Genomic DNA, 72,089 nt, shown 5'->3' on the forward strand with positions numbered 1-72,089 from the left:
AACGTCTTTCAAACATTCTGTCAGGTTTTTAGGATTCTGCACTTGTTCAGGGGTGAAGTCTAAACCATTGCAGGAGACAGTGACCGGTACCTCCCACTCATCTTGCTACCCACCACCACGCTGCCTTGGGGCCCATTCCTGGGTGGTATCTGTGGTGGTTTTACTCAGGTGGGCAGCTGAGCTCCACCACAACCGCTCTCACTTCCCTCCTCAAAGGTAAAGGGGGAGAAAACACGATCAAAAGGGTTGAAAGGTTGAGATAAGGGCAAGGAGATCGCTCATCAATTATCGTGACGGGCAAAACAGACTCAGACTAAGGAGATCAGTAAAAGTTTTTGCCTATTACTAACAAACTAGAGAAGTAAGAAACAAGGAAAAAAACCAAGAACATCTTCTCCCTATCCACCCTATCCCATCTCCTCCCCTTATTGGTGCAGGTGAAGCAGATCTTTCCCCCCTTTCTTAAATATGTTCTCCCAGAGAGCATTGCTTATTGGCTTGACTCTGGCCAGCAGCAGGTCCCTTTGGAGCTGGTTGAAAGTGGACCTTGTCTAACATGGGGCAGCCTCTGGATTCTTCTTATGGAGGCCACAACCGCAGCCCCCAATACCAAAACCTTGCCACGTAAATCCACTGCCCTTAGGAAAACCAAGAAACCCCTTCTGGAGACTATCAATAGGAGTATGTTGGTTATACAAGGACATTCAAAATACTCAGAAGCTATTGTAATCAGTCCTTAGTGGAAGGAGGAAGAGGTACCATTCCTGATACCCTCCACCAATTGACTTCCAGAGGAGAAAAAGAGGGAACGTAGTTGTTAATATTCTTCATGAGGTGGTTCCCGAAGTTCGGAGATGGTAGCAGTGCAGGGCCCAAATATCAGATTAGGCTAAAGGCCAGTGCTTTACAGCACAGCAATCTGGAAAAACAAACAAACAAACAAACAAAAATCCACAAACAAACAAAAAAACCTGCAGCCATTAACAAGCTCTCAGATGTGATATACAGCAAAAGAGAGAACATGGCATGGATCACATGTAACAGGATCACAAAGAACAATATTCAGAGCAAACCATTCAACATTGTGACCAGAAACTGTTAAATAAATATGATGATTGTAAGTTCCCTCTAAAGCACTCTGGTCTAATCTGTTGTTATCTCAACCCTTCAAGCCCCACATTGGGCACCAAAAAGGGCTGTGTTGGTTTCACCCTGATGGATGGCTGAACTACATCACAAACCACTCTCTCACTCCCTATCCTCAAAGGGAGAGAGGAAGAAGAACGTGTGGTGGGGAAGAAAAATGTTCATGAGTTAAGATAAAGATAATTAATTAAAGGGCAAAGAAAGAAGAAAAAACAAGCAAAGACCTCTCATAAGTAAATATAGAGAGGAAATAATTACTCACTTTTTCCCATCATCGAACAATGTTTGGCCACATCCTGGGAAGCAGGGCCTAAATATGCACAGCAGTTGTCTGAGAGGCCAGACGTCTTCATAATGAGAGTCTTCCTCTCTCCTTCTCCTTTCCCACATTTATTGTTGAGTGTAACACTGCAAGGTATGGAATATCCCTTTGGTCAGTTTAGATTAGCTGCCCTGGCAGTGTCCCCTCCCTGTCTTTTGCCTGTCCCCATCCTCCTGGTTTTGAGGAAATTTGAAGAGTCTTGGTGTTGGGCCAGCACTGCTTTGCAATAAACACTGGTGTGATATCAATGTTGTTCTAGCTATAACTGCAGAGCACAACATTATATGGCCTACAGAGGGGAAAGTTAACTCCATCCCAGCCAGACCCAGTAGACATAGTTGAAATCTTTTCCAGTGTCTTGGCCAGACTTACCATTTTTTATGACCATTTGAAGTGTTCATAAAAACTATTTGTATATTTAAAGTGATCTCCTTAAAGTATTTTTTCTTTTTTTTTTTTTTTTTTCCTAAAACTAAATCATAAAACAGCTCTTTAGAGTGTTGCTGCTACCAAGAGAGCTTTCAATGTTTTTTCAGTGTATGTGATATAGATAGGTCTATTCTAGTTGATTTCATTGGTAATTCTCATAATTAGAGTTAGAGCCTCATAACTCACTTGAGGCTTTGTTTTACACATGGTACAGTAACATATCTCAAAAATGGTGTGTCATATTTCCTGTGTGGTTTTTATTTTTTTCTCCATTGAGTGGTTGTTAGGGTCCTCCTGTGATAACAACTACATGATTTTGCCATTATTGAAACATGATTTGTGTTGCTTCTTTGGGTTTACAGCTTAATTGTACAATATTGTGGGACCCCTCCCATTAGTAAGTAATCTAGGCTTTCATTAGTTATTGCAAACAGCAGCTGTTTGTAACAGGAGAATAGGCTTTCACTAAGTGTGTTTAGATAAGCATTTAAAAATGAAGGCTCATAAATCTTTCCTTTAACTTTCTAAAGGGAGACTGTGCTGCATTATGAAAACGTCAACATCAAAAAGAAGGCAAGAAAAAAATATGACCTCCTCATCCCATGGTATCATGAAGTAATAGAATTACAGGAAGAAAAGAAGGTAATGCCACTTCAGCTTTTTCATACTACTTAAAGACTAATCTATATTGCATTTCAGGTGTAAAGATTTTCTGTGCAGGATGAAAAAACATTACATTTATATTGAAAATCAAACAAAACAAAACAAAACTAAAAACTCCAAACATTTAAGAATCAGAAATCATGTGGTTTTTTTTTTTTTTTTTTTTTTTTTTTTTTGCTACCATATTTCACTGTAAAACCCCTAAAAATGATCTCATAGCATAAGATTTTTATATTTTGTTTGTAAAGATTGTGAAGTGTATTTTCACACACTTGGAATCATATGTCAGAGTTAAAACTGAATGATTCATAGTCACAATTTTTCTCAGAATTCATCAATATCCAGTAAGTATACATAAAAATACACAGAATAATTTACCTGTGCTGGTCAGTTTTAAGATGTTTCAAACTGAATAACTGGAATATTTCAGATGTTTTATATTGCATGGCAGAATTTTGGAACCTTTAGGTATTCATGCAGAGAGAAAGCTTAAGCAATAAAATTTAAAGTAATTGCTTCTATACTTTTTCCTTAGTTAAATATATATATATATTTATTTTTGTTTGCTTATGTACTTATATTTTTAGAGATTGATATTAAAAGAAAAAAAATGCTTAATGAGATCCAGATGCACTTTTCTCTTTTGACTGACTTTTCCATGTCTCCTGCAAAATGTATTTGTGGGTAAAGACTGTGTATGAAGAAACACTCTTGTCATTTTGTGTTCTTATTTTTTCTACTTTATGTGAGTGTTTCTGTAAAGTATGGTAAGAAGGATAGATTGGTAAGTAAGAAGGATGGTAAAAGGGGATAGATACTAACAAGTTGAGATATGAATTAATATGAGAACATCAAGCATCATTTTGTCAAAGTTGTGAGTACTAGAGGTAACTTGCTGGAATTTTATTAAACAAGGAACAGCCATTACCAGGACAAAAGACATAAATGTCTAGAATCTTGAAAGAAAGAGGGAAATAAATCGTTTTGTCAAGGTAAAAAGCTTTATTAAAGTTCAAAGAACTCAAGCCTTATGTATAACTATTACGTATAGTGTATGATCATATGTGTGCCATGCTAAGGGGTCATAACGTAGGATTGGCTCTTTAATTCCTTTAGCCCTAATGAACTACTTCAGCCTTCCCTGGGTAGGTAAAGCTGCCTTTGACAGAAGACGAAGGCAGAAACAATGACGTAAAAGCATATGCAGGAGGGTGTAAAAAGAGTTAAGAGGACCTAGTAGTAAGCAATGAAGAAAACTAGATAGATTCAGGAAGGAGGGGAAAACTGGTCTTTTTAGGCAGGAAGGGAAGGGAAAGATAAGTTGGTTTCTGCATGTAGGTAGAGGCATATATATGTTTTTTTTTTTTTTTTTTTTTCTCCAAGCTGGTTTAATAAACATTTGAATGAATATTGCTTCGTATTTTCAAATAAAAGCTAAATGAGAATTAAAGCTGAGAATACATTCCAGTAATTTAAGTTGATGAACAACGTGTTGTAATTACTGTAAAAAAAATCTCAATATTTCCAAGTGTGAAAAGCACAACTGGCCAGGTAAAAACAAAACAAAACAAAACAAAACAAAACAAAAACATCTTCTGTCTATAGCTACAATACTACAGTTAAAGGGTGTAGGTGGGCAATAGTCATGTGAACAGTCAGCTGAACTCTGCTCTGAGCTTTGGGATTGAATGCAGTAACTGGAAACCTTACTCTTACAACCAGACTTAACCCTGAGCGTTGGGACTGGATTTGCAGCTGCCCAGGAAAGATTAGATGCTAATTTATGCTTTTTCTATCGCAAAGGCATTCATGACATTTTCCTGTGGATCCACAGGTTTCTGATAAGACTTAAGCTTACAGTGCATCCTATAAATCAGAAGAGAAAAAGATATTCAAAGTAATCTTTTTCACAAAGCTGGTAAGAATTTCGTATCTGCAAGCTCTCAGTCAAATTTGGTTACAATTGACTAATAGGTTCAAAATTATAGCAGTAGGATGAATTACGTGCCTACAAATGTTACCATGTCCATTCTTTGTTCTAAAGACTGGGCTGCAAATGGCATTGTTTTTAATCATCAGTTCATTCTAATTTAGGATCAAAAACATTAAAATGTTCATCTGTGACTGCATGTTTATCACAGGGGCTCTTTTGGGAGAGAGAAACATTTTCTAAATGACCTTACTGAGAGTTTTCATGTCTGAAGATATTTGGACTTCCTTAAAGTTGTAATTTAATCAGAATTTCCAGAGGTTAGGATGTTTATTTTGTTATAATGTCTGTATGATGTATTTTACTGGATTTTTTTTTTTTTTTATATTGTCATCTCTTTTAATTTTTTTTGTTAGCGTATATATATACTATATATATTTGTATAAATAGTTTCATGAATGAGAAACAAATGGAGTCAGTGAGGTTTGCAGGACTGGTCCCTGACTTTAGAGGGTGATTACTAACAACTGTAAGTTTATATGATAATCTTGTCTCATCATGAACTGTTCCTCTGCCCCAGCTTTTTAATGGGAAAAAAAAAAAAAAAGTTTTTTTAAGGAGCTAGGTCTTTTAGCCAAAGCAGATGCAAAGTCCTACTGAACTAATGGGGAGAAAAGAAGTTATCAAGAGGTAAAATCTTGCTGAAAGTGCAGCCAATATCTCTGAAAAAGTGGAGGGACTTATAAATTTAATTTTGTTTGTATTTAAAGTGAAACATTAATAAAAATAACCAACCAAAGAAAAACTATAGGAAACTTGACACAGTCATCTTTCCACTCACTTTATTGCTTTATTTTATCTCTCCCTGCTTGGAGTCGTGTCCTGGGAAAAACAAAAACAAAAAAAAAAAACAACTGTTTTTTTAATCATAGCATTATAAAGGTTGTTAAAAAACTTCCAAGATATCTGGTCCAACCATCACCCTACTACCAACGTCACCCACTAATCCATGTCCCTAAGCACCATGTTCAACCTTTCCTTAAACACCCGCAGGGACGGTGACTCTACCACCTCCCTGGACAACTGGTCCCAACGCCTGATTGCTCCTTCTGAGCAGAAATGTCTCCTCATTTCCAACCCAAACCTCCCCCGGCACAACTTGAGGCCATTTCCTTTAGTCCTATCACTGGTTACCTGTGAGAAGAGGCTGACCACCATGCCGTTTGGCTTCTCGTAATACCCAAAGATAGGTTTCATTGCAGTGTAATACAAAATCAAAATAAGTACTAATACATAAGTGGAGCATAAATAAAATTTCAGTAGATAACTAAGTTGGGCTTTATATGAGTTGTGATTGATTTCTTTGCATTACAAGAAAGTAATTTATATGCAATAAAGAAGATATGTACATTTTTATTGTAAAAATTTATTGTAGGAACTTAAATCAATATGTAAATAGTTTGCTGATCCTAATATATTTATAGTCATTTTTTTGTATTATTAAATATGTACTTAAAAATGAAGTACTATGACCTTATAATTCATAAATTAAGTAGTTCATAAATTCAAAAACATCTGTAGGCTGTTTTTAAACTGGGAATTAGGAAGGAAGCAACAGACTGATATCACATCAGAAAAGAGCAGTAGTTCATCTAAAAATGCAAAGCATTGATCTGGATACTTAAAATTTACTGCATTAGTATTTTGTGGTGAGAAGTCCATAAAACTATTTTTTTTCCAACTATAGTAGTATAACTAAGATACTTTATCCTAAGGAAGTTAAACTTTTAAAGATGCGTCTTATAATAACTGAGCAAGTGCAAAATGACATTTTCTTGAATCGTTTTGGAAAAATAACTAGAGACGCAAATTTCATGTGGTAGAACTGCTAGTAGAGAATCATAGAACAGAACCACACAATATCCTGGGTTGGAAAGGATGGAGTCCAACTCCTAGGTCTGCACAGGACCACCTAAAAATCAGACCACAAAAATGAACACAACTTGGATAAATGCTGTCAACTTTCTGTGCACTGATACACATGACATTTAGGTAGCTTTGGTCTGAATACCCAGAAGAATGCCAAAGAGCAACCATCTCTATACTGAATTTGTGTCAAGAATTTTGCAATGTTGTGAGAAAGATAAATGCCAGATGCTGTGTTAGTATGTGCACATAGAAGTATCACCTGGAAGGCACGTGAAACTCAAGGTATGTACTTACTGGCAGTGCTACACAAAGCAGGCTTCATCTGGAGTGCTGTGTCGCAGTTAGCGCATTTCAAGTCAAAAATGTGTAGAGAAATCAGAGATAGTTTAGAGGAAAATAACAAGACTAATGTGAGATTGTTTCTAGATGGAAGGAGTGATTGAGCTGTATCAGTTTAAGAACAAAGGGAGACTACTGTAATCGACTTCAACTATGTAAAAGGTTGCTGAAGAGAGACAAGAAATGTATCATTTCTAAATCCATTTATAATCAAGATGAGGAGAAAGAGAAAAGTTCTGGCCTAATGCAGATTTGTGTAAATGCGCTTCTTTATGGAGGGTTGTTATCAAAGGTTCGATTCCTTGAAATGGGAAGAAACTGCTGTTTTTTAAGATTTTTTATTTTATTTTTTTTCCTGACTCAGATTTCTGGAAGATGTCTGTAGAACAAATTTTATTTAGTTATTTTTAGAACAAAGCATTACACGTGAGGAGGGATATACTTTGCCAATAATGAAAATAAATGGAAATTCTGAGTGTATTTGTTAAGCTCCAATGCCTTACTAGGAAATGATTAAAAACGTGAAGTAGTCAGTTCAGTTCCCATTTCTTTATTGTGTTTAAGCATCTATATGTATTGAACTGGCAACATATACATAGTCCTATGAGTTTCAGGACATTGTGAAGTTAAAAAGACATTCACTTGCCATACTAAGTAAGACAATACTATTGTCCCTGTGTTAGGGATGCACCCTTTGCCAGTCTGGTAAACGACTGATTTGTTGTCTCAAAAAAAGATGGTCGAAAAACGTAGTACTACGTTACTATTTGTGCCCCAAGTGAGTAGTTTGATATATTCCTATGGCTCTGAAGAAGGACATCTCTGGGAAAAGAAATGTGCAACAACTTTTTCTACATGACTTGAGGGTAGCACATATTGGATGTTGTACATAGTACCTTTTAACCAGTCTTCCTCTTAAAAAAATATCTGCAACTTTTACCTCACATTTATGTTTAAATCAGTTTACAAGTTAATCCAAAGCTGTAAATACTACCAGCAAATTTTCTGAGGATGTCCTGACCTTAAGTGCTTGTTTAATGTCTATGCTATGCTATTTAAGCATGCAACTGCTTCTTCCTGCCTCCCCTCCCCTTTTCAGGAAGCTGTCTTATCTGTGAGCAGAATGAAGCATGAGCAAAGCATGCGTATATAGGGAAATGACAATTCTGCCCAAATGACATTTCTCTGCATGCACTCTAAGTTTTAAAGTTACACGATCCTTTCTTAGTTGTGATGACACCCCTGAAGGAAAGTTGGTATTATGGATAAAAATAGAATACACTGATAATCACGTTTTACTGGAATCGTAAGTATTTCTCATTAATAAATTACAACTCTTCAACAGGCAAGTGAGCTAACTGAAAAACAACGCAGTCCCTTTCAGAATGTTCTGTATATACACTATTACTGATGACATTAACACTTGAGTTTCTCTTTATAGGCTAGGAGGGTTTTTATATCCCGATAGCTTTTATTTGCTAGTGACATTGCGAATAATCCATGTATTATGGATTAATCTATGTATTAATTATGTAACCATGATGACAGAATTACTATTTTCTGCACTTCACTTATGTTTAGTACACATTGCACCCATTTTTTTTTAACCTTGCTGTTAGCTTGTTCTCACAGGATAAATCAGTGAAAGCCCTCTGTTATATATCAATAGACCATATATATTAACTTTCATCTTGGATGTAATGTTAATAGCTGCTGGCAAAAAGAATCATATAGATAGGAGTTACTGGATCTTGAAGAGAGAACTTCTGTTGCCTCAGGCAAAATACTGAAGCTTCTTAATCATTTCAATTCTGGGAACAATAGTAAATCACCTGTGAATTTAAATGTGTTTGAAAAGGTAGCTTACACTAGAGACTTTCTTGGCATACATTAGGCAAAGCTGCAGTTTTTACTCTCACCGAGTAGGCATAAATTTCCTTATATTTACAGGAAATCTCCAACTATACAAATGGAAAGTTTTTGAGTGCTGCTGACTCACTTGTTTTGTATGGATTTTTACAATATGAATGGAAAAAGTGGGCTTAATGCGTACACAAGATTAAAAGCAGCTATTATACTTTTGAACATTGTGTTCAAAAATAGTGTTACAACTGAAAACTTGAAAAGGCTGTTGTTTGTCTGATAATACTGAGAATTACAAGTAGTTCAGTGTTATCTTTTGCTTGTTGAGACTTTTTGCTATGTTGTGATTTGGATAAAAAACCTGACTTCTATCAAGACAAAAATCACCGTGTATTAACCTTAAAAAAAGGATGTAATAATACTGTTTACTTCTCAAATACATTTTGTCTTGAAATACACACCCCATGGTCCCCCACCTCCCTGTATGAATATTTTGAGGCTTGCAGACTGAATGTGCTGGGATCCTGGTGTTTGCTTTACAGTTAGGAATGTAGAGAATGAGATTATGGGGCTGAATCAGGGTTATTCAAGAGATGAACACGGCAAGGGATACAAATTTGTCTTCTAGTAAGGGTGTCTTCACACATTTTTATGAAACCTGATACTAAAGCAATGTGCTATTCACTACGCTATTACTACAGGATTGTTTTTTAATATACCATCACCTGGTATGGCTGGTAAAGAATAATTCCCTGTGGGTGATTTGTAGCACTTAGTATTTTGGGGTTGCTTATCTCTATCAGTAGTGTTATCAAAAATTAAATTGGTTGGTTCTCTTTGTCATATTCAGAAAATAAAAGTAAAAAAGTAAAAAAATCCACCTCTCAAAAGTCGTTACATAAAAAATACTTCTTTCTACTATTAACTTTATATTTTACTTTTTAACATACATGCATAGCGCTGTGAGTTTACATTATTTTAGCTGTTTATTAAAAAAATCCTGGTGAATCCTGGCAGCTGGTAACATTCTGTGCAAGTTTCACCTCACTGTAACTCAGTCATAACACTTTTCACTAGAGGGCATATATCTATATCTATATCTAATTCTTTTTGTCTAGGGAGACTTCCTTCTCTAGTGTTCACATTGCAATATCTCTTGACACTTGCTTACTATCTGAATTGATGAATGGTTGGATTTATGTCCATACTTTGTTCATAAATAGCTGTTTTTTTGTGGTGCCATTGCTTTCATATGGAATTGTCAGAAATAGTTGAATCCTCTCTAACTCCTGTGGTGATCATTATAACAAAAATCTATTACCCTGTATCCTTGTGTGAATGGAGTTCACTGCAAAAGTTCCTTCCTATGCTATCAGATGATACTTTTTATGAAATGTGATTACTTGTAGAGTTTTGCAACTGGTAATTATTTCCTTTAAGATTTTTAGTTTTCCTGTTAGTGTCAGAGGTTGTGTCTAAAAATCGCTGTGAATATTGGGTACTTCTATTTCTTTGGGCAATAAAGATAATAAATTTCTCACAAGGTCTTTTTTCATATTTTTCAGGCTGTTCAAAGGAAAAATAAGAAAAGCTTTTTTTTTTTTTTCTTTTTTTTTTTTTTTTCTTTTTCTTTTTTTAAATTGGGGAAGACAACATGACAACATTAAGGCATGTGTATGTGTGTGCGCATATATGTATGTATGTATTAGGCAGTGTGTGTGACGGAGATACACGAGTAAGACTAATGGTTACCTGAAATACTTGTCTTTGCTTTTGAAGCTTAACCCTTTTGCTCATCAATCAGTCAACAGTGGCAGGTAGTGACCATTAGGTGGATTCATTAACACCCTGCAGCCTTCTTGTACAGGGTGACCCACATCTGTCTTCATTAGAAGTTTGCTATTTGCCAGCAGTGAACAGATGGGTCATTATAGCCTACATTGCCCTCCGGGCGTACCTGGAGGACGGGCAAAGTCGTTGTTCTGTGCAGGACACGGATGCATAGTTCCTTCACAGAAATGGACCAAAATATTTATAGCAAGTCTAATAACATTAGGCTCTTTCCTTGGATTAGTTAATTTATACTTAGCAGTTATATTTTATTTATTCTGTCTGATACCAGCTTGGTTAAAACAGAGACTTGAATTATTTATGACCATTTCTTAAAAAATATCAAAGTATAACGTATTGCAGTGCTGAACTGTTAATCAGTGTTTGCATCCAAACTCTAGGTGCCCATCCTCATTTTTTTTTTTTTACTTAGAATTTTATGAAGTAAGGCTGAAGATAAAATGCATTCATAATTCTGTTGCCAGGAGAAGAATGTGAAAGATTTCTTCCCTTATTGCCATCAGCACTGCTATTTAAACAGGAGTCAAATCTTCTACCACCATGGTTGAAAACAGTTTTCGATATAACACCATGGATCAGGGATCACAACAGATTGCTTTCCTTCAAAACTTTGATATAGTTAAGCATGTATTTTCTGTGTTATTAGTGTTATAACTGATATTTCAATATTTCACTTCAGTTATTTTTATTTTTATTTTTTGGAAAAATTTCATTTAGTGACTGATTTCAATGTACAGCACACTTAAATGTGAAACAAACTAATTTCTGATAGAAAGCCTGATTCTAAAAGCACCCGCTTCTCCCCTGCCACATTCTCCAGAATGGAAGGACTACATTCACCAGTGAAGAAAGACTCCCCTTTCCACTTTAAGGTGTTGGTGATTTCCTTAAAAAACCCCAAGGCGTTATTCCCGCTTGCTTTTGCCATCCTTTTTTTTTTTTTTTTTTTTTTTTTTTTTTACTGACAGTGAGGGTCATATAAGTACCAGCTTTTATTATTTAAAGCAAAACTAAGAGACCAACATTTCCCATTGCCTGGATGTTATTCTCCCTGGCTTTTCTTGCTGCCTAAGTCTGTAATTCTCTTCATTATAAAGGTTTTTACATTTGTATATCTTTCTGAATATGAAATACAAATTATATTGTTGAATTTAAACACTCACACAAAAAGAGATATTTTTATAAGAAAAGCTTTCCAGTTGTGCTGGGCCATTTTAGAATGAGGGCTGAATAGTTTAGTTTAGCAGCACTGATGAGGATTTAACTCAGTGCCATGTAGAGCCTTGATTAGCTTACATCCTAGGCATGACTTTTCTTTTTAAAATTACACTCAAAATAATTTTGCAAACATTATTTTCAGAGGTGTTTGAAATATTCGTGGATAACATGGAATAGTAAAGCAATACCTTGGAAAAAAATACCAGTATAAATGGATTTTCACTTACAAGAAGTAATAATATTAATATCACAGAATCACAGAATTTTCTAGGTTGGAAGAGACCTCAAGGTCATCGAGTCCAACCTCCAACCTAACGCTAACAGCCCTCCACTAAACCATATCCCTAAGCTCTACATCTAAACGTCTTTTGAAGACTTCCAGGGATGGTGACTCCACCACTTCCCTGGGCAGCCTGTTCCAGTGCCTCACAACCCTTTCAGTGAAGAAGTTCTTCCTAACATCTAACCTAAAACTCCCCTGGCGCAACTTTAGCCCATTCCCCCTCGTCCTGTCACCAGGCACGTGGGAGAACAGGCCAACCCCCACCTCGCTACAGCCTCCCTTGAGGTACCTAAAAAGAGCGATAAGGTCGCCCCTGAGCCTCCTCTTCTCCAGGCTGAACAAGCCCAGCTCCCTCAGCCGCTCCTCGTAGGACTTGTTCTCCAGGCCCCTCACCAGCTTCGTCGCCCTTCTCTGCACCCGCTCAAGCACCTCCATGTCCTTCTTGTAGCGAGGGGCCCAAAACTGAACACAGTACTCGAGGTGCGGCCTCACCAGAGCTGAGTACAGGGGGACGATCACCTCCCTAGCCCTGCTGGTCACGCTGTTCCTAATACAAGCCAGGATCACAGATAATTAGGACAATCATTTCTGTAAACTTATTTTGTACCCCCAAAAGAGTTGACGGAAAACCAAAAAGTTCATTATGAATATCTTCTGATGAGATATTACTGTATCAATTTCAGGAACAGTATTTTTTTGGATGGAATTTGTATTACTGGAAAAAGCTTTATTTAAATGTAATTATTATATATATTTATATATATATATATTATATATATTTTTTTCTTTTCCTAATAAGTAAACTGTTATCCACTTAGTTCTTTGACAAATTTAAATCTTAAGTACATCATTTCTCTTTTCATAATCTGGAACAGATACTGATTTTTCAATTTTTTTTTTTTAATTATTTTTTTTTTAGTGCTGAGAGAATGTTTTACATTTTTCTGGATAAACTATTTCTTATACTAAACTTTTGTGAACGTTCATTTCTATAAGAGAATGTTCATTCCGTGTGATTGTGTAGATACACATTTTGTTTGATGTGGTGGGACATTTGAAGTAGAATGTAAAGGCAAATGTATTTTGGAGCTCAAAGTTCTGTAATATCACTGTTTGCTTGTGCCTGTTTCAGTAATGATCAGAAACCATTCTCACTAGGAAGGTGTGACCTTGTCTGCTGGAAAGGTTGTATTTCAAGTAAGAATAGTCTATTCGGTTTATATTAAAAATAGTGGCCATCTGCTTTGGTAACAGCTGGAACAATTTTGTTATCAGAAAAGTTCTTATGTATTTAGTGAAGAATGCTATTAGTGAAGTTGTCAGAAGTAATACACTCATGCGTGATAAAACTGTAACTTTTCAAGTTGCGTGTACAACAGATGAATTGGACAGCAAAAAAAATACATGCTTTGTACTTGCAGTAGAGATGATTTATGACAGCTAATTCTGCTTGGCACATGGAAGGGAGCATTAATAGTTTGTCTCCTGAAAAGTGCAGTATCTTGCTGCTGCTATGTTTTTTTCCTCTTGTTGTTGTTGTTGTTGATTGAGATATATTTTGCTGCTGTGCTTGAAAAAAAGGGGCTTGCTGCTGTGACTTAAGGAAAATACTAAAATTTACTCATCCTCTCTGTTTTTGAGAAATAGAATACTATGCTAACACATTTTATGTATTTATGATCTCAGATTATCCAGCACTAAAGATCATATTCAGCACCCATCCAGAATATGTGCATGCATTTATGCTGTTTACAGAAGCCATTAGAATAATCTGGGAAGCTTCAATTTAAGATTGCCCAGGTAACCTTAATATGGCCTTGTTGTATCTATGGTTTGTGACACAATCTTTAATTACATGATGACACTGTGTTTTCTTCAGGATCTTGCCTTAGGGTATACAGAATAGATGAGTAGACAACATTCACTCAGTGAAGAGTTTTTTCTTTTTCTTTTCTTTCTTTCTTTCTTTCTTTTTTTTTTTTAATGTTCTTCATCCTGTGTGAGCTCCATATTATCTCTTACACATCCTCTTTATGGTGTTCTGAAATGAAGGTGATTCAGTTCCTTTCTAGCATCATCCTGCTGCTTGTAGCTTTTTTTAACCTCTCCACAACATAAAACATACCACCTTTCTTTGAAATCTAGTCATGTTCATTCTCACTGCTACTGTTCTCTGTTCCACTGTTCTCTGTACTGTTCTCTGCCTTGCGCTTTTTTATTCTTGCACCCATCCTTTGTGCCTCTTTCAAACTTGGTTTCCTCATTAAAAAGAAATCTTTTTTTTTTTTTTTTTTTAACAATACCAGGCTTTCTTGATGTGTACCAAAATTACATGAATCACTTTCATGTAATCATTCTGCTGATAAACTATGAATATGTGAAAATGGATACATGCTTTTGAAATGTCTCTATTTAATTAAAACCACCAACTCTATGCTGTGATGTGTTAAGAGAAAGAATGGCAGTGTTTTGCTATTGTGTTGACAACGTGAGCGATTTTAAATTTAGCACCTGAAAATGGAGTATGATAATTCATACTTGAATAATAGAATAATTAATATTTTTAGGGGCATCATAATGGCATGTTCAAATACAGTTACCTTTCAGTGTTAAATAAAATGAAAAAAATCACATATTCTGTCACTTTATCTGTGTTTGGCAACTGCTAATGCAGACTCTTAAAAGACTGATACAGTTCTATTAATTGTTGTTTATATCTGTGAAACATTTCTGTGCACTGTAGAATTAGCAACAGGAGTCTTTATTTATTTTTTTTTTTTTTAAAGCTACATTTCACCTCTATATGCAGCGTTTATTTGAAAATTATATATGGGAATTTGAAAGCAAAATAAAGGTATTGACCCTTGAGAGGATCTGAAGCTCATTGGTTTCAATAGTAAAACTGTAATGAATATTATTACAAATTCCAAGAATAATATATTGATTAACTTCGTTTTGCCTCTCCAATTGTAGATACTGGTCATTTTCTGATGTGGTTGTTTGAAAGCAGGTTGTCCAATGAATTTTATTTACCTCATATACTTGTATTTGTCACCTTATGCAGGTATGTTCCTGAAAACTCCTGGAAAAGGTGTTGTTATATAGATACTGTTTGCTGCAGTTTAACCTGATGAAATGATGAAAGAAATTCAGAGATTTTCATAGGAGGACATAATGTGATAATGGCACTTACATGTTTAAATTAACTACTACTGTCATGTTTATAGGTTTGATTTGCTGTGTATCAGTATCTCCTATCTACAGACTACTTGTTTATACAGTTTTTTAATACTTTTTTTGTTGTGTTTGAAAAAGCTTTCTCCAGATGTTGGTATTTTTTCAAGTGTTTGTACCACTGATTTCAGCAGCATGCTGAAATTCAATCTTATTCAGACTTCCTTTTCTATAAATGAAGAAAAATGCTTTGTCAGCTTCTTGAAAATTTTCTTACATCTGCATAAAACTTTTTTTTCTGTTTAATTCCTTCTGACAGAACGTGACCTGAATCTGCACAATGACAATCTGTTTCAGTTTGCCTTCCTTATGCTTTAGGTTTGAGATACAGTATTCTGAAGATGTTTGGTAGACTGGATCATACCTCCAAACAGTGATTATACTGACTGGTCTTGTTTGGCCATCTCCTCCCACTGTCCAATCTCCTGTGCTCAAGGTTACCTATGGTTTGTACTGTCCTAATGAGATCATCATGTGGAATTCATGTTCTGGCTTATAATATTTTCTTGGTTCAAACTGTTTCTTCATTCAGTATGTTAGACTCAGAAAATCAAATTATTCTCAAGCAAGCTTCTAAATGATCTTCTGTGACTTGAATTTTCATAGATCTCCTTTTGGATTGAGAAACTCATGTGCTAAACTTTCAAGGGAAATTAACTTCATACGAGTATATTGAAGTTTGTTTTATTTTATATCTTTTTGAGCACAGAATTGGCCTGGCAGTTTATTAATTCTTTTCTCACCTCTTCATCAAACCCACTGTGTTGAAGTGCAACATTTTGACTGTAGGATCTTAAAGAAACGTATGTGCAGAATAAAGAAGCTTTGACATTTTTTGTGGAGCTCCTATGACATTATTTGTCTCTGCAGTGTATTCTGTCTGACAGCAAACACAGTGGCTAATCCATCCAGTTTGTGACCAAATTTTATCCAAACACAAATAACAAAGTGTTTTCTTCACAAGCATATTGTTGAATTTGGTTAGCTTTGTACCTTTAAAAAATGTGAAATTATAAAGTTTCAAGAATTATAATACATAATGTTGTGGGAAGCACTGTATAATATAACTTATGGAATGGCATAAAAATTACAGATTAATAAAAATATCTCTTAAAAGTGAGGAAGTATTCTTATGTTAACATAGTTTTAAAGCCATACTCTGTTATGTACCTGTATAGATCCTTGTGGACACTGTCTGATGAAATGTCTTCTCCCTCAAAACTCTTGAGGGAAGAAAAATGAGCAGTTCTGCTGAGAGTGATAGGAAGAGAGACAACGCTTCAATTTGCTATCAGTTGTTATAATCCTTTACTGGATGGTTTGATTAAACTTTAAACACTAAAAAAAAAAAAAAAAAAAAAAAAAAAAGGAGTCAAGGAAATAATTTTCTTAAGTAGGACCTTTCAAAATTAGTGTTATTTCATAAACCGATTCATTTTCATGCCTGATGTTTATAGCTTAAATGCAGATCGACAAATTTGACCCTTTTAGAAAGATTGCTATATTTAGTGTCATTAACTATTTTCAGCATGATATTAATTAGAATATGCAAGTTAGCTGAGCATTTTAGAGATTAAATTCATTTGATGGGGCTGTATTGATAACAAGTAATAGTGATGTAATACTTGTTTCTCAAGGAGAGCCTGTTTATTGTGTAAAGAAATCTAAACAGGAGTAGCTCTTGATACCTGCAGCTATGTCATAATTTGTATCAGAGCATTTAAAAAAATTGAGTATTGGAAGCCAAGAAAAATCTGTGAGAGCTAATGCTAATGTAGATTTTTTTTTGGTCACTTCCAAATCTTTACTCTCCCTTGGAAGGAAAATAGATTTTGACCAACATTGCTTTAAATTATGTGGGTTGGTACTAACCAGCTGCTAGAGTGACCCTCTGAGGATTATAGGCAGAACTTTTGTTTTTTCAGGACAGGTGACATAGGAAATGGGTATTTATCTGCTTTTGCCACTTTTCTGTTACACTAAGTGCAGCTTGCTTTCTTCCCGTCTAAGTAGAGCTAGCTAAATTATACCATCTAGTGATCAGAGGGTGCATTTAGCTGGACTGAAATTAGGTGTCTCCTACTGTGACTCTTCCTGCTCTAGAAGCCAAAAGTATTTTAATTTAGCACTGGCTGTACTTGCATTAATATGGAAGAAGCATGACAAATTCTTACTATCAAGAGAGTAAAGTTTGACATTTAAATTACACTTTTTAAGGTCCTGAAAAATTGTTAGATACGGTGGCTTAGTAATCACTGGAACTGGGGCTTCATGCAGGTGTCTGAATTCTTTATCAGATCTTTATTGAATCAGTAGGAAAAGTTCCATTACTTAATGTGTTGAAAGGTTGCTGAGAAGTGACTGTGTTTGAAGGTTTTTTGAACCTCTGCTCTTTTAGAGTACAAACCTCCATAGGTATGCTTGAGCATGTGGGGAAAAATGCTTACAGCTGTGCAGTTTAACTTAATCCTGTGAATAGTGAATCTTATTTTAGCCAGTACAAATAGATGCCGTGTATAAATAGTCATTCACAGGGTGTAAGTGGTTTTTGGGATCAGGATTTTACTTTAGTATATTTGTTAATACTTAAGGACAACCGATTTGATATTACTTTAGACCTTTAAAAATGCTTTTGTAATCAGCAAAGCTCCAACAGGATTTTTGAAGTAAGCTTAATGTAGTTTGTTTTGTCTTCATTTGCATTTATACACTTCTCAGCAACAGCTCAGCTGTGCCTGGCACTGACACTGTCTTGAGCTGATTTCCATTTCTTAGTATAGAAAATATTAAAGGTTTGACAGTATTGTAAATGTCATTAATACCACAACTAATATCTGTCAGTTCTTAGAGCAGAAACATGCATAATTTCAATTTCTAGTTCCGTCACTGTAATGCACTTTGTTGGAGAGAAAATGCTTTAAAGGGCAACAAAATGGTAGAGATGTACAAGCAAACAGAAGCAACACGGCTAAATGAATGTCATCATAGTGTAGACCATGATTTTCATTGTAGGCACTATTTACATATTAGGGAAAAGTAATTTTCACAAAGCACTGTGAAATTTATAATAATGTCCAGTATGTCTTCAGAGTTTTTTTTTTTTTTCAAAATGATGCATTTTGGGAAGTCTATACTGACAAATGCATTATTATCTTGAAAATTTTCAGTTGTCTGTCAGACCTCGAAACGATAAACTTCATTGTGTCAATTTCAATATATATAGATTTTTTTTACTTAGGTTTTTAAAACGTATATATTCTGAGTAAAAAACAAAATACAAAAACCAACAACTTGAAAATTGTATGAAGAGGAGAGTTTTATGTAATTCTTTTTTTTTTTTTTTTAAGACTTTTACAGTAACTTGTTGATTTGATGAAATTTTCCATTCTTAGTTTCTGCCCACAAATTAAATATTGTTTTTAAGAAATGACAAAAGACTATCACCTGGTTTTTAAGTTGTGTAAGAATGAGGTAAATAGGATTACCATTTTAAAAGAATGATTTTTTTGATCTTTTTTGGATAACTTCAGGAATAGATGAATGTTAGCTCTTCAAAGTGTTTCGGTTAGACAGACTTAACTCTACTAATTGCTTGATTAACTGTATTCTGGGATTCTAACTGTTGCTGTTTTTTAATCAATGGTTATCTAAAGGAAAATGAATGAGCAATTTGTGAGCATGGGTGATAATAAATCAGACGTAATCCTGTGTCTTAATTTTTCTTAGGGGAGCTCTCGAGGCTCTCCAGTTTGTTTGTAGGAGCACTGCATATTTAACTCCTATTCACTGGTAAATTTTCACATCTGAGGCATCTATAAGCATCCTTCTTGGTCCAAGGGCTGGCTTTTTAAGCACTGAAAAGTCCGAGACAGGCAGTCAGAAGTCAGTTCTTTGGTCAGCAAGTTTCTAAACTTTGGCAAATGTAGAAGGTTTAATTGAAGTAATTAGTTTCATTTAAAAAAAAAAAAATGTTATAAATGTTTGTAGGCTCCCAGATTATATCTCTGCTCTACTGAGTTGTGCATCACTGATGACAAGTGTAAGTTGTGTTCCCACAATCTGAAGATGAGGGAGGAGTGAGGGGAAGAGGCACAGGACATATTTTCACAAGGAATGGTTGTCTTGCAGAGGCTTGTGGACATAAAGCCTGCTGACAGCTCTGGCTGGGTAAATTTGGAGTGTTTCTTGAATATCAGGTACTCCATCAAAATGGAGTACAAATTAGTAACACATATGGGAAAACCTCTTTCTTTTTCATTAATGTTACCTGGCCAATTTTTTTATTCTCATGTGGAGTATTCAGCAATGTATATTTAACAATTAAAAAATTTACCAGTTTAGGAGATCCTAAAGCAAAAGCACAATGACTAAACAAGGCAGGATGCATCTAATGTAATTAACATACTTCAAAGTAAGATGACTTTTTACTTTTCTGATTGTAAATCTTTCAAGGTAACATTAATGAAGCCATGCTGTAACTGTGATGTACATTTTTTTTTTTTCTTACAAAATAGGTGAATTGCCAGGAGCAGGTAGAGTTAATGAGACATGGAGTTTCAAATATTACAATACAGTGGCAACAGACAGACAACTTCCGGGGTCCCACAGTGGGATTTAAACATGCTTTTAGTCAAGCAAATGCTTGTGTTGTCAATGACAAGAGTATTTTCAGGATATGACTTTTTGACTTTTTTTTTTTTTTTTTTTTTTCTAATTGGCAATAAATTAATTTTTCCCCATATTGAGTCTGTTTTGCCCATTATAGTAATTGATTAGTGATCACACTGTCTTTATCTTGTGCCATCCTAATTTCTCCCTGTTGTCCCACTCAAGGGTGGGGAAAATGAGTGAGCGGGTGGGTAGGAGTTTGGCTATTAGCAAAATTTAATGTACAACATTCATGTAGAAAACAAGATTTGAATCAATAACGTTACCACTTTGTTACAGGCATGAAAGCGCGGGTATAAGTTCCAACTAAAATAATTTTGTGATAAATCTGCACTGGAAAAGATCAGGCTAAAACTTTCCCTGTCTCATTTTAATGGTGGCAGCAGTGCTGTATGAATGTTGTAATGGTAACCACGTGTTATGTGGACATTAATGGGTGATCTCATGGATAATTAAGAAAACTTAGAAATTCCCTGTAAAATTGGAGGGAATAAGCTGCTTCGTGAAATCAGTTTCTCCTTGAGATTTTATAATCCTGCAACACAACTGGTAGCTATTAAAGAAATCCAGTTAGTAGGTCTCTGAGATACAATATCAGGCTGACATTTTCAAGGTTGCTTAAAGGAACTAGGTGCCCATGGAATTATGATTCTCTTCTGTTACTTTTGAAATCCCATTGCTACTGATCCTATTTTTTTCTTTTTCATTGCTGATCACATTTTGACCAAATCCCTCATGAAAATTAGAAATAAACAGATTTCTTTTGTGTTAATATTAAGTGATTCTAGTATCTAGAGCTTTCCTATATTTGAAGAGATCCACCAAGGAAGGAACAGGTATCTCAGCTTTAAGCTAGGTCTTATAATATCTTAGGATATTTCTCATACTTAAGCCAAAATAAAGGTTTTGCATATGCGTATTTCCTTGTAATGGATGTCCTTTTCTGTGGTAAAATAACAACACTACTGTTAAATACCTTTCTATGTGTCCTTGGGGTTATTTATACCGAAAAGACGCAAGCATTTATATATTTGTGGAACACTTCAGCTCAGTGTTTTGTTGAGGTATTTATTTATGTTCTTGGAGAGGAATTAAAGGTATTCTGGATTACCTGTAAATCAGTTTGTGATCAGTTCTGTTCAGGGTTCCTGTTTCTTTATTAAAATATGGATGAAATTGCTTTCTAATATATGCCAAGTTGTTAAGAATTTACTTCAATAATCCATATAGAGACATTCAAGTTTTTTAGATTAAAGACTGTAAATATATAAAGCATTCTTCTGCTATACAAAAATAAAAATATCGTATTATAACTAATGGTTGGACTGGTTCAGTGTTCTCATATATCCAACACGCACAGTAACATTTTCTGGAAGAAAGAAGACTTCCAAGTGATAGCATTATTATTTTTGCCTAATTTGTTTTTCCACTGCTGATTATGATTCTATTTTTAGTTTTAATTTGAATCATTAAAATCTTGTAAGAAATGCTTGCAGTTCTGTCATGTTTTGCTGTCTTAGAGAACAAAAACAGTTTCTGAACTCTCACTAAATCTGTAACTGATAGCAAACTAATCTTTTGTCTGATACATTTTGCCACCCATTCTAGTCTAGAAAATTTTGATCCTAACAATATAAAACAATCTAAGTATTATGTTTCATCTCAATGGTTCAATAAGACATATTGTGATTATATCAGTTTAATTAAAGGGTGAAAATAGGATAATGGGGTTTAAAAGCTGTCAAACATTATTTGTAAGTATATCTTTTCATGGCAGAGATCATCAGAACAAAACATTCCTGCCTATTGCAGTGAATAAACTGCATAAATCAGTCTTCTGTACTTTTAAAAAAACTAATATAAGCAGAGCTTACTAAACAAAGTAAAATCTTAGTAAAAAATGCATAGTCCTGAAGGATAACACACTGTTCTTTTTAAGTTACAGAGAAATATAGTTGATATATAAGGATTTTATTACACTCAATATCTTCTAATTTATAACACTGAGTTTCATCATCTGCTGAAATATCCTACCATATTGAAGAATTTTCTGTCATCTTCCATACCTTGTATGTACCATAAGAAAAAAGTAACTGATAGATTTTTTTTTTATATATTTTTTTCCCTGAACAGGCTGAGGTCATGCCGTAAAACACATTGATATATTAGACACAGTTATTCAGACTATGCTGTCTGTAAAATTAGTAAACTTGTGAAATTCCAAAGAAGAAAAATGTTTTTGTTTTGTTTTTTCACTTGCACCTTCTAAGTTAATTCTCTTACCTCAGAGACTGGACAACATTTCACATCCTGGGACTGGGTAGCTTTAGTTGACAAGTAAATTATTGGTCTCTCTTCATTGCCATAGTAGTAATGTACAAACAGTAGTAATTGGTTTTCCTTCAAATTAAAGGAAAGGTAAACGATTGTAAAGTAAATAATACAATTTATGAAATACTGTCTCATAAATATGAGAACCTAATGGATCTCAAGGTTTGCAGATGGAGTAGAAAAGCTGCATGTGCATTATTAACCTGACTCTGTGTAACTTAGTGTTAAAATGTTCCAGCTCCCACCTGTGTTAAGTATTTTAAGTAACAGGTGCATTATGACTATAAAGGAAGTGCTCTCAGTTGCAATATGATTCAGATATCTTCAAAATATATTTTCTCGTGAATTGCTGTAAATCACTCTGAATGCCAGTTGTAAACTCTGTGAATTTTTAACAGATGTAAGTGGAAATTGAGCTAGGCTGGCAGGAATGCATATGTACATCTCATGTCATTCTTTTGCTGCTATTCAAATTCAGAACAGTTGAGATACAGTCACGCTAAAGAAAAAACAGCTCTGCACAGATATTTGGTTAAATATTTTTTACATAAAAAATGATGACGTGTACAGTTGCAGTTTGTATAGAATTTATTGAATGCTTCTGATTTGGATTTTTGTTTTTTTTAAATTGTATCAGGTACAGCATTTTAAGGACAATATTTTTCATTTTATTATTGCAGATCAACTCAGAAGTTGATTTTCTATTCTCTTTATCCATGTGATCTCTGTACAAGGCTTGTTTGATCTAAAGCTGTTCGATTTTAATAAATTCTTGGAATTGAGTATGTAGGACAGATATCTTTTTTGAAACGCAGAATATATGTTAACTCAGGCTAATGTAAATTTATGTTGCAGTAGCATAAAGAAGTTTTGCAAGTGCAAAATCTTTTCAGCTCTGTAAGATGGAAAGTATGCAGTATGAATTAGACAATCAACTGTTAATTACAGTTCACCAAAGCCACTAATGTCATGTTCTAATACAGTCCTTCCTGGTATTGAGCATATAATGCCTTAGCAATTCAGTAAAATGCTGATTTTGAAATAAGTTCCATACCTAAAGTTTTAAACAAGCAGCATTTTCTTTAAACTTTGCTTAAGTATGATTTATTGTGCTTTTTGTATGAGAGGAAGCACTATGGTTATGCTAGCACTTCTGTAGACTCAACTAGTTAGGATACTACCAACAACAAGCTCTGCATGTGCCCGTAACTTGTCGGCATGCAAGACAGACAGTACTTGTTAAATGTGGAATAATTTTGGATTAAATTATTTGAACTGCACTGCACATTTTTTTTTTTTCATGAAACCTCACGAAACACTTTGTTATTTTATATTATTGAGTTGTGTGGAGGTGTTTAGAAAAATTATCTTATGTTCAAGTATAGAGAGTTAGTTTTAATTTATCTTATTATATTTATATACCAACAAAACAAGTGGTGCTCTTCTGGAGGATTACCATGATCTGACCTTGTTTTCTCCAAACAAAACAGATCCATGAAAGCTATATATAGTCTTTAATGTAAACAGATCTTGCATAAGCAAAAATTTCCAATTTATTGTCTCAGTTCACATAAGATCAGGTAGTATATTTGTTTGTACTATGAAGCATGATACCTTATCTGAGTACTTTGAACTATGGAGAAAATGTGAAGAAGCTAAAGGACTTTTCATCAAATCTTACGTTTGCTGCAAAGTGGGAGTCAAATCACAAAACAGAGCATTTTACTAAGTCAATACTCCATATACTGCCCCGTCCCAATCCTCACAGTGACTGGTTAGTAGTTCATTTTATCTATGTCTTAAAATGAAAAAGACATAAGCATTCACTTTTAATTTCACTTCAACTTGATACATACATCAAGCAATTGTTGCTTTCCATAAATACGTAGATAGTTACACGACATGAGTTATGTATATTTTTTTCAGGGTTTTCAAGGACCTGGATAATATGAAAAGTCAGTTTTGGAAGAAGGAAAACATAATACAGAAGGGAAATTAATTTTTATGTGCTCCATTTCTTTCAAAATATCAAGAAAGCCATATGTGTTTTTCTTTCCTCATTCAGAAGTATTATAATAACCTGACTAGTAAAACAGTAAGATAACTGTGAAGAAATAATAATTGTACTGTTCTATAACTGTTTTTAATTTCTTTGTATGTTTTTCCATTGTTTAGTCTAGCTAAACAATGTTGAGATCTGTATGAAAGTCCATCAGACATAAAAGTACTTATGGATCCAAACGTCTGTGTTTATGTATATACTTGAAAGTTCTCACATAAATAACCAGTTTGTATTTTGCTTTATTTCACATGCAATGCATGGAGAATTTCACAAGCCTTTCAGTGGTTATAGACATAATTCAGATAATGATAGTACATAGGTTTGTACTCCAAAAGCATGGTGACAGAAATAAGTGCAATCTTTTTAGAGCATGTAAACCACTGTAAAATATACAGTGTATACACTTACAATGGGTATTGTCTTATATTAGAAGGAGGTTTGCACTGAACCATACATAGGTCAGGTGCTGGACTGTGACTGAGGTATTTACTACCTTTCTGAAACACATACGATATTTAAAAGTAGTTTACATATATATATATATATATATATATATATATAAGCTATATATATATATATAAGCTAATTTACATCTTTCAGCTGTTAGTGATTCAAGCTGACATTTTCATGACTCTGTGACCAAACGTAAAAAATGATTTATTAAAATTATCATGAAATACCCAGCAAATGCAAGCTGGCAATACACATATAATGTAGTATAGTTTTGAACAAATCTTTGCTTCTCATTTCTCTTTCCCTGTTATTTCTCCAAAGGCCTATTTTTCTCCCATCTGTATTCATCTTCATTAGCATAAGATAGCTGCCCCAGTTTTTGGGACAAAACCTGATTTTGTTTCTATCAATTAGATTATCTTTCTGTTTTTTTCTTCTTACTCACTAATAATGTAATGTATTCTGAAATTATAGCTGAATAAGCATGTCTGGCTTTTCTTAAACACTTTTAGAAAGTTTCTGTTCAGAAAGTTACTGGTTGGGTTTATCAAGGTAGTTTTTTCTTTTTCACACTTTATAGTCAGCTAAAATTTACTGTATGCTTTTTACTTTTTTTTCTTTTTCTTTTAAAATTCCAAAATAATCCATGTTCTATTTATGTTCTATAGAACCGTGTGATAGTTGTGTGGGAAACAGGCTTTGAATAGCTTGTAGCTTCTAAGCTTTAGCAGCTTTAAAGGTTTCATCCCCTCTACTTTATACTTCAGAAACATTTATTTTCTGAAAATAATATTCATGGGGGAAAAAAAGCAGGACTGAATAAAATGAAACAGCCTAAAAACAAGGATGCACATCTGTTTTTTTTTTTTTTTTTTTTTTTTTTTTTTTTAATTTATTTTTTCAGTGATGGTGAGCTGAATGCTAAATTTGATGTTTGCATTGGTGACTGGAGAGTGATTCCATGGAGGAATATTAGTTCAATTGTTTTGAATAAGATTTAAAAAGTCATGTGGTTTAGCGATATAGTGGCCTTTAGTGGGATTTATGTAAACACAATAATTTCAGCTGCCTGGGGACTGTGTTGCATAACAAAGGATTATTCTCATGTGCCAAGGCCAACTAGCGTGGCACAACTCATGCTCACACATGAGCTAAATTCTTTTCCCCTAAAATGTATTTACAATTAATTTACAATTCTTCCCCCCCTTATTTTTTATGTCTACTAGTTGGTTTGTGGTATTTAAGTATCAAAGTATAAAAAATTATTTTGCAATTTATGCCAATTGTATACAATATGCGCTATGTATAGAAATAGCAATGATGAAAACTGCAAATAGAAAGCATAATATTTCAAAGGTAGCCAAGGCTTTGAAAATATACCTGTAGCTATATCACTAATGCATGGGCTGATGGAATAAACATTTTGCATATCATCAGCTAGTCTGTTTGTGGGCATCCATACAAAATATTCTGTATAAACAAGTGGTGTCAATGCTTGCCGTTAATACGCAGTTGAAAATCACTTCTATGTGACCAGAAAGATTCAAGCTGGTAGCTGCCAAGTTTCTAAATTACAGTCATAAAGAAAAAAAGAGTACTATACTGATGTAAGCACTTTCTGCTTTTGTAGTTCCTGAATGTGCTGTAGGCTATCATTGGAATATTTTTTTCCCCCTCGTGCTTCACTAGAGTTTTGTACATGTGAAATCAATCACACCAGCTCCTGGCACGTATAATGAACCACACACAGCTCTCAAGTCCTTGAACAAAACATCAGGAATGAAAAAGATCCCATTTCGTAAAACTGCTCTTCGATTTGCTCAAGACTGCAGGCTAGTATATACACTAGGTTTGCAATTAATCCAAATACTGGCATTCAGGACAAATAACCTAATATAAGGAAGACTGATATTCTAGGACGCCAGTAATTAATCTTGTAATTGAAAATACAGTAAACATGAAATTAATTTGAAAGGAAAATAAGAATTAGAGAAAATATATATTGGATTCTGGCCAAAGGGATGAAAATGCAGTTCTCATCAACATTATTTTAGGTTTCTAGGAAATCTGAACATATGTTTATCTATGCAAACTAATTTATAATAATATGTTTGGTTTACTTCATTTATAGTGTTCCTGACTAATGAAGAAGCAATATAAATGGAATCTGTGGTTGGTGCATTTCTTCTTGTTTTGGTATTTAGGGGTAGTATTAAATAAAGCTCTTTCTCAAAAATACAGCCACTATAGTTATCTATAAAAATAAAATAGTAAAGGTGCGTTCTTTCCATGATTTTACTTAGGTCAATACATGAGTAATAAGTTGTATTTTCAATTTGCTGGAAAGTTTGTGTCTCACACCAGTTTATTAGTGGTATGTGAATGAAAGGGCGAGTGGTAGAATGCATTTCTAAAAGGCACATTCATGTCAGCATGCTCCTTTGACGTTGGCACATGATCATGTAAAGTCAAAGGTACTTGATGGCACATCAATTCTTTTTGGTCATCAGTTGTGACCAACCACTGTGGACAGACTTCTTGATGCCCTCTGTAGCTTTTTTTTTTTTTTTTTTTTTTTTTGCATTTGCTTCTCTTTGTTTTGTCCTCATGTCATGCCAGTCATCTGCAGCTGGTTTCATTGAAGCTTGCTTTTCACAATTCTTGACATACGTAGAAGTAATGTTCTTGTGGGCCAGTTGCCCAAGCCACCTAGATAAATGACATATATCCTCCTACTATCTTATCTGCCACTCGTTAATGCCCTGTGCTGGAAACAGAGAAATATGCACAGATACCTTCTGAATGACACTGCAATGTCATCCTCAGATTAATATGATACTAAAAAAATATTAAAATTAACAATAAAATTAAAACGGTATTAATAATAAACAGCAACCAGCAAAAACGCTTTCCTCTCTGATTTGGTATCATTTTTGTGGCTGCATCTAGGCTCTGGCATCCCTTTCTGGTCTACCCCATACAGGAAAGATCCTGATGGGGGTCGAGTGGGCCTAGCCCAGGGCACTGGGGGGAGTGAAGGGTCAGGACAGACAGCGAAAGGTGAGCAGCACCAGGCCCATGCTTGCAGGTGAAGACAGCCTAGCTAGCAAGAGGAAAAGATTACCTCTATCCTAGCTGAAACCAGGAGAGTATCCACACCATTTATGTCATGCTCTGGTCCCACACTCTCCAATGAATCACCACTTTTCATATGTGTGTATGAAATTTCCACTGAGTTTGTTTAGTCTGTGACTGACATTGGGTTCCATCTGTCACAATGGTCTTTCAGGGCAGACGAGATGGTCTGTGGGGTTGGATTGTCACACGCTGAAGCCTGTTCTGATTCCATCACATCGCTGTGCTTGTCCAGTTCTATCAAAATTCATTTGTTATTATTTGCGTGACTGCTACTCGGGTACCAGCAATAGGACATAAAGCAATCAAAGCAGTGGTGACATACAGTATTATACAGTAATTAACATAATACAATTCGAATCATGGCAGATTCTCACCCATCGTTTAGAATTTGGATCTTCAGCTCCTCAAAGTTTACCTCTTTTTTAAAAGCCTCAGTACTGTGAACATTATAGTAACTCTTCCAAATTAAAATTATATTTTTGAATAATAATAATTATTATTATTTTGAAATGAGCTTAAAGGCAAAACCAATCAGTTTTGACTTTTTTTTTTTTTGTGAAAAGCAGACAATATTTTTGTCACAATGGTTCCACATTTATTTTTGTCTGTATTTAAAATTAAAAGAACACCTTATGATTTGGGAAAATTATGTAAATACTAGAGAAGTGGAAAAAAAAAAGGTGGTGAATTAGAGAGTTTACCAGCAGTTTTTGGAATAACAAGTTCTGAGGCTCTTCAGCTTTCCTTCTCAAATTTTTATTGTATAGGCTTTTTGCTTTTATTCACAACTTCCCTACCTCTACTTCCAAATAATAATCATTTTAAAATATGTTTCACTACTTTCTCTAAGTGTTATATAGTCTTAAAACATTTTGGGACCTGGTTCTAAGTCATCATCAAAGGAAGTATTTAAGAGCATAATTAATTCTAATTGTAAAGCTCTATTACCATGACTCCATGTTTATGTTGAATCCAACTCATAGCTAAATAGATTATCATATACTCACATTCACTAATGAATAGTCTATTATTTTTAAAATATATAAAGTTACGTTGCTAGTCCTTCTGCCCTAACTTCTAAGGGAATCATTTATCATTCTAGTTTGAACACTGAAATCTAATTTGATTTGAGTATAGAACACAAAAGTAAAAGTTAACGTGCTAACCAAATCTTGGAACAGTGAATAGAAGGTGCACAAATTCGAAGGGTAAAAAGAAAGATCACAGTAATCAGATAATTAATAAATTCTGAAAACTTAGGCAATCATACGTATTTACAAAACACCCCTTAATGCTATTTAGCAATAAGAAAAGCCTTAAAAGGAGCACAATTTTTAATCTCAGCATCCAATATAAAGACCTATTTTTTACAAAGATTTAACTGTGTTAAAAAAATAAACCTGGAGGTTGGAGTATGTTTAGTCCCTTCTCTTTTGCTACACTTAATAAGTAAATGCTCTGCTGCTGGGAGCCTAACTTTGTGCTGCATTGTGTCTGAGGGCTTCTCATTCTCTGATCATTAAAAACTTGATTATTGGTCACTTTCACACTGGGTTTTCCCATCCACACAGACTGAGATGTTGGTTTGTGCCCAGTCTCACCAGGATAAAGAATCAATATATGGGTGAGGAATGTGCTTTGACCCCAAGACACGGAAACACATGTAGCCCAAAATGAAGATGTTACTCGAATGAGTTCTTCCCTTGGATGTGTAACTCAGTGATGCTGTAGCACAACTTTTTTCTGGCTTTCATACTTTTGTGTGTGTAAAACAGTATCCCTAGATGGAACAACTGAAATCCTTTCACTTCAGCTAAAAGAGCCCACTTTTTTTTTTTTTTTTTTTTTTTTTTAAATTTCTTCTGCTTCTGTAGTTGGGTAAAGAGCCACAGCAAAGTTTATTTCTCTTTACAGTATAGTTTCATGATTTGCATTTTGGTTCTCTTTAAAATAGATATTAAATAAATAAAAACAAAAATAACAAATAAAATCAAAAATAACAAATAAAAATAAACATAAAAATAACAGATAATAAATAAATAGATATTAAATCCCATGACCTCCTGTTCTGTCTGTCTTTGTTACAGACTCTCCACAGTAAATCATGCATTTAGATTTTGGCAAAGAAAAATCTTTCTGCAGTTTTTGAAGTGTGTCTACAGATAGTGAACACATGATTCAGTTTTTCTCACAGAGTAGGTTTAAGTGAGAAAGGTGAAAAAAGGCAAGGTTTACCGGTCTTGCAGAACAGGCTAGTTGCTAGTGTTATCACTGCTGATTTTTTTGGTCGAGAAAAGGTTATTTTGCAGCCAGAATATGCATCTGGAGACTCCCTTCAATTTTATAGGCATACACTTCCCCACAACTACTCAAAGAGGAACTTCACTAGGTGATAATCACTTGCATTTGTAGAAAATAATTAATTACAGTGTTTTCAACTGGACAATGGCAAAATGTAAATCATATTGTCTGATGAAAAGGTTTGTAATTTTATGCCAGACTTTTGGGTTTACAAAGTCTTTGTCTTAGTTTTGTGTTTATGTTGTTATATAAATGAGCAATTATTCATTCAGCTAGATAGCACACACAATGCAATCAGTTTTTAAATGTACTTAGGATCGTAGAATCATCCATAGACCTCTCCCTCTTTTGTACATTTTTCTTTGCATTTATTTATAGAAGGAAAGATACATTTCTTGATTTTTATTTAAATGCATACATAAAGTATAGCTAAGAACTTAAAAGGATTAAAATACAAAATTACTGCCTTATCTCAATTGTGAGATGGTTATGGTGTTCTGCCATTTATTCCCTGATACATGACAATCTGAGAATCCTCATAAAAGGCAAAGGCATGTGTTTTGATAGTTAGATTAAATGCTAGGATAGATTTTTCTGCATTGCAGAAACAGAAATAAGAGAGTTCCCTTAGGTGTTAATCAGCCAAACTCAACTGCTCACTTATATTGTCCTGGCAATTAATTGTAGATATATTTAGATATGGCACCTGTATAATCAGTGTTGGAACTAAAGATACTTCATGTTCCCCAGCCTATATACTAAAACCAATTGCTAGCAAAGATTGATGATGCCTGTTTTCATTTGGAAAGACAAAAATATCTGTAGTTAACATTTAAAAGTTCAATATTCAGTATTATAAAAAATAGCTCATTGTTCATTGCATTTATCATGAGACAAGCTCAGTGTTACTATTTATTTCATTCTTCATAAACATTAAGATCTTTATATGTGTATTTTTGTAGGAAAAGATAACAAAGTTGCAAAAAAGTTGTGAGTAGCAGAAGGATATAAATTTGGAAAGAGACATGATTCTAAACAAACTCCACCTCTTCCCACAACAGTTGTATATCTGTGGCTCAGTAAGCATCCAGACAAGTACCTTCTCTTTTCTCTGCTGCCATCACAGAACACAGTTGTTTTAGAAACAGCTTCTGATTTCGTGGTCTTAATGGATCTACCCAATTGCTTAGACTTCTCTCTCATGGTCTTAGGGTCCTTTTTGTGCTCTATTTCTTTTGGTGGTTAGGAGCAAATTCCTACGTTACTGTAGTGGGTTTACATGGCAAGGTTTTGGTAGCGGGGTCTGCAGGGGTGGCTTCTGCGAGAAGAATCCGGAAGCTGCCCCATATTACATAAGGGCCAGTTTCAGCTGGCACCAAAGGGACCCACTGCTGCCCAGAGTCAAGCCAATAAGCAATATTGTTTGCACATCTGCGAGAGTAGATTTAGGAAAGGGGGAAAAAAAATCTGGCCAACAGCAGCTGGGAGAGTGAGGAGTGAGAAGCAGCCCTGTACCCCCCAAGGTCAGGGCAGGAGGTGCTCCAGGCAGGCAGCTGCAGTTCCCCCGCATGGCCTTTGGAGAGGCCCCTGGTGGAGCAGGCTGTCCCCCTGCACCCATGGGTCCCACATGGAGCAGATCTCCACGCTGCAGCCCCCCCATGGGTGGAGGAGCCCCCGGTGGAGCAGGTGGATGTGGCCTGGAGGAGGCCGCGGCCCATGGAGAGCCCCCGCAGGAGCAGGCCGCGGGCCGGAGCTGCAGCCCATGGAGAGGAGCCCACGCAGGAGCAGGGGTCTAGGGGGAGCTGCCGCCCACCCGTGGGGGACCTGTGCTGGAGCAGTTTGCTCCTGGGGGATGGACCCCATGGGACGGAGCCGTGTGGGAGCAGTGCTTGAAGAGCTGCTGCCTGTGGGCAGCCCACATGGGATCAGTTCGGGAAGGACGGCATCCCGTGGGAGGGACCCCACGTGGAGCAGGGGCAGAGAGGGACCGTGAAGGAGAGGCAGAGGTGAAGCATCACGGCCTGACCGCAGCCATCTTTCCCCCATTCCCCACTGCTGTTCAGGGTGAGTAGATTGAAGATGGTGGATATGGTGGAAGGTGTTTTTAGTTTCTTTCCTTTGTCTCTCTCTTCTCTAGCTTGTTAGTAATAGGTAACAGTTTTCACTAATCTCCTAGTGCTGAGTCTGTTTTACCTGTGATGATAACGATTGAGTGATCTTCCTATCCTTATCTCAACCCCTGAGCCCTTTGCACTGTATTTTCTTCCCCTTTCCCTTTGAGGTGGGGAAGTGAGAGAGCAGTCGTGGTGGAGCTCAGCTGCCCACCTGTGTAAAACCACCACAGTTACATACCAGTTCTTAGGACAAATTCTATATGTGCAACACTGGACACTGGAAGCCCTGCAATATTACTGTTATGTGGATCTAAAGGCAGACAGCTAAGGTTGCATTAACAACCTGATTCAGGAAATCATCCAAGTTCATTTCAGCATCAGATGTGAATAGGAGCTAAAGTTGCAGATATTTAAATGCACATACAGCCCAGGTGCCTCCCTGCATCTTTTCCTGAAAAATGGTGATACACTGACACCTCAGTGCATGCACGTTCAACTGTTTTCCTCACATTATAATAACTAAAATGGATTTTAAGTCTTTGGGATTTAAACACATTCTTAACATGTTTCGTTGAGTTAGATGTCTGAAATCAAGTATGTTTTTGATGTTAGATTAAGTGGCAGTGACTGGATGCATGTTTTATTTTTTTTTTTATCTTATAAAACTGCAAAGAAGTGATAGACATATTTTATAGCCTACAATCAAAGTTTTCTGTATTCTTTCACAAAAATTCAAAGATGTTATTATGGTATTTTTCATCTAACATTATCTAGTTTTAAGACTGAAGCTCCGATGTTAAAAGGAAATGTGGAGTTTGTATGTCTTTTTGGTCCATTGTTTTTGACTTTTTCTGATTCTTGTAATAGGCGTTTACTTTTTGCAACTATTACGTGAAATGTTCTCTATAAAATATGCAAGTTGGGAAATATGGCTTTTGGTGTTTCTGTAATAACCATAGCTGTTTAATTTTACAAGAGTTTTAGTATTTAACGTTTTGTTAGTATAATCTGTGTTCTTCATTTTATAATAAAATGTAAAACTTGTCTGATATATAGAAACAGTAAAACTAGCAGTATACACTGAAATTGATTAGATTATTATTTCTAATGTTAACAGGGTTCACATGAATTTAAAATATAAAAGGCAATTGTAAATGAGTTATTTGTAAAAGGCTATTCTATATGTCGGAACATTTGTGTATGCTCTATAATTTTCAAGTCAAAGAAAATACCAAAAAACTACAAAAACAGAAACAAGTATCTGTCTTGTCAACAACAGAAAAAAGCCCAACAGCTGCTCTGGTAAGAAAACTTGCCAGATTCTAGTAATTCTTCTATTGTTTTCAAATTATTGAATGAAAAAAAGTTTGTGGAGCTCAGCAGAACTAAACAATTTCTCTTGAAGAAAATCCAGCATTGATTTTCTGTGTTGCCTATGCAATATTTGGGAGAATAACATGTTGCAGAACACATGAAAAAGAGGAGATGTCCCTGAGGATATCACTGGCCAGATGATCCCAGAAAAAATCATTTTCTGTATTTACCTAGGAATTAATATGGGATGATAGAAGCAAAACAGTACTAAAAAGAATGAAGGGCTTGATTCTTTCATCTAAAGAATCATTACTATCACTAGAAAATTGCAGTTGCATTCTCCCTACCTATGGGCAATGACTGATGACTTTGTTATATCTTTAAAATCTCAAGAAGTTGTGTATTGAGACTAAGAGTTTTAGCAAGAGAAAGGCTCAGAGGTTTTTACAGCATTGCCTTTGATTAACGAAGAGCTACCTGGAACCGTCAAGAGGGTGTCAAAATTTTTTGTCTTTTCTCTAACTCAATAGAAAAAAATAAGTGCCAGTAAAGACCACTACTTTTATTTCTAAGTAAGTTAGGCATCTTTGTCAGTTCTACTTTTTTAAAACGTAGTCCACTGAAGAGCTAGGATAAAGAGAAATACCAAAAAAAGTCTGGCTTATCTTGTCAAAGATGTTAAGGAAACTTGCTGTAGTTTCTTACAGACAACTACTAGCTTTTTGTTTTCAGGTTTTCCTTGAAAATGACATGGAAGGAAGAGGTGATTGTAATTTGTAACCACAGTTGTGTAAGCACAAGTTAGTAGTCTAGACACCTTTATAATTAGTGGAGAAAGAATGTATTTTTACGGCTAATTTGGTCTAAGGTAGATCCAAGTTGTATGTTACAGATGTTCAACGTTCAATGAATTGAATTACAGCCCATGGAACAAATGTGTCTGTATCAGACACTTCTGCATATTCTGTGAATGAAATTATTACAATTATTTTGGGTGTTTTAATGTTCTCTTAGATTTCATTACTTTTATTCATTTATTTATTTTTAATGGAATGTTTTTATGTGAATAGGGGGTTTCACTCCAGTCCTGGTACTAGTCCTGATAACATGATAATGGTCTAAAATAATAGGCAAATGGGGAAGATAGTGTATCTGTGTTACTGGGCTGCCTAGAAAAACAAAAAATCTTACTTTAGTAGATCATCAATGGTGTCATTGTCTTGCTTTAGAAATAGGATGCATAAAACAGTCTTCTGTCTAATAAAGGCTCTGAAAGTAAGTTGCTCAGGGTATCTTAATTGCATGCATAAATAATTTTATTCTGATTGAGTGATAGAAAGAATTGGTGCAGTCATTCAACTGCAAAGCATTGTGCACTACTTTACAAAATTGTTAAAATATTATATATATTACAAAATTACTAGGACCAAGTTAGTTGGTGTAATACTTTTAAAAACATTGACTAATTTATTTCACCAGGAACTGCTTAATGTAAAAATTCTCGAGGAAGTAGTCATGGATAGCAATTATGAAAATGCCATAGTGGGTGCATTGAGAAGGATGATTAGAAGCCATTGATATATCTGAATGAAATAACATTGTAGACTTGGATGAGTTGTGAATGTGTAGGTGTCATGGGAAACTCTCAAGACTCCAGGGAAGACTTTATGAGCAGAGCCATTGGTCCTGGTCCGTTGGAGGCTACCATTATTCTCCAAAAAGGAATAGGAAGACAAGTAGGAGGACAGAGTAGGACATCCTGGAGAAATGGAAGTTTTTGAATCTCTTTGCTACCATTTGCCTGAAACAACCTCTACCTTGGACAGCTGTTGCCAGGTTATTATTTTTCAAGTATTCTAATAAATATCAGTACTGGAATATTTGGTCAGAAAATAAAGATAGCTGTGATAACACAAGTCAATATCAAGTGTAGTTAGCTGTAGCACCATTATTATTTTTTTCTTAAAATGTCAATACTTAGCACTAATCATGAAAAATGTGTATTTTTTATGTGAAAATTTTCTAGCAATAGAACAGTTTCCTTATTTGAAATTTTGATAGTTACTGTAGAAGTGAGAAACAAAATAATTTTGAAATTATGAAGATCACCTTGGCATTAAAAAAAATGTATATTTTGAATAAACCAATAGACATGCATTTTTTTCTCACTTCTAGCTGTCATACCTGTTTGCCAGCCAATCAACTGAAAGACTGACTTTCTTTTGACTGATTTTGAATATGACAATTTCCGTATACTTCCTCATTAATCAGAAAATTTATAACATTACTCCATGAGAAATGGCTTTTTTATGTGTCGTCTTTTAATATTAATTGAGTTTTCTAGTGGTGACAAATTTTAGTACTTTTTTTTTTTTTTATCCCAAACCTTTAACAGACAGCTTATTTGTATTTATAATTTTATTTGAACAGATACTTAAAAATTAAATGTCTGGTCATATGCAGTGGAATAACTGTTTTGGTATTACTGACATCTCATAGTATATCAGATGAATATAACTAAGTTCAGTGATGCAGCTAATCATACTTTTGAATAAAATCACCTTTAAAAAATAAATACATGTATAAATAAGTAAAACAATTTAATGGATACTGTTTAGACTAAGTATTCATTTCAGTACTCTTCCCAGTACTCTTCCTTGATAAATTAATCTTTATTACATTATTCTGTGATAAAGAAGGTGCAATAATATTTCAGAACATTGTTTTGCCCTGTCATTGTTAGTATGCATATACAAAAATAAACTAATGAAAGATTTGTTTTCTTATGAAAGATTTCTGTTCTTATGAAGGGTCAGTAGAGCAAATAATACCAAAGGTAATTAAAATAATATAACTCAAAATTGCTTTGTGTTATATTCAAATATTCTTTAAATATTCTTTTTATTTAGCATAATAACTATTTCAACATTGATCTTCATGGTATTGTTCAAAAGAATAAAAAAATCAAGTGATTACATACTTTCAAATATAATGAAAGATAATATTTAACTTTTTTATGCTGACAGCCTTTGAGTATGTCACAAGAAAGTGTTTCTCTTTTTCAGCCACATAACGTAAATGTGGATGAGTCTTTTAGTAGCTATGGGGATTTATGCTGCAGGGCTACTCAGCAAATAGTATCTGCATTATAGTAGTTATGCTTGTATAAGAGGCCATATTTGTAGGAAGGGGAAAATTATTTTTGTTAGACCAATTACTTTTGTTAGACCACATTGTGTACGTATGTGTGAGAAAAGATGTGAGATGTGGAACAAAAGCTTTTGTGAACTTGAACCCTTCTTTAGATGATGTTTAAATAAATATTTTCCCAGGAAGGTCACATTAAGAATGGCTTTTTAAAAATTCTTTATTTTTCCTTTTTTTTTTTTTTTTTTTTTTTTTTTTAATGTGAGAATGGGCTCATTTCTCTGGTTTAAAGAAAGTACTCCAGTAAATGATTAACTCTACATATGAATTTTGTTGCCTCAACACATAATACTAAGTTCATAGAATGTACAGACTGTTGAAATGAATAGGATTGCTCATAAGTTGAAGCACATTGAAGGGCATGACTAGCTTCGAGAATCTGCTTGTTATTCTTTGCCAATACTCCACTTCTCAGTTTCATCAGTTGCAAAAAAAATTTTTTTGGTGTTGTTTTCTGAAACTGAATTACATCTTCCCTTGATATGTCATGGGCATACTTGCATCTGCTAGCATACAAGGCAAGTTAAATAATTATAGTCTATTTTTTAACTGATGTAAGTTGCAGAAAGAATAAACGTGTGAATGCCTTTAATATATCACATGTATGTCTGTTGAAACATGCATGCTTTTATCTCTGTGCCTATTTTGGAGCAGGTCACAAAGGTCTCTTCACAATGCTTTCAGTGAACTAAAAATTAATCCAGTTATTAAAATCTACCATGGATAAGAAGAAAGTTTCTGAACTGTAAAATAGGCTGAAGTTGGCAGGTTTAATCCGCTATTAAGCTGTAATCATGTAAACTGCTGGTAGACTGCCATTAAGCTATTAGCAGTGAGCAGTACTCCTGAAGAGGACTTAATTAAATATAGTCTTTTATGGCCGCAAGTACACTGGTATATTACTTTTGGAGAAGAAGAGACCCCCTGCTGATTCTGGCCTTTACCTAATCTTTCAATTTTCATGACCCTGAAGTATGCCGAGATTGATTAATCAAAATTGCATGGATTAAAGAAAATAGAATAATAAACTGAATTCTTTAGGAAATGTTGAAACGTTTTAATCCATAAAGTGCATTTTTGTTAGTTAGTTTGTTTGTTTTTGTTTCAGTGGACACATTTTATTGTTTACATGCCATCAAAATGTAGTTCAAGTCTACATATGAACATATATTAGTAGACTGAAGATAAGCATTTAATTCTTCCGTTTTTTATATATACCTTTTAAATATACATGTATATATATACTTCATACATATATGTGTATGTATATATTTATATACATATGCTGTAATGGATACTACTTTTATGGGAGGTAAGGAATAGGCCACTCAAATCTTTTACAGTATCCTCTGTGATTCCTTTTCTGTAAAACAGAACAGGAAACAAACAAACAAATGAAAAACACCTGCTTCTTTACTTTTCTTATGTTTTAAAACTTACAGGAAAAAACAAAACAAAACAAAACAAAACACAAATTAACAGAAATCAGTACTGAATTTCCATATATGTTTTAGGTAGTAGAAGTTAAAAGGTGATTCATAAGGTGATACACCTCATTTAAAACTGTATTCTTATCTCTTTACTTTTAGAAGGCCCTATAAACTGAACAACAAAAATTGCTTGTGTTGTGCCTTAAAATTAATTTTCTTGCATGCTGTTATTGGTAGGTAACTGTTCTTGTTTTGATGATTTTATATATTCATTAGCACTGAAAACTTGATCTTCATGTGTTCAAGTGTTGCATCTCTCACTGCTGGAAGTCTATCTTCAGGAAATTGTGAAATAAACATCTGAGGTAGATAACTGTGAGGGGTATGGTAAGACTGATCTCTGTCAAACATGTACATCAGTCCTAGTAAAACTTTTTTAGTACTAAGAGCTTTCTAGGGAGAGCTATCTAGAAGTCTGGATAATTAAAAAGGGATCCCAACGGCTCAGAAACGTACGGAAGCTTTTTAATCTCTTTCTGAGCATCCTCTGTTAAGAGTCGTTTAGCTTATTAAGATGTTTAGCTTATTACTTTTCATTGTTTTGTTTGACTTTATCTTAGAGCTACTTTAGTTAGAAAAGCTAGCAAAATGATTTCAGTTATGACAGTGCGTTACGTAACAAAACTAATCAATATTTGAAAATATTGTCAACACATTTTTTATTTACTGGAAAAAATAGCATTCTAGGTGTCAGTTTATGGGGCTAACAGTCTGATTTGGACTGAGCAGCAGCTGGAACAGGAGTGCTCCAGAGGATACTCTCTGAATTACTAGCAGAGTTAAAGTCCGTGGAAATGCAGAACATAATTTGCAGAATTCTGATTTTAGAGTGCTTAAGTTAAGCAAGCATCATACTAAACTTTCTTTTGTGATAGATAAGTGATAAATGGAAAGAGTTTCAGGAGATACAAGAAACGATACAAAGACTGATAAAGAGGCAAGTGGGTTTTAAAGGAATAAAAAAAAGTGTCTGTGGTGTGGGAAATACTTTAGACATATAGAATAACTTAATAAAAGAATCAGCCATAGAAGAATGGAGTAAAAAAAAAAAAAAAACACAACAATGATAGGGTGATAGGGATGAAATGTAATTGGAAAATAGAAGCAAAAGGAAGGTAAGGAATTATTTTGGACTTGATTTTGTGAAAGACAGGAAGAAAGTAAAGAATGAAAAACAAATTACACAAGAAGCTATATGGTTTTAGTGGAAGTCTTTAGGTCATATTTAAATCTGAAAGAATGGAAGTGCAGGAGTGGTGCTAGTAATGATGGAGAATGTGGGTAGAATGTAAAATATTGTTGATTTTTTTTTTTTGTCTTTTGGAAACTCATCTTTCTTATTTGTGGCAAAATAGAGTCTGAACAGTGTTTCTCCGAAAGTTTCTCCTGTTCTAATATGGTAAGATTTTAACCATTCCAAGTGCGGAATGTGCCCATGGGAGATAGGAATGAATATAATTCTGAAAATGGCTGAGGCTTTTTAATGTTATTAGTCTTTTTTCATATTAGCAAAATCTCTGAGAGTTTTTTTTTATTATTATTATTATAAATAAGTGTTGTGTAACTTCATTCTGTTTTCAAGAAGTGAATGCATGTGAAAAGCTAAAATACTGAAGACAAGAAATATAGAAAACCTATAGCTTTTTGTGTGATTTAGTAACTGGATTACTTCTAGCTCTGTTCTTTCTGCAAGTATATCTTGTACAAGCAGTTAGGTGGCTTCTATTTCGAGGCCAAATAATTTTCAGTATATTGGCAGAATTGCCTCATTCATACTGAATTGTACAACCGCTTTGGGGCCACACTATATGCAGTGCACACCACATACCCCAGTTAGTTGAAGAACTAAGGCTTACAGGATGACTTTGTTGTGTAATTGCAGGTTGATGGCCAAAACTTTAAACTTACAGATCGTAAACCTACTGTAAACCTTCAGCTCCTCTCCTCTCTTTTGCATGACTACTCTGCCTTCAGATTAGGTTGCATAAAAGCCATTTACACTGTGAAAAAAAAAATGGGTTGCATTTTGTATCGGCAGATTTCCCATATTTTGCTTCTCTTTAAGGGTTTTCTTAGTGTTAAAGTGACTGCTTAGACTGTTTCGTGTATTTGCACAACATTTTTTTTTTAATTTGAAGAAAATACTTTGACATAATAATTAGAAAATAAGAATAATAAGTTTATGATTATAAAAGAGCATGGGACTGAAAAACAGCAATAATAATGCACATATTTCAAAATAAATATATGGAATTAAGTTTTCACTAAGTATCTGCTAATTGTATTATTTATAATTATTGTTTTTTTTTTTTTTCTAATAATTATTTTATATTTATCTTTATATTTTATTTATATCTTTTATTTACTCTGTGTACACCTACTAAGTGACAGGTAGTAACTTTCACTGTTTAACTCCAGCCAATTTAGTGGTAAATATTGATGTTTGAAAGGTGATTGTCAAGATGAAAGTGGGCAGAATAGCTAAGAAAAATTATTCATAGGCAGGTAGTTTATGCTTCCCACGCCTGTGATTCTGTGGGAAAAAAGATATGTATTGTAGCAAAAAGACACACACACTTCAGGTTGAATTAATTATGTAGGCTAACCTTCCCTGTGCCCCTATATTCTTAACAGTCACTTTCCACTCAGGAGGGCAAGCACTCCATAAGGCAGGTATGTTATGCCTTGGAGAGTGTCCCTGGTATATTGCTTTGCAGTTCAACTTCATTATCTACTCTACCACTGTTGTTTTGTATTATAGCTATCCTCCTGCCTCCTTCAAACAAAGCAGTCCAATTACAATGCCATTTAAATTGGCTGTTCAAGATTTAAAATTTCGTTAGGTAGAGATAATAAAAAATTTTCATTGTCTGGCATTTATGATGCTGGTAATTTGTTAAGACTACAGTGCTTTGAAAACACATGGTGTATAACCACTAGAACAATAGTAAAGCCAAATGCAACTGAGGCTTTCTGCTTACTAAGGTATTTAGCTCCTCAAAATTTTTACATGTTTTCACGTGGGATTTAAAAATTCATTTTAAAAGATAAATTACTCCATTAACTTTACAATAGGTAGCTATTATTTTATGCTCATCTAATGCTGTGATACCATATGGCAATGGAGATCCGTGAGCCTCTAAATGCTTTGCATTTTTTTTTCATTTTGTAGTAAATTATATTCCTGGAAAGGAAGATCTTTTTGTGTGTGTGTGTTGTGGCTACAATGACTATAGTTGGATACTACTTCTTTCCAAACTTAATTTTTAGAAAAAATCATGCTCAGTTTGCTTTCAGGAAATCGAGTGTGTTAACCCTGTTAAGAGAAAACACGTATATTTTCACAGGCACTTGGTGCTTCTTGCACAAAGAATATCCTTTCTTGGTCAGTGCTGTAAGCAGCTTGTTTTATATTTATGCTTGGTTTCTGATAAAAAGCAACTTTCTATGTTGTGTATTTGTCTTTATTTCTTATTCCTTCTTACAGTAGCATCTTTGGAGATGGTCTACTGCAAAAATGCAATTACATGCATTGAGGTTTAAAAACCAACCTAACTCTGGATTTGAGTATCTCTGTGAAATATTAATAACAAAGGTCCTTTGTAATTTTTAATTTGCATTTAAGATATTTAAGATCTGTTTTAAAAAGTTAACTTTCTGAGATGAAGATGTTATTTTTTTTTTTCTGTATCAGAGTTGGATTTTATACACAAAAGGATAAAAATATTATTTAAAGTTTTTTTTTGTTGTTGTTTTTTTTTTTTTTTTTTTTTTTTTTAGCTCCTATATCCTTTTAGTAACAAGCATACTTCATGCTCTGTTGTAACTGACACATTGCATCAACAGTGTCCCAAAAGCCCCTTGCTGTCTTTATAGTCCAGACCACAAAAGTTAACCTGCTGTGTAGATGGCCAGCTATGAATGCCAGTTTTGTGCTTCTCATACATACCTGCTGTTCAAAGGTTAAGTTTAGTGACATAAAACATTCTCTGTCATGATGATTAATTGAAGGATATCAGCTGATAGGCACTGCACTGAAGTCATAAGTTTCATACCTTCTTGTTGCTTGACTACAAATTCCTAAGAAATAACATGATACAAAGGCTTTCTACTGGCTAGTCATTCTTGTATGTATAAAAAAAAAGGATGGATTTTTCCTGATAAAAGTAGAATGCCATTAATGAATACATTTTCAGAAGTACAGAAATAAAGAACTGTAAAGCTTTTAAACTACAGATGGATTAAATACTGTTGTACCTTATGCAAGTATGGAAGCTGGCCCAATTATGACTTCAATACAATCTTGGGAAATGGTGAATAAACAGGTTTTGAGGCATGTCTGAATTACTGCACCCCTGAGCAAAGTGAGAAAATGACGAACGAATACAAGTTTCCTAGATAAGTAATAAACTGCAATAAAACTTTAAGCAAGTCAGTTACAGTATTTTGTACCAGCAGATTGTCAAAACCGCTTGTGTGTAATACACTAACAATGATAGATAGATAGATTAGATAGATAGATAGATAGATAGATAGATAGATAGATAGATAGATATCTTCAGTTATGTTTTCTTCACCACATGAAGTTGCACCACAGAAGAGCAATGTATAAACAGTCATTTAAGATAGCTTAGTCAACTTCTGTAACTATTACCATTGGCCCCCGCTGGTGAGGGAAGGGCAAGTCTTTCTTTTAAATTAATGTAATAATGTAATGCAATACTTTCTCATGGTGGTGCCACATACTTGCCTTTGCAGGTTTTTGCTGAGAACTGTGTGAGATAGTTTAATAATTCCCAATGCTTATTTTGGTCAGCTGCAACTTGTAGCCATTCTAATAATATTTGCATTTTTTTTTCAATACCTGCTTTAATTTTTAATTTGTGTGAGAACTGTGATATCAGTTCATGAATGCAGAGGAATATCATGCTCAGCGAGGTGGCGTCTGTTCTAGAAATAAGCCTTAGCTTTTGTTTGTGTGTATGAGTTCTTTTTCAGTTTTGATAGTTTTGAAGGTGTTGAAGGAAAACAGTCTGATTTTCTGCTTCCTGATGTATGTGTGTCATCAAAGATTTCGTGTTTATTGATTGATATTTGAAAGTTTGGTTTTATGATTAAGGTGGGTTCTTTTAGTACCTTTATTGTTACTGCATCTTGGACATTATAATATTCCTCCTTTATGTATTTTTTGACCGTGGAGATTGTTTACTTTGGTTTAAATATTCTTTAAGTATTCTGAGTTTTTAATCTGAGAAGATGGACCATTCCTGGATTTTTAAAGGTGAATTGAATTGTATTTGAAAATAAAATTTCACTAGAATATTTTTCAGCCACCTATTATTCATTATAAAGAAACCACTCTTCAGCTAGCATTTCTCCTTTGTTATTGGATCTTATTGTTAGCAATAAAGTTATAATTAATAATCAGTGATAGTAGCAGTTTTGGATTTGGTAAGTGACACCTTGTTATAGAATGTGGTATAACTACCTAAGAAGGACTTCACGTGAGCTACATGCATCTAAAATCAGGGAAGTAAAATGAAATGTTTAATCCAGTTTGAGGGTTCAAAGGGAAGGGATCACAATAGGCAGAACTTAAATTTTACATGTTGTCTACATGTTAAATTTACATGTAGACAACTAGAATCTAACCGTGTATATGAAAAAAAATAGATAAAAAATCACTTGCAATGACATCATTAAAAAAATATATCTTGTTTTATGCTCATGTCAGTGAGCATGGACGTGTCAACTCTTAGGGCTGAAACGTCTTCTTTTTTTTTAATACCAAGCCGAGTAGACAAGTCCTGGTGGCATGGGCTGACTGGGGACCATGTGGAAATGTTTCTTGCTGGTTACTGCTCTTACATGCTATATCTTGATCCACACAGTGAAAGATTCATGTTCCTAACTCCCAAGTAGTTACAAGACATCTGGACTATTTTCATGGAACAAGAAGCAAAATTTCTTCTTTATGAACCCTTTTCTGTGTTTCTTAATTGCAGACCATTTTTCTGGCAAGTACTAATCATGGTATGTTTCAGTTGGGAGAGAATGAAATGAAAGCAGCAATGAAAGGTATTTTATTTATTTCGTTAGTGATGATAGTAAGAAAGAGCAGCTAAAACCTCCATTAAAATAAATAGAGTGAGGAGAAACACCTATGTGACTCTAAAACTGGTAGGTGTAGAAAGTGGGGAATTTGTCTTTTTCAGAAGGACTATGATGAAGGAAAATAATGATCAACTTTTGTTCCCTGGTCTCCTCTGATGTTTTTCAAAATGCTTCATAGAATCACAGAATGGTTTGGGTTGGAATGGACCTGAAAGATCATAAAGATCCAACCCCCGTGCCATGGGCAGAGAAACATTCCACTAGAAAATATGCACGCTTAGGTGTGATGTTTTTGTTTCTGTATAATGCTTTCTCTGAGATATGATTTTGCTTTCTATATCTTTAAAGGACCTTTTGTTCTGAACATCAGTGCATGAAAAGGAAATGAAAAATAATAATCTGTTCCTATTCTAAAACACATGCTAGTCTTTATGGGGGGAAAAAAATATCAAAATCTGCTGCTACATTTATAGCATTGAGAATTTGGCATTTGCCTATAGCATCCAGCTGCTTAAGTTCCTCACATCTTGCTGTTTAGAAAGTCAATTTATTTTTTACAGAACTTATGTTCTTATACAGATAAATTTGAGACTATCACAAAATGAGACACAGTAATCAATTTAAACTCAGCAGTTGCCTGCTATTAATTGCCATTTACACACATTTAAATGCAAAGCTCATGATAGCTCTGATTCATAAAATGTTAAAGATACTTTTAATGGGGAAAAAGGCTTGAACTCTGTATGTGGCAATAGGAATTTGCATTCCTTCTCAGGTAGGCATCTTACAATTCTGTAAAGGTTTTCCATCAACACAGGCTTGTTATTGTGGCTTTTAAAGCTAACCAGGAAGACATTTCTTGATTTGCATTATAGTGCATATTGCAGCATATTGAACAATAAGTTACAAGAAAATCAGGTAATTTAACTAAGATATGGTGTTTAATGTGTTTTGGTTTATGTTTATCCTTAGATAACATTAACTGATAAAAAAATGATGGGTTCTGTAGATTTAGAATGCTTACTTTCATGCGCTAGCATCGTTCACAGAAGAAGGCCTATGCAGCTCCAACCTGCATAATCTTAAGTTTGGAGATGTCAGAGAGACATAGTCATGTACATCTCTAGTCAACACTTATTCTGGACTTAGTTTATGGATAATTTGTATGTTTTATCACCACGAAGAAAGAAATTGAGAAAACACAACAAATGGAAAACAAGAGAGAAAGCTCATTTTATCTTGACAATTTTCTCTCTCTATAATTTTGTATAATCATTTATATGCATACACTAATACATACATATATTGAAACTTAATTATCAAATTTATATAGTGTTCAGAACATAAAGACCACTTTCTTTGGTTCATCCAAAACTATGCTATAACTGAGGCAAATGAAATTTGCTTCAGAGTTCCAAGAAAATGCACCCAGATACTGGATTGAAGTAAAAACTACATAAACTGCAGTTAATCGTTTCTTCCTGTGTTTAGATTTTAAATAGACAGGATGTCGCTATTTTATATAATAAATAGAAAGCTAGAAACATGAATAACTGTGTTATTTTATGCCCAACAAGTAAACAGTTTTGTGATTCATTGAGCAAGTGATTTACCTGGGAAACCATTTGATTATTCTTAAAATACCATCTGGACAGAAAGTAGTGATCCAGTACAGACAGTTAACAAGCAGTGATGAGAAGTAGAGCTAAAAGTGTTGCAGTGTAAGTGTAAAGCCTTTGCAAAGGAGTCAGTCTGAGAGAGTTTGGTTCCATATCCTTTGACTAACAATAGTGAAAAATGCAACTTCAGGTGAACTCAGTAATATTAATTTGGTCAAAGGAGTGAAATTCCAGCACCAGGAGTCTGCAATTAAGCTGACATTTATTCATTGACATTTATTGCTCTTCAACAGCAGATAAATAGAGTGATAAGATCAGGAAGAACTTCATGCGTTGTTATCAACAGATAGTATACAACGGTTTTATCACTTGGAGTAAGTGACATTTTTTCAGATTATTTTTATGGTGATTGAACAAAACTTTTTTTTGGAGAAATGCTCCAGGGTAGGCTTAGATGAGATATTGGGAAGAAATTCTTTACTCTGAGAGTGATGAGGCAGTGGAACAGGCTGCCCAGAGAAGCTGTGGATGCCCCATCCCTGGAGGTGTTCAAGGCCAGGTTGGATGGGGCTTTGGGCAGCTTGATCTGGTGGGTGGCATCCCTGCCCATGGCAGGGGGATTGAAACTAGGTGATCTTTAAGGTCCCTTCCAACAAAAGCCATTCTATTATTCTGTGATACCCTTCAACCACAACAACACCACCTCCATATTTTATTTTTAACATCTAAATAGATGTTAAAAAAATAAGCTTTGATTGCAAAACTTCAGCAAAATATTAATTAACTTGAAAGTTCTAAATCCATGTATTGTTACTGGTGGTAATGATCCTGATTCAAAGCATCCAAGATAAATACCAATGAATTCTACCTCATTGAGATCTTTTCAACACTAGTATATAAAAGCCCATGATGTCATGACTGATGATTTATTTTTTATTTTTTCTTGGCCTACCTTTGACTTGAATTAAATGTACTTGCTGCTTATATTCGTATCATAGAAAACCTAATGCTTTCCTACTGAGTCTCAGTGTGAACATAATAACATCTGGGCAAGTCTGTTTAGCTCAGTGTCATGCTTCGAACAGTAGTCAGTATATGTTTGGCCAATATATAATAAAATAGAAGATGTGGAAAAACCACAAGGCAAATTCCATGAGGAACTCTCTTGATATAGCTCTTAATTGAGTGAAAAAGTTGTCATATGCATACACACACACTCACAATGTGAATCTTGCCATACAGGGGGATTTCCACTTACCGTATTAGTAAGTTTGAAAACATTATTTTGTGGCAAACTTCATTTCCTGAGGTCCAGCTTCTAATTTACAGGAATGTTAATTTTGTGGGCTGAGCATGAAGTCATTTCAATATGTGAGAAAGTGGCAATTACCCTAGTAATTGATCTTAACATTTAGTGGCAAGAAAATGTGGCAGTAATACCTGATGAAAACAGAAGAATGATAAAGGAACATACAACTGAATGTCAAGAAAAGACTTGTATAACAGTTTTTTTTTGGCTAATTCAGAAGGGTGTATCCAAAACTCAGTTACTATATGTGTTGCAGGCAGTTTCATACAGTAATTTAATCAATTATGTATTTTAGATGAACTGAATCTCATCCTTAGTGGGGGTAAATTGATGTAGTCCAATTACCTTTTGTAGTTGCAAATTTAACTAGTATCTTTGCAAGCCTTCTGATATTGCATAATGTGATGAAGTATGCAAGAATGCCTAAGCTGGAAGGCTTCTGTTTATCAATTGTTTTGCAGCAAAAGCTTGTAAAGATTTTGACTGACTTTGTAGCCTGCTCTTACTTTCATTTATTTATTTTTATATTATATTTGAAACTAGAAGCCTCAGTTAGGCCAATTGATGTACAAACATCAAAAGGCGTAGCCATTTCTCAAATAAATGAAGTCACATGCATGCTCAAATGTATTAAAAAAAGCTGAATTAATAAACTGAAGGGAAGATGAATAGTGACAAAATGTCTTGGTTAGATATTGTGCGTGTACCACTTCACTCAGGTGAGGTTCAGTTAGTTGCCTGAGCAGACTGCTAGACTAGAAGGTAAAAAAGACTTCTCCTGCCTGTTCCAAATTAAGATCTACAAATTGTTCATCACACAGAATTGTAGTTTTTTTTTTTTTAATTATTATTTAAATTTTAAGATAAATGTTAAAATTTAAGATAAATATTAAGATGCATCTCAGCAGAATGGTTGAGTAACACTGAGTATTGGAATAGTTATTTATTTAAAAACAAAACAAAATAAAACATGAAATGATGAAATAAATGGTTTGTTTCAGAACAGAATCAATCCTCAGATGCTTTCAAGTTCTGCAAAGGATTTTCTGCTGTCTGTTCTCATGATCCTTCCATACTCTTCCATTTTTTTTAATGATCTTGTTACCCACAGGTTTGTGCCTGGTGCATCCCACCAATAAGCATGCAGAGGTGGAATCCACACCAAGGTCTTTTAATTAAACAATTAATTATATAACTGCATAGTCAGGTACTTGGCAATCTTTCACAAAGTAAGCACACCTTGAACTCGAATCACTGTTATTTATATACAGCAAACTTGTGAAACTCTCTCTGGCTACTTTTGTCTCTTCTTTTGATTGGCTCGCCTAACTTATCTCTACTGAGTTTGTGCATTACGGAGGACTGGTAGGGTAGGGTGGGGTGGGGAACAAATCTCACGTTTGCATTTTGATGGGTGTGTTTTTACTATGTTAATGACCCTTAATGAGCAAAAGATTACCATTGGTGATTCTGGTATCTTCCTTCAGCTCTTTTCCTCCTTGTTGTCTGGCTTTCATCCCTTATCTCCTTTGCTTCTACTAGATTGAGGCTACCTTATTTCTTCAAGGTTTCCTTGTCTTCTTCAGTTTAAGACTACAATCCGAGAGATCCTGAAGTTTAAATGCCCTTCTTGTGAAAAGAAGGGGGATCCGTGCATCTTTTTATTTCTTTTGTAGGTACTTTTTTCCTTTATATTGTGATGTATCTCAAGGTCTGAAGTAGCTCAGATTGATCTGTTGGGCAAGCTGTTAAGTCCATTTGTCTGTATAAGCAAAGATAAGTCTTAAGCATCTTGTGTAGGGATGTTTTTAATGTGGTTGTGACACCACCATTTGAATGTGTGCATGGTGAAAGAAAGAAAATGCTGGTAACTTGGCTGATTTCTTCCTTGGATCCTCTATACAGTTATTTTAAGGTATGATAAGAATTTCTTGAATGATATAAATGGAAACTGTCTCTGTAAGAGGATGCAATTTGCTGTGTGGTTAGCAAAACCTAATTACCAAATTCTGGGTCATTTTAAAAGTTTGAGTATTTTCAAAATTGCTTTCACGGTGCAGTTGCTGTGACACAGATGTAGGAGTATATATAGTAATGTGATGTTTTGCTTGTCGCTCAGATTTTTTGGATGTATTAAGTCTAAAATTTTGGTTACTATTAAGTTCACTGAAAAATAGAAACTTTTTTTTTCTTTATAACAATTTTTAAAACCACAGAATTCTACTCTATTGATGTGTATAACTTTATTTTTATTATGTAATATTACTATAAGAAATATATAACTTATATATAAGCTACTGTTTTATAAATTTACTACTTAAAAAATAAGTTTGTATCTGGGTCATTAAAATGCAAAAATCAGTTTGAAGCCTGTAGGGACTGATGACAGTTCTAGATCTTTAGAAATAATCAGATGACAGTTATGTGGTTTCATTATTTCAATTTTCTTAAAACCATTTCTAAGTAGCTTTACTGCCAGTTTTAAAGAAAGATAGTTTCTTTTATCACCAAGATAGAAGTGTGGGAAAAAAATTGCATTATTGAGAAAAGGCTGACAGAATCTTAACTGTAGCAGGCACTAGCAGGTGTCACTATAAAAAAAAAAAGTGATTGAGAATGATGGCTATAAATAGATGAGCCATTTTAGTCATTTGCCTTTGAAAGCAGTTTAATAATTCCATGCTGAGTCCCCTTTCAACAAATTTAATGAAAATCAGCATGATGTTGTGGCAGTTACTATTGGATTCTTTTACCATCTTCTTGTGTTTCATGGTGTGAGAGATTAAAATAGCATCTAATAAACTAGTATTAACGGTTCTACATTCCTCATCTGAGGCACGATTGCATACAATTCCTCCTCCTCTGGAGGGTGCCCCTGTTTTTCTGTTCATCGTTACTATGTCTAGGAACTACGAATTGCTAAATAGCAATTCTGTGGCTTTATTCCCTATTCATTACAGTTGTCGCTGTGGAGTTACTCTGAGGCATTCTGAGCAGGAAGTAATGATTTGATTTGCAGCCTACTGTGAAAATTTATTAATCTGAATGGAGCCTTCTGAAATTCTACTTGATGAGCAGAAGAATAACAGACGCTTGTATCAATGCAGTTTTCCATTGCTTTCCAAGATATGAGTAAGAGAGCAATCTTTTAAGCCTAAAAAAATGTTTTATTCTCAATAACAGTCATTTAAAAGTATTTTTCCTCTTGTATTTGCTCTTTGCATTTAGAATCAATGATCAAACTATGTGTTTATTACAAAGCTTGAGGAACTGCGCAATTTCAAAGGAGTTCAATACAGGGTTTAACTGCTGGGTACTTCTTATGACTTAATTATTTTTATACTTCATGGTTTCCAGTAAATTCAGAGTCTGTTATAACAATACAGAAAGATTCATGACTTCATTTTAAGGGGCTATTTTAGAGATATTGTTTGTTTTCTTATGAAGCTTCAGTATACTGTTGGGCCAGTGGGAGACATTAATTCTTGGATGCAAAGTACAATGCTCATAGTGTTCTTAGTTTTTTTTTTTCCAGGTTTGGTAACAGCTCTTAGAGCTACAGGTTACCCACAGTGGAAGGGGAAGGTTAGTTAAATATTTAGACTGTGTATCTATACATGCAATATATACAGTACACTATGAATTAGAGGCACATTCTCTAGCAAATAATAATAATGGAAGTTCTAAAATAATCAGAAATTTGTATATCTTGGACTCCACTCAGAGATAAGTTTGCAAGTAATGACTTGCTGACTTCCAAGAGCAATAGAGACCAAAAATAAAAAATAAAATCTTTACTGTTTACTTTCTAATTACAGGGATTCTTATTTCTTGATTTATGTATTTTACATCAAAGTTTGTGTTTCCTTGTCAGCAGTATGTAGCTTACCTATTACCGCAAGTGTCATATCAAGGACTTCCCAAGCCTCCTGGATTTTTACACCCAGACTAGTTTCTCAAAAAATCTTTTACATGCTTCTAACTTCCAGTGGTCTCAAATCCTGCAGGTTTCTGGCTGCTTTGTTCATTTTTGCTGAGTTTCTGGGACTTAAATGGAACAGACATTTTATGGTAGCCTCTTGCAACAAATAAGTCGTTAGAGAATCTTCAGTTGGAAACATAGTGCAGCTAGAAGTTTTCCTTTCCCCAGAGCAGGATACATAAAATAACATTAACTCATCCTATTACCTTTAATTACCCTTAACTCTCCAGTTCCCTCTCTTCTCTCCTGCCCTAGAGGACTGACTGTTAACTTTCTCTTCTGTGGCATAATTTTCATCACTTTCTACAAGCGTGAAGAAATATGATTTTGGGGGTCTGATACTGCTATTAAAAAGATTATTTTTTTTAATCATAAATTAAATAAAGTTAAATCCTGTGAGTGGGTGGTGTGATGTAGTGTATTCAAATGCATTTATTGCTGTAAGAGTCTGTCAAAGGGTACTGTTTGTATACTTTTTCCCTCTAATTTCCAAACAAAACAGGAGCTTTGTTCCTAAAGAAAATGTTTCCCCTTACTATACAAAATGATGAATACTTTGTTATGAATTTTCCTGTTCATTTAAATATGGTTATTATATATCTGAGAAATACTTTCTTGAATAATTCCTTTGAAATGAATGTGTAAAGCTAAAATGTAGTTTTATGGAAGAAAATATTTATCTGAACTTGCAAGCAAATTGAAACAACACTCCCCAAAGTTGCTTGTTATGAAAAGTAGTATTACAGTGCCATTTAAAGAATTGTAGAGGATTTAAAAAAAAAAAAAGGGTTGAGTGACAATAAAGACTTAAAATAAATAAATAAATAAATCTGTTTGAAAAATAAATATTATATGCCATATATTAAGGAAAGGTTGGATGTGGTGCTGAGGGACATGGTTTAGTGGGTGACATTGGTGGTAGGGTGGTGGTTGGACCAGATATCTTGGAGGTCTTTTCCAACCTTAATGATTCTGTGATTCTTTGTATTTTCAGAATACAGTGATGTCTTTTTTCATATCAAATATAATCTTATTTTTTTTCCACTGTGTATGTTTCTTTATTCATTCTTGCAATCAGATGTATTTGTCATATGAAGGAGTTTTGATTGTATTAGTGTGCAATGACTGTGTTTTTATGGTGAACAGTGAACATGTGGAAAAAAAACACCAATGTGATTACACGATTACCAAGTTAAAGCAGAACAAAAATCAGAACAGAAAGGCAAGGAAAAGGCATAAATATTGTCCCACTTCTGGGTAAGTTTAAGTAACTATTGAGATCTACCATGAAGTATGTAGCTTTCTCTGGTACAAGAAGAGTAAAGGTGATTCACATGTTCAATATTTCAAATGTTCAACAGTGTCCTTGATTGATTTTATTGTGTCTTGCATTCTTAGTTCTTTGTTGGCAATAAATGGTGGATGTTTTCCAATAATAGTGATAACCTCAGTGTTGATGGGTGTGGGAATTTTTATCATCAATTAGAGAAATAAAAATACTTGCACTCAGCAAGAGCTACTGGAACTGCACAGTTGTCGAGGAGTGGGGATACATCTTCCTGAAACACTTATTTTTAGGGAGAATACTTAGGGCAAAGGAATAAATTTCTTCTCTAATTTTATGCCTTTTTCTAAAGAGCTTTGTGTTTGATACAGAATTTGGAATTAGGTCCTTGAATCAAAACAAACAAACAAAAAAAAACACAACAAAACCACCACCAGTACCCCCTTGTAAATCTAGATTTTTCACTGGGATCTTATTACTTGTATAATTTCTTTCTTTTTCATATGCTCTCATAGAACCGAAGTCTCCTTGTGACAATGGAAATACATGCCTTGATGCATGATATGAAACTGCTTACAAATATTGTTCAGCCAATTACAATATAAGCCAGATGAAATGCTTTGAATGCTATTCAGCAAATTACAACATGGCTTTTTTTTTTTTTTTTTTTTTGAGATGGTCCCCATGTGGGGATGGTTCCTCCATGCCAGAGAATTGTGGATGGAAAGTGTTCAGTTTCCTGGAAGTGTTCAAGCGTGGGGCTTTGGGCAGCCTGGTCTAGTGGGAGATGTCCTTGCCCATGACAGGGAGGTTGGAATTAGATGGCCTTTAAGGTCCCTTCCAACCCAAATGATTCTGTGATTCCCTGATTCTATATTTAAATTTCCTGTGTACAGTAGGTCATTTTTCAGAGATATTTTATAGAGGTAAATTACAGTGGGATGACATTTTACACATATAACAGGGCTGCTTGGTAATCAAATTTCAGTTTTGTGTAGAAAGCTTACCTCACTTATGTAAGGTATTTGCTATTGCATAATTTATTTTTCATGTGAGTACATCGTAATGTTTTTAGTACTTGTCCAAGTTACCACTACACTGGAAAAATATGTTAATGTAGTGTTAAATTGCATAAAGTAGTGGCAGTAGAGAAAGTTGGCGCATACACAAGATAACTAAGGAAAGGAAGAACCAAATATCATGCAATATGGTTTAATTGAGCAATTTTGCATGAACAGCAGCATGACTTCCAGAAAGGAGAATTATAAATGGTAAATGCAAGGAGCTGAAACTAAGGAGGATGGTAATGCTGCCAAGAGAAATACTATTGGAAGTTCTGATTGTCAATTGCCTTTTATATAAGGGTATTGATGAAACCAGTTGATTTCACAATGTCATGGATTTCACTTAAAAAAAAAAAAAAAAAAAAAAAAAAACTTTTTTTAAAGATGTGATTGTAGACATTTCTTTATAATCTGATAAAGCAGAGAGCAGCTGTCTACTGATGGTGGATTCAAGAGAAATAAGATTGAAATTTAGAGTGTAGCATTACAGGAGAAGTGAAAGCTTAAACACATGTGGAGTAGTAGCAATGTACAATGCAAACGAGTGGTGTTGGTGGATGGCACCACCGCAGCACCTGAACCAAGGTTCAGGTTTCTGGACTAAGCAAACTAATTGGAACTCTTTAATAATTTGAAAAAATGGGTCTTATTGCTTGAATTTGAGATATTTCCTTGTGTTTTAGACTGTTAGTCTGTTAAAGAATAACATTTAATTACTAAACTGCTTATATTACTAGATGTGCAGTGGTTTAGAAATGACTTTTATATAACTATTATTCAGTATAGCAATAGAGCATTCTGTCTGAAAGGATCTTTTGGCTAGGTATATGTCAGAATATAACTACTTAATCTTCCTGTAACCACAAATTTAAATCTTCTCAGGGCCCAGCTGAGCACTCACCGGTAGAGCAATAAATTTGCAAATTTTTTCATTTTTTAATAAGCAGTGAAAGTTATTGGAAATATTGTCTAAAGGGCATCCAGTGAACAAATCAATGGAAGCTTTTTCTTCTATTATGACAGTAGGAATATTTCAATATCCTTTCTATCTTGGTAAACCCAAATAAAGAGATACCAAGGATTTTGTTTTAGACCTAATTTTCTAGTGTGTGCTAGTCATATGTTATTGTTTATTTCATTTATTATTCCTTTGTTTAGCAGGAGGATTACTAAAACTGTAGAGCATTGGACTGTAGTGGTACCTCTCTTGGGTCTAATTTATTGCATCTTCAATATTAATAAGGAATTGATTTTTGAAGTTAATTCTTGATATTGATGGATATGCTGCACTGATTTCCTGATCAGATTTACTGTGTTGGTTGTTATCAGAAGGAACTGTTGTTTCGCTCCAGATGCAGAGCAGCATAAATAACCTAGACAGATGTCATTAAAGCCTCATAACTGTGAACAAATCATCTGAGCCTACAGAGACTGTTGCTGTGCACTTCAAGAGTTTGCCACCTGACACTTAACATTTTCCATCACAAATCATTTGAAAAACAGCTTTAATAAGTACATTGATATGTTTCTGGCCATCCCATTTCTTTTTATGCTATATTCAGGTCAGGCTACAGGTCTGCGAAGAACAGCTTTAGTCCTGTTTCTACATCCAAATAAAAAGTACATTAATTTTGTAATAAAAATGTCTTTTGAAACACTGCAGATAAAGATTTGCTCTAAATCAAATGTTTATATAACATGATTTCAAGGAATACTTCATAATTAATTTCTCCTTTTATGTGGGTACCATCTAACTTGATTAGAATATTCTCTTTTGTTATATAGCTATAAATGACTAAGATATAGGTGTTTATGACTTTTTCAGGTGTGAGGGAGTTAAATTCAGGTGTTCTGTGTTTTGATAAGTTCTTGAAGAAGCAGTGGCAACGCTTGAAACTTTTCTTCCCTTCTGAGGCATATTGAGTGTTTGCTTCCAGTAGGTATGATACCTGTGAGAAGAGGCTGGGGGATGCCCACGGCCAGTTGCAGTTGGCTCTGCAATGCTCTGCACTGCAGGACACAGATCATCTACTAATCAGATCTTAAAATATTGTAATATGATTTTTTTTTTTCCAGAGTTTCCTTTCTGTTATCTGAAAGGCCTGCATAGACCAGTTAAAGTTGGAGTATTTTTTCCTAGTCAGTGAAGCAGTCCTTAGTTCACCCAGTGTGAAACATCGAAAGAAACCTCACTATAAAATATATACTATATCAAGTTGCATGTTTTACCGTAATAATTTCTGAATGCCTAGAAGCTGAATCTGTGAATAGTTGTAACTCTGTATGGCTTGAAGTTCTGTTTCAAAATCTGTTGAAATCAATGGAAGTCATTGCATTGATTTGGGCTAGGTTTAGGTCAGGGTTTCAGATATTTAATTGGGGTTGTTGTATAAGAAATTCTCTCTTTTTTTTTTTTTTTTTTTTTTTTTTTTTTTTGCTATGGCTCTCTAAACAAAACTGTACAACAAAGTTGAACCAAAATTATTTAACCTATGAAATATCATTGTAGTCTGAGTTTTTACAGAAACTTATACTCCTCATTGGAAATTGAGATGTTAAGGTTTTTGAAAATTTTGAAATTGAGAATTTAAGGCTTTTCAAGCCTGATGATGTGTATCTGTACATGTCTCAATAAAAATACAAAGGGAGAGTTTGGTCTTTTAAAATAGTTGGGTGTCCTTTCAGATAAAATTATACCTAGATCCTGATTTTTGGCTGAATACCAAGTCACCTTATTCTTGAATAAGAATAGGAGGGGCAGAGTGTAATACTATGATAGTCTTCACTTCAGAAGTCTTTTTCTTAGCAAGAGAGAAATTTTTCCAGTTCTACTATGCAGTTTGTTGCAAGAGAGGAATACCTTGGGATATACCTTAACACTATGTATTATAAACACAAGAAAAATATAATAAAGAAAATGTTTACACTTAATTAACTAAAAAAGAGAATACATTAGTTTAAAAAAATGTTTGGAATAATTTTCTTTGAAATAAGCTAATATATTTGAATCAAATATTAGTTTTTCAAGGAAATTGTGACATTTGAGTAAAAGTGCATGCTGTGCTGAAAACATGCTGAAGAATTGCTTTTGGAGGGCCATAAAAAGAAAAATAATAAACTAAGCTTTTGTTATTTACCTGTGTGGGAAAGATCAAGTTGTTTGTATTTAGCTTTGGCTTTTGCATTTTCATGTGTATGTTATGACTGGAAGAAAATATTCTAAAGTAGCTTCCTGTTGAGTACGTTTTTCACCACAGTTTGTTTTGTACAGCAGAAGAGGAAATTAAGAGCATTTTATTTACTTGTATCAGTTTGATGTGTTTTGAGGAGTAAAGCTTACAAAAGCTCTGATAGTTGAAGTATATCTACCTGTCCCCACCCAGGTACTGTTGATGATTACTTCAGAAAATAGAGATACAAAAGCTCTATATAATGGCCTACAATAATGAGCAAGTTGAGAACCTTTTCCAGTCTTAAGAAAATATTCATTTCCTCTTAGGGATGTTCCTACAGCATTGCAATATAGTACAATACATAAATGGTGAAGCGTATATGTTTCTGAACTGTGTGATATTTGACAATACCAAATGGGATACCTCCAGGAGGAGTTAAGGCAGATATTTTGATGGCTTACATCAAGTATTTTCTTTAAATGACTAGCATCTGTTATTTAATAAATTAAAAGATCCAAGCGGTACTGAAAACTTTCACATTTCTTAAATGTGCATGTATCAGCTGCTTACCCATGTGTACAAATACTTAAATCTGTATACACGGCATTCACAGTTCTATTAAATTATGCTATGGTTTTCTAACTTAGATAGGATTTGAGGCACTGACATGTAACATTTTCTTGCACCTTTACAATATTGAAAGATTACTTTTACGGATTTTGAAAATTAACCATTGTTTGATAGAATCTGAATGGTTGATGGAACTGGAAATATTTGTACTTTTTACTTGAATGTCTTGAATACTATAGCCAGATTTTTTCTATTTCATTTTGATGTGTTAAGCTATAGATTCACAATGACTATGATAAAGACATTAAAAAATTATGCAATAAATAATGCAGAAGACAATTTAGCTTAATCCTGCAAAATACATGGGAAAAGTCAGAAGTAACTTTTTACTATGACAGTTTCTTGGTAATATTAATGAATGATACAGTCATTTAGAAGGTGCCTCATCTTTTTATGTCTAGTATAGATATTAGTAAAATTGCATTATATTCTGGATCAAAATGAGTTACAATTACATGACAGTCCTTATGCATTCAGATATTTGAAACTGATTTGAGAACTACAAGAGAATATGGTTATATTTTTTTAAAGAGCCTTCCACTGAAGAATTTATATTCCTTAATGAGTATTGCATATCCTAAATGTTCCAGTCAACCTACTGTTTTGCCTAGTAGAAATAGACAACCAAGTTAAAATATGCTAGGCACCCAGGAACCACCAGCTACACAAAATGTGATCATGAAGTCATTTTTTTGATCATACAAATAATGAAAATGTGAGGTCATCGGTATTCAGATAAATCTAATAGATGCCACCATCTTTATTTCTTAGCTTCCAACTCTATATATTAAGAAAAACAAACAAATAACAAACGAATAAAATATAGAAACATATGGACTTGAGATAAAGAGGAAAAGCTTTTTTTTCTTGATGTTTTAAAAAAAAAAAAAAAAAAAGACAAGAGTCTTTTAAGTGATGCTTTTTTGTGTTGTTCTTCCTGGCATGTGGTGTGTTTACAGATGGTTCAAAAAAGTATACAAAGGCAGGGTGAACAGACTAAGGATACTTCATCTTTTATTTGTGCTACAGTCACTCAGAAGCTTGTCAGATCATCTGTGTGGGCTATGTAGAGAGTACACAGTAGGGAGTACTCCATGTCGACTGTCAAAAATCATTAGTCATCTTACTCATCAAGCTGTAGACAAAAGGGAAGTGTTATCTTAGTGTTTAACCTTTATCTAAGGACCTGAAAAGTTGCAAAAAATCCCAGACTGAGGACACTGTGATCCTGAAGTTTTAAGACTTAATATACAAAGTAATAAATTCATGGCCTAATTTTGCAAAGTGTTGTTTAGCCAAATACAGTACTGGTAAATGCACCTATAAACCTTTCCTACATAATGCATTAAAGTTGTCTTAGCTTCTGTAATCTCAGTCCAAGTTCCACTATAGTGAAACAAATCTATTGCTTTAAATAAAGTAGGATTTCATATCTATTTATTTATCACCTGTTTATATTATTTTATATTGGGCTTGATGTTATATTCATTTACATGTAAATGAACATAATGTTATTTATTCCATGTTATATATCACTTCAAGAAGTTTCAAAGTTAAAATACCACCACTATTTCTTGTGAAAAGAATTTTTTTTTTTTAAATGTGAAGTAGTCAAATGTATTTCTGGGACAAGGGATTGTAGCCCATGTGTCCTTGCATCCAAAGTTGGTGCTGTAACTACCAGGCTTGATTATCTGTTGTGTAGTGTTGCTGTGTAGGCTCTTCTGTGAGGGTTAGGAAGAATGAGTGAGAGTGGCACAGCTGGTGTGTAGTTAATGAGGAGTAGAAACCAATGAACCAGAAAGTACCTGCACAAACTGAGCGTACCCTCCCCAAAGCTATAAATAGGCAGAGGCCAGGACAAGCAGCAGGTTTTGGCCAAGTTGAAGCAGCAAGATGCTGCAGGTGGACAGTGAAGGCTGTGTGTGTTATATATCTTTGTTTTCCTTATGTTTTGTTACAAATGTTTGAAGAGAATAAAACAAAAAAAACACTATGTTAGATAAAACACATTCCTGGCAGCATCAGTCTGGTACAGATTCTCCCATATTTTCTGTATGTGACCTTCAGAAGAGAAGGAATTGCTGGGTTGCTTCTTTTGGAACGCAAGATGCCTGCCTGAATGCTGCATTTGGATCAAAGACTGATTTGCATTGATAGAAAAAACAAAGCAACAATTCTGAAATTGGTGAAATTATTTGAAAAAATGGCTTCTTAATGTTCTCTGTTGGTTATGAGATGTTTGTCATGAATAAGGGAGACATTAGGATATGCTGATTGTTTCCCTGATGGCGGGAAGTATTTCTACCATACTGACTGATTTGCTGTGGCAGATATGTTAACCTTTTGATGCTCCTTGATAATTAGCACATAAACAGAATTTCAAAGACCTTTTTTCCTAAAAAAACAAACAAACAAAAAAACAAACAAACAAAAACAAACAAAAAACAAACAAACAAAAAAAAACAAACAAAAAACAAAAAACAAACAAAAAAAAAAAACAAAAAAAAACAAAACACGAAGTCCGATGCTTTATGCAGAATGGATGAGGGAGCAGGGGTTTAGTTTTGAGAAAAGGAGGCTGAGGGGATACCTCATAACTTTCTACAACTACCTGAAAGGAGGTTGTAGTGAGGAGGGTGTCAGTCTCTTTTCTCGGGTGACAAGCAATAGCTTCAAGATGTGCCAGGGGGGCTTAGATTGGATATCAGGAAAAAATCCTTCATGGAAAGGGTGGTGTTGGGCATTGGAACAGGCTGCCCAGGGAGGTGCTGGATACTGTTTGGAGACTTGAAATTTATCTATTATTATTTTATTGTTATATATAATTTACTATTTTTACTTATTATTTTATTATTTATTATGCCATGTTTCCAAGTGTTTGCTAATAGCTGTCTGTCAGGTGAAGTGGAACGCCTGATTTAGATAAATCATTTTATTTTGGTTCTCCTTAGAGAAGAAACTTCCTGTTAATATCTCTAAGGTGGATAGAGTTGGTGAAGAGTAAATATTGGTATGTCAGTTGCACTTGATCATAGTCTTTCTTCAGTGATTATTTTTTTTTTTATCTCATTGGTAGCTATGTATGTTAAGAAAGAAGCATTATTCAGGCTGGTTTTGCTGTCCAGGTATGCCTGCTAGCCAAGGCGAATTTTCTCTCAAATGATAAACAATTTGGAATAACAATTGAACAAGAAAAAAAAAAATACAAACAAACGTTATAACCTTTTAACAGCCTGAATAAGACTGAAATTACCTTGTCTGGTATTCATGACGTTCCTCCAAAAAGGAAGCATTGTAATAAGACGATGTACAAAAATATGGAGTAAAATCTTAATGTCAGTGTTGGTCATTTAAGGGACTTGAAGTAACTATTCCGTTTTAGTAGCGACCTTTTTTTTCAAGTTATTTTAAAAAATCAGATAGCAGTTCTGCAGTCCTGGGGGGGAAAAAGTCCAAAGTTGAATGCCATTATGTGAATTGTTGAGGGAACACTTCTTGTCTATTTCCTCCTTATTTTAGAAAGATAATTTCATGAATGTCCCCAAACTAGTTAAAAGCTTGTTTTAATTAATTTACTTGACAGGAAAATAAATAAAATATTACTTGTATGATAGAAATTCTGACTCTGTAAGGGAGCCAGAAAAGTGAAGACCTTTGGACACTTAAAATATGACTTTGCAGATGAGGTGTTGAATAAAGCTTTCTTTGATTCAGCTAGTTGTACTTTAATAGTTACTGCATTCATTTTGACCCAGCACAATATCTAATTAAAAGTTTTTTTCAAATGACAGGTGAAAAAAGGAAGCTTAAAAAGATGTGAATATATGAGTAAGTGTCTGACATGATACAGGATCCTTTCAGAATGTCTTCTGTGGAGAAGAAAGTAAATGTGAGTCTAGCATCTTTCATAATTAGACCATTGTCCATCACCATGAGGCTGTCCTGACAAGGGTGTGATTTCAGCTCACTTCTGACAAATGTCACTCATGTATGTGGCTCAAAAATGAAAATTTATGTATACTGTATTCAGGACTAGTGTTATTGCTTTGTTAACAAAACAAAAAATATTGTTCCGAGACAATCAAAAAATTGTTCTGGGATAATATTCTTTAAAAAAAAAAAAAGGGAAAGAAATCCAGAATAAACACACACCTTTCTCCAGGATTTATGCGTAACTCACCTGTTCACCTAGACGGAAGTGCTGGACATCAGTCGTAAGCACAGTATTGAGTCCCCATCCTTTAGTTTGGGTGACTAACCTATCACAAGCCTTTCAGTTATTTTTTTTCTTCTAGAACTTTAGTGAAACATGAATAGTTTTGAACTGCTAAGAATTTGAAGCCAATAACTTCCAATATGCCAGTAAAGTAATGGTAATTCTTGGCTTTACTTGTATAACAGTTTCACTTAGCACAAATGAGACTGTACCAACCAGACAAGTCCTTAAGTTAATGTGGCTATGAATTATTCTTCTAGCAAATGAGAAGAGAAATTGAGAAGGCTGAAAGAGCTTTAAAGGGCCGAGAAACCCATTTATTTTCTTAGTATTTTATGTTACGTGTAACTGTGAAATTTATGGAAGAGTCTTCTGAAACCAGTGTCTCTGAGGATGGGCAGACAAACTAAAAAAATAAAAAATAAAAAAAAAAGAAATAAAAGCACAATATTATTTTTTAAAATCCCCCAAACTGTTACTCTTTGTTATATTTACCCTGTTTTTTGTGATGTTTTTTACCCTGTTTTGTTGATTGCGTGCTTAAAGATGCAAAGTCTCTAGATAACTTCCAAATGTAAGATGCACATGTCAGATACTGTGCTTGACTTGCAAGACAAAAATTACTTTCCATAAAAAGTGAACTTGACTTTGCAATATATAAAATATGTAACATTTGCTGGTTGCTTTTCATTTTTTTCTTTTTTTATGTGGTGTTGATTAATATATTTTAAAACTTCTGTATTGTGCTTAGAATGTTTTGAGAAATATAAATGGTAGCAAACAAATTAATACAATATTTCAGGGAAAAAGCCATTTCAGCTGAATGCTGAATTGTTGTGCTGGAGTGCATTCAGTTTATGTTCAATTGGCATTTTCTTTATTTTAATTTATGGATGTTGCCTCTTGTCTTATCTCTGGATACCAATAAGAAAATAAGTTCAGCCACTTCCAGGAAAGCAGGGATCATTATGCATAACAGTGCTTTTGGGAAGACAATGCAATAGCTGCAAATATCCCCTCTTCCTCCTTCCTTCTCCCCAGCTTTTATTGTTGTCACGTAGAGTGGGATATACTTTTGTCCAGTTTGGGTCAGCTGTCCTGGCTGTGTCCCCTCTCAGCTCCCTGTGGGGCTTCCTCCCAGCTTCCTTGCTGGCAGGGCAGCATGAGAAGCAGAAAAGTCCTTTGCCACGTGTAAACACTCACTGGTCTACCACAACTAAAACAGCAGTGTGTTGTCACCACTGTTTGCATCACAAATCCAAAGCATGGCACCATGCAAGCCTCTGTGGAGAAAAATTATCCCAGCCAAAACCAGGACAATGGAAACATGGAAACACATGTTTCCAATAACATGGAAAACGAAGTCTGCCAAGATACAGATTCAGAAAAATCATTTAGCAAGTCCATTACTGGAATTCATTTACTGTGAGCGTCATACAAGTTTCATGTGAAAATACTGATTCAGAAAACATAAGCTCTCACAAAGGATATATGTAGAAAACTATTGTACATGCAGAGTAATTTTTTTTCCTGTAGACTTAGTAAAAATATGTAGCTTTGTGGTTGTATAATTAAAGGTAGTGCTGGCTGATGGCCGCATCATAGCGCTGTGACATTATACAGTTAGAGAAGACAGCTTTTTCTTCCTTGAAGTTATAAAGAGCTGAAGTGTCCAGGTTAAACTTATTTAAGGTGTTTGCTCCTGCCCTTTGTCCCTCACTTGAAATTGTTATTTTCTGGATCGTTACAGTGGAAGCTGTAACATCATAAACATGGAAGTAGGCCTTCATTGGGGAGTAAGGGCCAATATAAATCCAAAAGGATTTTGCTCATACAAGTGTTGTTTTTTTATGCAACAGAAGGAAATAAAAAGCAAAGGCAAAAAAAAAGAAGTTATATTTAAATGGAAGTTTTAATGTCCACAGGGAACTCTGAACTGTTAGAGCTTGGTGTACAAAACTTCAAATATCAGTCTAGCTTCATTAACATTTTCATTCATAGTTATGTTGCTTTGATGTTGGTTAAATCATTAATACCAGAACATAACGCTAAAGTTTTAAAAATGATGAAAGGGTAAATGCTTTATCTTTACTGAAATAATTAAATATGAAATAAGGAAGTTCATTTTGTAGAATAAATGTAGCAAGTTCTACTATTAGAATGAAATGAGGTATTCAGAAACTATGGAATAAATAGAAGAAGTGTATTTATCTCCATACTGAATAGAAGTTATACATCTTTTAAAAACAGCCAACTTACACCAAGAAGAAAGGATGTTCCTACTGCCAGTCATTCACAGCACACCTGTGCAGGCTAGAACAGGTGAAAGAGTTAGGTCCTTGTGGCTTGCCAAGACATTTCCTTGAAGAAGATCTTTGCAAGTGGTGTGTGGCTGTGTACCTTCCTGCCCTTATATACAGGTGTGTTTCAGAAAGTGTGTGAGTTGCTTCTCCATGTTTGATGATTAGCACCAAGAATGAACACACTGATACTTGCTAGAAGATCCTGCTAGCAATAGCCCTAAGATCTGGCATGGTTTTTAATAGACACTACTTGCAAAGCAAGAAGCTCTTGCTTCCTACCAGTATTAAGAGGTTGTTTTGACACCAGGTAAAAACATTACTGAGTCATTGATCTTGTCAGTTGCCTGTTTTTTTTAATAGTATTGTTACTATTTGTTATTATTTCAGCAGTGTATATCAAAGCATAAACTAGAACTAGTGTATATGTGCAGGTTTCAGTGTGTTGGTTCATTCTAGATCCCAAGTAACATATCTTATTAGGCACAGGGGGAAGAGAGAGAGAGGCCCTGACTGGTCTGACGTGGATCTTCATCTCATCTGTCATGCCTTATTGTCTTCTAGACCAGTGAGAAGTGTATTTTTCTGCCATTGGCTAGTTTCTTGGTATAGTTCAAGGTGCATCAACACCTGCCCAATATTCTGTTGCTGGAGATTAACCTATGGCTGTCATTGATAATTTGTACTCTGCCTCAAGGGAAGCATTCAGTAGATTCCCTCATCTCCTAGTGCTGCAGTCTGCTTCACCGGATGCCTAAAATAACTTAAGAATAGAGAACCGCTCATACAAAACCTCTAGATAATCTCCATTACCCATTCAAATCACTTCAGTGGCATCCTCCCTTAAGAAGTTGTTCGTTGGCTCTCTAGAGTCATCCTTGTCTTGAAAATGGTCCTCCATGCTTGTCCTTCTCAGTCTAGCCAGTTAGGTGTTTGCTCAGGAGGTGGGGATTTTAGAGTAGCTCAGGGGTAAACAGAAAACAAAGGATGGCTTAGAATTTTTAGTATTAAGAGGCAGTGAATTTTGGTTATATTGTGAATTTGGTTATTTTGGTTATACTTCTTCTTTATATACGTATATTTTTATATATGTTTTCCCTGCTTGCCAAGCTTTCCCAAGAGCAAAGGGAAAAGCACCATTAGGTAATGTCTGTGCTTCCCTAGCAGCTGAAAATGTATGGATGTACAGCTGTTACAACATTGTGTTATGACTTGGTGTTTAAGAATATATTGAGTAAATTCTGCGTTGTTTCAGATAATAATCAGATAATACTGATATAGGAAATTCCACCATATCTTATGAAGTCAAAAAATTGTATGAAAAAACACGTTCAGTATAGGCTGCCTCATACCATGCTGTCTAAAAGAAAGCAAACCTCTTTTCTTAGTACGACATTTAGGGACAACTTACTTCTGGATGGCAAAAACACACAAGGTGAGTCTTTTTATTTTGTATTTTTTGTCCATATTATTTTATTGTATGACAACTGGTTTGCAGTGATGGTGGACTCATTTAGCCATTGGGTTTTAGGTGGGGCTATTTCAAATTTTAGATTTTGTTTGTCTTTTGATTCTGGGTTTTACTTTCTTTAATTATAGACTTAGTTTCCTGCTTATGATTGGATTGGATTTTATAGTCAAGCTTTCTGATTCATTTTTAGTGCTAATCTAGGTCTCAGTTTGGTTAACAAATATAATTCAAATGCAACTTTTTTTTTTTAATGAGATAAATGACTTGGAATTGCTTTTAGAATTTGGAAGCTTCAGATAAATAACAATTCTAAGCCATGTCTTAGAAAAATGTGCAAATCTGCTTATGAAACCACTACTGACGTTTGTATCAGTTTTATGGTTAATATTTCATTACTTAATGTATTGTACTGAAATGTAATGCTTTTACTCACAAGTATGTTGTGTGAGAAAATGTATTGTTTTAAGAAGCATCTTTGTTATGTAGGATAGTTTGGGGTGGTAAATTGATAACATTGCAACATAGAGTTAAAACTGCAGAAGTATTTTAGGGTATCCTAGAAGTATATCATAAAAAATAATCGGAAAATATTTTTTTCTGTAATTGCAAAATGAATCTCAAACACATTTCCTAAGTCTTGTATTCCTAGAATTTAGGGTGGGTCAGCCTGGTTTTGGAAGTTACCTCTTTTACCTTTTATTTTTTGATCAATTTTTAGGACATTGCAGGTTGCAACATCTTGCAGGAAATGTTGAAATAAAGCAAGTTAAATAAAAATTCCACTATTAAATCATACTTGTGATAGAGTTGGTAATGAAATAACAAGAACTTTTAAATGAATCAAAATATAAATGTAGATGGTTATAAAAGCTGTCCTTGGTTGTTCCTTTGTGTGAAGCTAACTAGGCACTGGCCAATGTTGGTTTTCCAAATAAGAGGATATGTCACGAATTCCTCCCTGCACTTGCTATTATTTTTTTTTCTGTGGTTTCTCTTGAGGGGCCAAATGTTGCAGGGAGATAATTGTTATGAGAAATAGTTCCTCAGAAGTAATCTGATGTATCTTGGTATACTTTTCAAAGAAAGATTTTTCTGAGTGTCAGAATGTTTTGTGACTACTCATGCCTGTTTTTAAATGAAAAGAATCAAAATTAAATAGGAAAACTTAATTCTAAAACATCAGTTAGAATATCCAAAGTTACTAACTGGCAGAGTCTTTAAGTACTCAGCTTAATATTTGAAAGTTGTTGTGACAAGCTTAAATGCACCAAACTTTGGTTTGGTGTTTAAGATCTATGATTTGAAAATGTCTAGTAAAAAAAAAAAAAAAAACAAAACCAAATATGGTTACTGAATGTGAGGCTTGACTTCTACCATTCTTGGTACTACACTACGTAGAAGATTGCAACGCTTTCTTTATTGACTGTTTCTTGATACTAGAGTAAGTTTAGACCAGGACTGTGTGCATTTTACTTTTACCTGCTTCTATGGGGATATTTTATTTGGTATATTATTTTTCCAGTAATTGTTTAGAAAGCAGGAGCATGCATCTTGTAGATATCATCATGAAAAGCAGTGTCTAGTAAAGAATTTTCATTTACTGTACTGAGTTTTCATTCAGAGCTCTGCAGAGGATTTTAGAGGGGAATGTTTCTTAAAAATATAAAAATAAATAACAAAGCAAAAACACAGAAAATCAATGTAAACTTCCAATAAATTTCCAAAGGCTTGTTCAGTAGTAACTGTTAATAGAATGTGGCTGTTTGTTAATGGGCTTAAATTTTTTTGAGAAAAAGTAAGCTGAAAAATAATTGTATTAATAATAAATCTAGCCTAATATGAGGTTTATCATACATTTGATCTTCTGTTCCATATATGTTTTATACAGTACTGAGTACAGGGTAGATGCTGAGTAGGGCAGACAGAAAATGAGGTACTGCGATACTTCAAAGTCTGTCTTTCTCACAGAGAAAAATATTGAATCTTAATCAAAATATCATTTTGATTCTACACAGAGTCCTAAAATAAATTACTTTAGGTAACAAACAGAACTTATCTTTAAAATTAACTCAACATGCAGGTAGTTCTGTCCACTTTTTTCAATGACTACAAGCAGTACCTTTGATATTAAAGTCAGTGTTGTGTGAAAACTAATTATTTCTTCTCTTTGCTTGTTGGATTGTAATAGTGTGCATGCAGAAACACTGAGGTTTTTAAACCAGTTCAGTTCTTTGACAATTCCATTGTGTGTATCCTGAAGTTTTTACTAGAATTTTTGTTATGTTAATTGGCCTTTTCTTAGGGAAAACTTCTTTTTGTACTAAATTATAGTCTTTTTTTTTTTTTTAAATCACATTGGTTTCTCTGAGTATTCTGTATTTACTCTACCAGAAAGAAAAACATTGTTCTGTTCAATTTGATTCAGTGTGTTTAAAACAGATGTGAAAATACTTCCATTATTCAAATCAAGATTAACAGTGTATTCACAGAATTAAATAGTACAATAGAACAAAATTAGTTTGATTCCTCTGCAAGCTTGATTCTTCCATTGTTCGTACACTAGTACAATTTGTAGAGAAAGATCTTTATCTGACATATTATTTTTTAATTCATGAAGTAATGTATCCTTGTTTATAATAGTGCTTATATGTTAGGACACTTCTGTATACAACTATTATGTTCCCTTTGGCTAAAACCCACTTATAATGTTTCCTGTTAGACCTTTGTATTTTTGTGGGGTTTGTGCCAGAAAAGAGAAACCAATGAAAAATTAAGCAGTACTGAAATATTTAACAATTAGTTACTCCATGAAAAGCAGTTCTAAGTGCAAAATTTTTATTGAGGGAGAATCAGTCATATACAAAGTCAGAAAGAGTAGATTATTTTATAATTCAGACTATGACAGTTTGCATTTTTTTGACGTGAAATAAGTCTAGAAAAAGCTTTACTGTCAATTGCAAAAAAAAAAAAAAAAAAAAAGACTTAGGTGTTAACAGAAAAGTTTTACATCTGTAATTTACACTTAACTTTAAAACTGCTAGAAATTGCATATATTACCTGCAAAGGTATCACTAAATTAATATATATTTATATAGTTTACAGACTTTGGCTATGCTTACGTGTTTATTCTCTGCCAATGTGCTTCCTCTCCCACTACGTTCTCTGTTTTGAACCATTTGGACATTTTTGTTCAAATCAAACACAAGAAAAAATGATAGTGTCAAACTACATTTCTGTTGTGATCATGAATGTTGGTAGCCAGGTAGAAGAGAGAATCATAGTTCATTGCTGCAGTAGAGGATACAGTGAGAGTTTACACATTCTTAAAGGAATCTGCAAGGCAGAGAGGTTTTGAGAATTCTCAGCTACATGAATAGCTCCAAGAGTTTATTAGACATCAAATAATACAACCATGTAACATGAAGCTATAGGAAACCAAGTTATCATTAATTCTGTTGCTTATGGAACAATTAATCTTTATATTGTATTGAAATAACTTGTTCATGAACTACTAAAATATGAAATTGAAGAATATAAATTATGTATGAGAAGTGGAAGGGAAAGCTGAAGAGGAGGAAAGAGATTCAAAATCCTACTCAAATATAGAGCATATATGTAGGAATTATGTTTAACTTCAAAATGTATTTGTTTTTGAATTACTACTTATTCACAACTTTCTGTATAAAAATCTTTATTGAAAATGGATCCCAGGTTATTGGCCTGTTCTCCAAAAGCAGGAAGTCATAAATATTGAATTCCAAATTTGTGTATTTAAATATTTTCTGTGTTTCCTTCTGATATTTGGTGACTCTATGCTTCAGTTTTCAGTAACACTGCACCTACTGAACATCCCAAGCATTTATAGTTGCACTGTAGGTTAGAGTATTTCAACGCCATACTGTTTTGAGGTGAATCTCCTGATCTTCCCTTTTTTTCTTCAGTTTAACTGTTTGGAGCACAGTATGTTATCAGAGTGCTTGAACACTTTGAATAATTTTTGAAAAAAAAATGAGCTGCAAGAATTCTTCATCTAATAATGGGCAACTTGTCCACTGGACCGCATTAGAACAAATTCAGAGTAAAATACCTGATGTGTATAGAGTGGATATTGACTTTTCAGCATCAACTGTTGTGATTTGTGAATCTTTTTCTTTAGGGTTTCTCTACCTGCAACTACAGACATAGTTGGGATAGCTGATTGTGTGAGGACAAGTGAAAATCAATTAAGGCCTGAACTTTAAAGGTATTATTTGCTTTCTGAGAGTACTTCTCAATGATAATGTCCCTGGTATTGCTTATTTTTCCCTACTTTCTTTTCTTTTTCCCTACTTTTTCTTTTATTTAATGTTGCAAACAGAAACCCAAAATTTGTATCAAGGTATTTTTGCCTTTTAGCAGATGTGAAAACATAAAATACAAGTTTCTCTTGAGTTTATTTATGCAGTTCTCTACTTATGCAGTCCCAAAGAGCCAATACTACTCTGAAATCAGTTGCGATCCTCAACTGATCTTCAAGGACAATTCAAAGCATCACTTTAGTGAATGAAAAAACATGGATATAACTCCATGCTGTTCCTCTAAACTTGGCAACATCTTATGCTTTAAGCTATGCTTGGTTTGTTTAGCTTTTGAAGGACGCCATACAATTAAGATGTATAAGGGAGCTCACAGAACTCAGTTACCTCCTTGAATCTGCTCTGTTAGCTCCAGCACTATTTCTGCCCTAATGTCTCTGTTTGACCTCCTTCCTCAGTGCAATATCAACAGACTGCATATGGAACCAAGATCTTAGTTTCTTTACTCTTCTTGGGGGACCTTTTGAAATAGCTGGCATACTGTGTGGCTGCTGCTTTGGTTAATACATAAAGCCGAATCTTGAAAATAGCTGTTAAGCATTTACTTATTTCCAGGTGTTACATGCACTTCACTGACTTAATTTTAAAGATAAGTTACAGTGGCAGTACAATTGCACCTTCTCAAAAGAAAGTGAACATGTCTTTTTCTTGCTCTCATGCCTGAGAGCACAGGTGTTTTGCAATTGTCTTTTAGTAGTAGCTGAGCTACTACTCTAGCTGAGCTACTAGAAGATAGGGACAAATATAATGTATGTGCTTGCAGTTTGCAGTTACTGGAAGCACTGAATTTACTAAAACTGCTTTTTCTGCTTATGAGCAATTATTTTTCTGCTTCTGCAGAAAGTAGAAAGATTTAGAGTATTTTAGAGGCCCATAGGTTTGTGGAGGACCATAAACTGATAAGTCAGTACTATCAGTCTATGTGCATACCTGTGATGAGTCTTAAAAGGCAGGTACTTCTTTGTGTCAGTGTAGCAACTTCTTTTCATATTAGAAATGTCTCTGAAACATTTCTGCGTTTGTAAGTAAGCATCTAGATGGGCCTGCCATTTTATCAATCATTAGGGAGTTGAGAAAGAAAATGTAGAGCACTTTTTTCTCCAAGGCTGTAAAAGTAATGGAGGATACTTGTTATTGATCCACCTTCCAACAGAAGACAAAGGAAAGATAGTTTAATGGTTTTCCCAGCAGTGGATTGAAATGAGAGGAAGAAATGGGAGGTGGACAGAGGGATCAGCAGTTTTAGTTTTTGCAAAGAATATTATAGGCTTCTTCTATGACTTTGTGGATAGGCTCCATGTCTTGTTGCTTTTAATGAGCCTGGCTTTTTAGTCATAACTGTAGTAGACCTATACATAATGCTATCAGAGCTGTCACTTCAGATGCTTGTTTGTTGGAAATTCTTCACTCGAATATTGGCCCAGTCCTTCCCTATTTAGTTAATAAAGTCTGATTAGGTAACAGTGTGCAATGATATAGCTGTAGTGTGTTTGATTCTTTGTATTTTGTTTAAACCTCAGTTAAGTAGCAAATTAATAATAAAAAGGAAAAGTCTTTACATTTGGGAAGATACTTTACTAGACCTATTTTCCCATTTCCTACACATAAGCCTTTCTCTACCTTTTTCAAATTTTGAGATTTTTGGAGCCTGTAGAGTTAAGTTTAAAAAAAAAAAAAAAAAGAAAAGAAAAAGTAGTTAAGGACCGCAATGCTAATCTTGTAAGAGTAGGCTTGTGGAGTTGTCACCAAGGCAATATAAAAGCTATCAGTTGATGATAAAACATTTTGAAATAATGAGGCTTTTGAGTATAATCATGTAATCGTGAATTCTAAGAGTTGCTGACTGATAGAGCAAAGTGCCAGCGATGTATTATAGAATGAACTAATCCGATAGGACAAATAAAGCTGAAGATTCATAATGGGATTATTACTGTAGTGTATTGTCTAACATTTATGAAGATAGTTCAGTATTCACTTAAGCTCTTTGAAGTGCATTAGAACTTCTAAAATAGCTGGGGTGACAACAATCTGCTTAAAAATCTTGAATCTTCTGATATTATGGAAATGGAAAGGCAGTGTTATTTACTTATTATGCATATCTAGCACATTTCAAGCTGTGAAAGCATTGTGTTTTGTCTCTGGTGTTTCAGTCCATTTTTCAGATTACAGTTGTTTACTTGACTTTTAGAAAATGTTTTTGACTAGATTCTGGGTTTTTCTTCAACTGCTTTTGCTGATTATCAGCTCGAAGAACAGAATATGTGGCTGAATCTCTTGAGGGAA

At 34.3% G+C, this 72,089-nt stretch overlaps 1 protein-coding gene across 1 annotated transcript; it reads left to right on the forward strand.

The window, feature by feature from the left end:
- Positions 1-556: 556 nt before the first annotated feature.
- STPG2 (sperm tail PG-rich repeat containing 2) lies at positions 557-33,169 on the forward strand (the record flags this gene model as incomplete). Its single annotated transcript, XM_082758616.1, has 4 exons — positions 557-624; positions 2,428-2,539; positions 26,411-26,553; positions 33,142-33,169. 4 exons carry the CDS (start codon positions 557-559, stop codon positions 33,167-33,169), a joined length of 351 nt encoding a protein of 116 aa, XP_082614742.1.
- Between the last annotated feature and the right edge of the window lie 38,920 nt (positions 33,170-72,089).

This window comes from Aythya marila (assembly GCF_965140915.1).
Source record: "Aythya marila genome assembly, chromosome: 4".
Lineage (NCBI taxonomy): Eukaryota > Metazoa > Chordata > Aves > Anseriformes > Anatidae > Aythya > Aythya marila.